Source organism: Dipteris shenzhenensis, chromosome 19 (genome assembly GCF_047967505.1).
Source record: "Dipteris shenzhenensis isolate YYH24624 ecotype China chromosome 19, Dip_SZ_1.0, whole genome shotgun sequence".
Lineage (NCBI taxonomy): Eukaryota > Viridiplantae > Streptophyta > Polypodiopsida > Gleicheniales > Dipteridaceae > Dipteris > Dipteris shenzhenensis.
In genome coordinates, this window is record NC_141614.1 from 6,910,085 (window position 1) to 6,982,016 (window position 71,932).

General features: G+C 42.0%; 1 protein-coding gene across 2 annotated transcripts; it reads left to right on the top strand.

The window, feature by feature from the left end:
- Positions 1-22,789: 22,789 nt before the first annotated feature.
- Positions 22,790-34,800, top strand: LOC147889998 (uncharacterized). 2 transcript variants are annotated; one of them, XM_087391107.1, is made up of 3 exons: positions 22,790-22,933; positions 23,481-23,645; positions 34,694-34,800. In XM_087391107.1, the coding sequence occupies exons 1-3, from the start codon at positions 22,862-22,864 to the stop codon at positions 34,700-34,702; spliced, it is 246 nt and encodes an 81-aa protein (XP_087247233.1). In that variant the 5' UTR covers positions 22,790-22,861; the 3' UTR covers positions 34,703-34,800. The 2 variants fall into 2 exon arrangements, with proteins under 2 accessions (XP_087247233.1, XP_087247232.1); XM_087391106.1 differs by lacking the exon at positions 34,694-34,800 and adding an exon at positions 33,195-33,559.
- The last annotated feature ends 37,132 nt before the right edge of the window (positions 34,801-71,932 follow it).

Consider the following 71,932-nt stretch of genomic DNA (forward strand, 5'->3'; position numbering starts at 1 on the left):
CACTACTCCCACGAGCAACATCTTTCCAAAGACATGCTTGTCATAGCCTCAAATCCAAAGAAGTAAGCAGAATAAAGATATCCCATTTTGATGTCTTTTGGATTTCATGCAAATTCTTTCCTAAAACATTCTTCAGCGCTCTAGTTTTAAAAGATGTTAACAAAAAAGATAAAGAAACTTATTTATTTTACCAATTATTTTATTAATTATGATCAATTCTGATGAAAATTAGAGTAGGCTTTGTACTAATCAGATCCCCAGGATCGAGATTAGCATGCAAGTTACATGCTAATCCAATCTTAGGGATGGGATTAACATGAAGGCCCATGCTAATCCAATCCTTGGGATTGGATTAGCATGGGCCTACATGCTATTCCAAATCTCTAGAATTGGATTAGCCTATAGGGTCACTCAAATCTTATCCCAGAGATTGGATTAGCCTATAGGCCCATTCAAATCTAATCTTTAAGATTGGATATGCATGAGATTGGAGGCAAATCTGACCTCAAGGATTGAATTAGTATGCAAGCTCATGCTAATCTGATTCTAGGAATTGGATAAGTGTGGGCCTACACACTAATCCAATCCCAAGGATCATATAAGTATTAGCTTGCAAAATTGATTAGCATACAAGTGCATGCAAATTATAGCTTGGGGATCAGATTATCATGAGGTTGCATGCTAACTTGGTCCTTGATATCGAATTAGAATGAGCTTTCATGCTAATCTAGATCGGATTAGCCTATGGTGGTCTACAAGCTAATTTAATCTTGAGGATCAAATTAGCCTGAGCCTTAAAATGCGAGCCTTCAAATTACATAAACAAAAGAAGGGATGGAAATTAAATATCAATTCATACCTTAAAAGTTTGAAATAGAAGAGTCATTTGTGACCAAAGTAAACTAAATTTAACGTATCATATAATTCTCTTAACTATGTGAAAACAAAAATGATGTAAAATTAAAAACCACATCTAGGTTCTTAAACTTTACCATGGATTGTATCTAATATAAGAGAAATATTTTTAGATTAAAAAAGAATCATTTTTTTTAATTTCTAAAGTACAATAGCATGTCATGTTTTTTCAATCAATTGAAATACAAAATGACATACTTTCGATCCCTAAAGTGAAAATTTTTTTTTTTGGGGGAAAAAAAAAGTGAAAGTTATGGTTATGCATCACTTTTTTATGCAACCCTTGAAAACTACAAATTTAAATAGCCATAGCTTTCATCATATTAATGGAAATTAGTTCATGTAGCATATCAAATTGATCGATAAAACACAAGGCCCCTATTGATGCTATTGGTTGACCCCATGTGTTACTTTGAGATTTTTTAAAAAATGATTAAAAAATTTTTGGGTTGTAAAATTACTTTTCTTGTATTAGATACAATCATTAGTAAAGCCTAAGCACCTAGGTGTGGCTTTTTCAGTTTACATCATTTTTGTATGCACATAGGTAAGAGATTTATTATAATATGCCAAACATAATATTTTTAATGGCACAAGATGCCTTTTCATGTGAATGATGCTTTATTAGTTTGTCTTGTCTCATATTTTTCATTGTAGTATATTTATCACCATAGGTTTTGTTTATCCTTATACTTGTGAGGAAATTATAGTTGTCTTCTATGAGACTATGTTAACACTACTAGTCTTGTTCTTTCTTATTTAAAGAATCACTTTTAAATCAAAATTTTCTTATCACTATAATATTTTTTAAATTAAAATAATAGAGAAAAATATCAAGACTGAAATTCAATGGAATGGTAAAATAAAGACTTTGTTGAAGCAAACTAAAATATTTAAAAAATGATACATTACATAAACTATGATCTTAAATGTTTAATATCTTTGAATTGATGATGTACAATTTTAAATTACTATTATGGAATTGTTTTTTTATTCATAAAAAATCTTAATTTTTACACTTTTTCAAAAAGACATTGGAAATTTTAGTATATTTTGAAAATATTAGTAAAAAAATGCTCTTCAAACTTTTTTAGGGAATCTTTAAATTCAATAGCTTACAATAGTTCTCATTTAATATGCAATAGTGTTTTTTGCAAACAAAACATGCCCTATAGGTTGTTTCATATACATGTCCTCATCTAGGTATCAATTGAGAATAGCATTATTAGTATCCATTCCTTTGAAGACATGCCCTATAGGTTGTGTCATATACACGTCCTCATCTAGGTATCATTTGACAAGAGCATTTTTAACATCCATCTAATGGATAGGTCAATCAAAAGTGAGAAGTAAGGGCAAAGATCATTCTAACTATTATCATGTTTACAATGGGTGCAAAGTCTCTTCATAATCTATACCATATTTTTATCATATCCCTTGGCAATTAATATGTCTTTGTACTTGTCAATTGCTCTGTTTAAGTTGAGATTTACTTTGGAAATCCATGTGACACCTATGGGATGTTTCTCTTCATGGAGATCCATGTATGATTCTTAATGAGGGTGACTTTTTGGTGAGCTTTTAGGGTCCAAGCTCACGGTTGAATTGAAATTTTAAGGGGGTTTTCGCCCTAAAATCTCTCTAGAACTGTATGAAAAAGTAGTAAAAGCTCACCAACATTTACAAGAAAGAGTCCCTATATATCACCAAAATATTGGTCACCTTCGTCCAAACATGGCTTATTTGTTACCGATGTTGATCTTAATATCCACTTCCTCATTGATTTAACCACGCTCCCTTGCTAATTTGACCACTTCATAGTGGTGGATCTGCTGAGAATTTTGGCTATTCTAGCGCTACAAAATTTATTAAGGAGCCTAACTTATGCCTATCAGAATTTCAAAAGGCCTAGCCTCGAAGCCCATTTTTTATTATCTAGTGCACATAAAAATTAGGCTTGCAGAGTGGGCCAAAATCATTATGTATTGATCTTTCACTAAAATGAAATATTGATACATTGCTCTATGCAAAATTCAAAATTCAATACTTATGAATTTGCAATCTAATGGTGAATGCTAAACTAGGTACAAACAAAAGAAATCTATGGGAGTGAAAGGAAGACAAGAATGCACAAATGAAAAATTTGTAAAATAATGTCTGCAATCTTTTATTATAGGGGAGGCCAACCCCTGAAATAGATCATAGATACAAACACTACCCATGCAATAAGAAAGTCTGCACACTAGGCCTACGTTGCTTGGCTACACTCTGCTTCTGCCTTTTGAGTGTGGATCATGCCTGGGCTACCCTCTGCTTTGGCATTTGGTGCCTCCCCCAATGTGGCTCGGCCAACTTTTACTTCGGCCTTCTACAATTGCAGTGGTGTGTACCCCTCGTGAGTCATCATGTGCTCAATATCTTGAATTGCATCCTCTAGTGCCTATCCTCTGTTCACTGTTGATATGTCCTTTGAGGCAAGGAGTAAGATATGCCATAGGGAGATCGCAAAGGTCCTCCTCTTCACCCTCGCAAATGTCAAAGTACTAGTAGTGGAGTTCCTACAAGTACATAGCCAACTCTCTATCAATATGAAGAGCCATTGCGAGAGGTTTGAGTTGGATGGGATTAGTGTGGGCCATTGGGTGACTGACAAGCTTTGTGGGATCAGTGGCCTGGGAGTCACATGGGAGATAGAGGCAATATGAACCAATGAGCTTTGATCAAACTCACTCAAACATTTGATATGTATTCAGAACTCCCTTGTTGCCTATTAATAGCACCAAATCGCCATGCACTGCATGGGCAAGACGAGCCACATGGAAAGATGGAAAACTTGTATGCATGCCACGTGTTGGCCAGTCCTACCCTAGTTTATGAGGGACTTGATACAATAGCATTTCTTTAAATTAATGTTAATATTAAGGTATAAGTGGAATTAAATCTTTAAAGTCCAAAAAACATGCAAAATCTCGACAATTTTATTTACTAACATCAAAATTTAGATTTACATGACTAGAGTCTTGCACTTTATGGGGGTTGTAGTCTGATGGATTGATCAAATCAAACGGGAAGATCTTGCAAATCCTAGTCCATGACCACTCTTCTATTAGATAACCTATTGATCCCATTTTGATCAAACTCAAAGATCACCAAACTTGGCTAGTATTTGGAGTTACCATTTGATAGCCTCATATTCTCCCAACTTGTTTTCCATGGCTATTCAAAGGCTTGGCACCAGGAACTCTAAAGAAACAATAGCTTCTAAGCCATAAGCAATGTGGAATGGAGTTAGGTTGGTAGTCACCCTAAAAGTTTTCCTATATGACCAAAGGGTTGCATCTTGTTTGACCTCCTAATCCCTTCATTTAGTAGTAACTATATTTGTCAAAATTGATTTCAACACCTCATTTATAGACTTCTCCTAGCCATTCCACCTTAGGTAGTGTGTGGTCACTCATTGCTCAATGGCTATTCATAAAGTTCTTTATGAGTATGTTGAACACTTTGTGTGCACCTTGGTTAGTGATGACTATGTAGTTCGGCGGTGACTCCACGTGTTGAGGGCATCTTGGAAGGATGACGAGGGAACTCCCCACCTTGTACCACTCCTTGTGGTGGAAATGCAAGCACATGCGGTCCAAAAGTGTCACTCCAATGGCTTCTAGAGTTGTAGCAATGTGAACCCTCAAGAGAAGAAAGGGGAGAAAAAGGAGGGGAAGAGGGATGAAAGAGCAAGAGAGGAGATGGAGGAGGGGAGGGGATGCATGGAGCAAGAAAGGGAAAAGGGGGTGAGAGGCATTTACAAAGGCAAGAGCAAGAGAAATATAGACAACACTTCTTGGAAGAGAAGGAAATCTTCTATTTCTCGAACTTGCATACATACAACTGAAGACCAAAAGTCAAACTATCTAGTTTTATAAATAGCACCTTTTGAAGGGAGGGCCCAACCCTACTCCTCCTCACCACTCTCCCTATTTCTCATGCTACAAGCACTTGGACCATGTTCCAAGGCAGAATGCCATTCTCATCCTAGCCTTTTCTCTGACATATCTGGGGCTAACATGCCCCCCTTCTTGAAGTTGATCCATCTGGATCAACAACTGGTGCGAAGTAGCCTTGTGGTCAACATAGATTGGATAAGGGAGTGAGTGTCAAAAAGCTATTTGCGAGTTTCGGCAGAAAGGAAAATAGGCATCCCAAAAGTGCATGTCGTGCATGTCCTAGAAGGTACCAATATGGTGTCCATGAAGCTTACAAACACAGAGGTACATGCCTATGACTTGCTTAGAAGTGGGACCTTCATCCAAATTGATGATGAACTCATGGTAGATATTAAGATGTTGTTCATGTTTCGAGTGTCGAGCACTACTCCAGAATGTCCCATAACAAAATGATCAAGAGGCAGAATAATGGATCGAGGCAACCACCGCTAGATCAAGAATTTTGGCATGCTTGTCAATATAATCTTTCATCTATGTGGTGAGGCCATCAGTGGTAGCAAAATTGGAGGGAAATTAAAGTGGGAAAAATTCTAGAGTACATTGGGGTCATTCTCCCACATTTCTTTGAAGAGACTCCACTTCCACCGATGAGGTATATGCATATGTAGGATGTATGTGTTTGGAGTGGCACACATGACAGTAGCTGGCCTAGTACTCTAGCATGGATGATTTTTGGCCTGCCATAGGAAGGCCTTAGTGAAGATGTGTGATAAGAAAGGAAAAATAGGTATTTTTTAGACATTTCTTTTTATTTTAAGGTGATTGGTCCAAGTATGCCCCTTGTAAGGGGCTTTCAATGCATGCATTTAATGACTTCGTCCCTCTCTCTCTCTCTCTCTCTCTCTCTCTCTCTCTCTCTCTCTCTCTCTTCTTCTTCTTCTTCTTCTTCTCCTCTCTCTCTCTCTCTCTCTCTCTCTCTCTCTCTTCTTCTTCTTCTTATTCTCCTCTCTCTCTCTCTCTCTCTCTTCTTCTTCTTCTTCTTCTTCTTCCCTCTCTCCTCACCCGTTTCTCTCTCTCTCTCTCTCTCTCTCTCTCTCTCTCTCTCTTTCTCGGTAGGCCACATGAATGAAATTCATCTTGTTTCCTCTTAGTTTTATTATGAAGTGAAACTTTTATATTGTAGTCAAAAGTTTGTATGCAAGAACAAAAATAAAGGTTTAAAACATTCGCCAAGATTTGAAAATTTTATGAGAAAAAAGTTAAAATTTTGCCAGGATTTACAACTATTTCTTTAAATTTCAAAGAAAATACATAAAATTGTAACATATTATAAACTAGGTCGATAAACTTTTGCTAGGATTTTATATAAATATATAAGTATAGCTTTGATAAAAACATCTCTGTACTCTAGCTTCTTCAGAAAAGGGACACTCCATGAGGGATGTATCTCGACATCTGCATTCATATGGGGTATTGCATGGGGATTGGGTTTTGTGTATCCTCCTCAATCTTTGGGCTTTTAGTAGCTTGCCACTTTTGGAAGATACACTTGATAAAGGCCATAAAGGCTCATACCTCCATAATGTCAACAGCTTTAAGATCAAAGCTTTGAAGTTTGCATTGCACAGGCTTAAGCTGGTCTTGTCCTCGAATGGGCAACACTTGTGGAGGACATGGTACCACTTCAGATCATTTGCTAGGATCTCCTAGACTACTTGATCCTCTCAATCCATTGGGAAGTGGTCTGGGGAGTCTGGGGAGTGGTCCCCAGCTCTATGGAAGGAAGCTATTAAGGGAGATCTTTCGGAGGTACCAAAGTGGGCCACAAAATTTTTTGGACTTGGTTTGAAGTGAGATCATTGGGGAGGTCTTGTGCAGCTCCTGAGATGCATCCACTAACCCCATGTGTGTGGTGAAAAAGGGCTATGACGTGGAGGGTTGTGAAGAGGGGGGAGGAGGTCATGGGATTAGAAGAATTGAGATAGGTATCTAAGGGAGAGGCAATGGGACAGTTGGAATTAGTGGGTTGGTGGGGGAGTTAAGATGTGTCGAGGTGGGTAGTGGAGTTAAAGATAGTGATGTCTGTATGAGTTTCTTCTTTCATTAGAAGGTGGGGGTAAGCAACATGCTCAGTCTCAAAATGGTTGAAACCTTCAATGATCATGCATTGCATGGTCTTAAGATTTTATTGTGAAGCTTGTATGATGCCAACTGGAGGATATTGGGTAACCTTGATGGCAAAAAGATAATTATATGTTCTTTGAGCTTCCTCTCGATTGTGTTCGTGCAACCACTTGAGGCCTTCGACCATGGAATGCAAGCTGATGTTGGGAGGTTTCTTGGCCTAGATAATTCTAATATTTCTATATCGACTGGGAAAAGAGAGGATTCTAGAAGGCGCCTACACCACCGACAAAAAAATAGGAATATGGGGTGTAAGGCCAGAGGAAGGTAGATGCTAGATGTCTTGCTCCTCAATGAATTTTAGGTCACCACTAAAAAAGGCCATGGTCAAAATTGGATGGGTGTGGATGAAGTGGCAACATATATAATCAAAAATGTGTGGGGGGGGAAGTGGGTTAGTGAGGTCAAGGTGGTAGTGAATAGAAGCTATACTAAGAATGGTCAAGTGAAAGTGGAAGGTGTTTTCCACTGTGCGAGGCTCGAGGTTGTGAGTGTCGAGGTCAATGGATGCATCAAGGATCTACTCATACTCGTCCTTTTTTTGATTGTCCATCTTGACTTTTCGAGACTTACGTCTCATCACTTCTTCAAAACTTGAAATGGATCGATTGCATGTGCTAGGTCCACTTGGTAGATAATTCAGTTATCGATTTTCGGTCATATCCATGAAGAAGAAAAAAAATTCTAATATTTTCATTTGAGAAATGGTTCACACTCCCTCCTCGTACCGTAAGTAACATAAAGCCTCCGTATTGGTTCTTGTTTCACTACTCCTTAGCGGGTTGCATATGGGCTAGTTCTAGGTGATGGTACAAGTGGTTATATTTCTCGAGATGCTCTCGATGGGGCTTGTGTAATGCCTCTATTTGCCGATGCATGGCCACCTGGGTCTTCTTTGCTTCAAAACTATACTATTCTAGTGCTTGTTCATCCTGCATGCTCTGAATGAAGAGGGTGTCAGCCCTAGCTATTTCTATAGATAGTTCCTTTTCTAGGGCCTCATTTATTTCTTGTAGACCAGTAGCTAGCTTCCTCGGCTTCTTTGCTGTTTCCTCCAAGTTTTCCTTGGTGGCTTGGAGATTGATGATGCAACCCTTTACCATTTGGAGCTCCTCAGTGAGCTGATGGATGCATTGTTGATCTTGGGCTTGTGTTGTAGATGCCTCTACATTAACTTCTTGCCACCTCTTGAATATGTTGTGGGCCATATGGGCACCCTGGACTAGAGGAAATCCATCAAGCATTCCTCCATTAGTTTAGCATGTGCTGGTGCCTACTCCCTTATCTATCTATATTTAGAGGATGAACCATATATAGGGTTCGCATAGTGGCCAAGTGCTTCTTGTACATCAATCAAGTTGTGCTATGGATTTTGTTATGGGAGTCTTGCCCTTAAGGGAGGAGAACAATGAAGCAATTTGCTTAGAGAGGTCTAGGAGATGCTACTGAAACTGAGTACTTTGGCCAGCCAAATCATCAAAGTTAAAGAGATCATCATAATGTTGCTCAAGCTATGACCCTACACTGCTCCTTGTGTGGTCATGATTGATGGAGTGACCACCAGTGGTGCCGTATCATTTCATGGAAGGATAGGGGCTGTGCTCGTTTTGGGGTTTTCCAATCTTTTGGCGGATAGTATCTCCATGGGCTTCTCTAATTAAATTTTGAGCAGCACAGAGAGAGACTTAGTCGTGAGTCATCAAAGAGTGTGGCACTAAATGTCCATCTCCTTGTAGAAGTAATCTTCCCAATTAGTCTTGAACTATACAGAGTCGAGGAGTCGGAGGAGCAGATTGGCCACTACCACGTTATGTGGTCTGACCTCTCCATCTTAGTAAGGAACCACAGCACGCAAGCCACCTTGGCATAGGCTGGGTCCTTGATGTCATCAAATGGAATTCATCCTTGTGGCATATGTTGTCCCAATCAACCAAAGGGGTTAGCTTTTGCTCTAGATGGCATACCTTTACAAAGGGCTCAGTCAACATCACGGGGAATTTGAACTACCCATCAATGCTGAGCTAAAATGATGAGTGATGCCCCGATCATCAATGAAGGAGGTAATCTTAGTCGAATGATTGTAGTTATTGATAAATTGCATGAACATGTTCAAGTCTAGGTAGCAAGGGAGATGGACGACAAAGGGTTGAGAGCATCAACTTCCAAATAAGGCTTGACCTTGAGATCATGGTAAGTCCTAACAGCAAGTGTAGCTATGATAGAATACACAAAAATTTAGATTAGGCTTATAACAGAAGGAGGAGTGAATCGGTAAGCCATTGAGAGTATATAGCCACAGGTGGCCTACTAGGGACATGTTGGTCATAGTGAGACAGAGTGCTCCATATAGAGGGGAGCTATGGGGATAACCTTCCTTCTTTTGGATGGATGGGAAGTCGAGGCTTGGTCAAACTTTTCAGGATGGGGTTGGACTTGAGTCTCTTCTACAAGCTCCTCTTGTGTGACATGATTGGGAGGGGCAGAGAGATGGGAAGAGTGGATGATGCGGTAGAGAGGGAGGATGTGGGATTCACTGCAGTGGTGGAGGGAGTGGTGGATGGGATGGACAGGCTAGGAGTATTGACTTGGGTATGGCTGGACTGCATGGGGCCCAAGGAATGGCAAATAGCAAAGAGGTCACTCAAGGACTCATTAGAGCTTTCAGAGGAAGAACTCGTGAGAGAAATGAAAGATGGAGGAGTTGGAAGGCGGGTTGGGTAGCTTGGAAGGAAGATTTGATAGCTAGGGAATTCCTAGAGAAATTTCGGTAGAGTTTTATTAAAAATGTGAATATACTAGATTTTTGCCTAGGGGGGTTGTTTATAAAGGAAAATAACCTGATGTGTCTTGCATTAGCTAACCCACCATACACTGTGTTGTCAAGCCATAGTGCACTGCATTAGCTAGTAGCCCACTGTGCATTGCCTTAGCATCCCGGTGTCCACTCCATTAATACCCCAGACACATGCGACTCTAGTAACCTAGCACACTTGCTGCATTGCTAACCCGATGAGTGCGCTGCATTAAACTTATTGCAGTTTTTTTTCTTGGTTGGCCATTCTGGGGCACTTCCTGACTTCTTGGACATTTCCTATCATTTCTAGAAGTGTGAGAGGGATAGATCAATGAAGGGGGTGTTTATTTAGGGGGCCCTAGTAGTGTCGAGGATTGTGTCTAAAGCTGACTAACCCAAACCTGAGGTGCAACTTCTACCATATATGATCGGGTACAAATGGGGGAAGATCCTTATTCACCTAAGGTACTTCATGAGTGTGGACTCTTGAAGGTTGATACAATGCTATTCTTACCTAGGGCTTCACACCCCACTCATATGTCCACCTATGTGATAGGCTTCGCATTGTCACCTAGACCCAAGGGATGATTAGTGGATTAGGAAGCAGAGGCAGGAGAAAAGCTGTGCACGGAGGTTGGTTCTTGGGAGATTGAAGGGTATTTTTGGCTGGAGGCATACCCTTAGGAACCCATCAGTGTGCTATTCTCATTTGAGAGAGAGGTAGTGGTTGAAGCCATCCATGTGCCAGGTGCATCTACTGATGGTCTTTCTCCCCTTCCCCTTGATGTCATGATGGTGCCTCCTCCATCGAGGAGGCTAGTATCACCTTGGTATTAGCTAGGGTGGATGATGAAGCTACAATCGATCTTATTGGGCCTTCAGCCTTCTTGTTGACTAGAGCGAGCACACTGTTGGACTTACAAGGTTATAGATCTCTGTGTATTCGATTTCGTCTCTCTGTTATGCATCTTTCATTCTAAGGTTTTGAAACTTTTATGCCACATGGCAGTGGATAAGTGTTGACTCCCATTTCTCACTCATCGGTTGGGATTTTGGAGTTTTGCTAGAAGAGAGATATTTGCAAATTTTCTTGCTGATTCCGATTATGCAATGGCGCCCATGTTTTGAGGCATCTCAGGTTCTATTTTCAGTAGCGTTCATTACCGTGGGACCATGATTTCTTGAGCATACCTTATGCAGATCACTCTGGTTGCAGTTTGAGCAGTGTGCACTCATTCATGGTGTGCATTGGGTTGCAGTGGATGATTTATAGGCCATTTGGATGCATTGCAGTCCTTATTGGATGCGCTGATAGGCCCAAATTGCCTTGTGGGATGCTATTTTTATGGACGCTTTGCACATGGATGCTATTTTATGCTGAGGGACAGCTTTGACACATTGCAGGTGATGCACTGATAGTGCTATGCTCTCTTGGATGAGATATTATTGATGCATATGCTAGTGGATGGTGTTTATGCTTGAGTCATTTGGCACTTATTGGCATTTTCTTTTGGGCCAGATTTGCTCATATGGATGCATAGTATATGCACATGAGTCAGATGCATCTTTTGATGCTTTGAGCTTTGAGTTTTGGTGATATTTCACTCTATTGTGGCATACACATTTGGGTGCACCTGGTATTTGGTGTGATTCTCTCTTGCAAGCACTAGCATTTGGGATTTTGTTTCATTTGCATCATGGCATCCTCTTCCATTTATGAAAAGGAGTTTTTCAGCATTAAAAAGTTCGATGGGACAAACTTTTCTTTGTGGAAAGAACAAATAAGGGATGTGCTTATTCAAAAGAAGCAGATTAAACCCTTGGCAGGGATTGAAGCTAAGCTTGCAAATATGTCTGAGGATGATTGGAATGAGTTGGATGCATTAGCAAAGTCTACTATTAGACTTCATCTTGCAGAGTCAGTTTATTTCATAGTAGTAAATGAGCAGACTACGGAAGATTTGTGGAAGAAACTGTGTGCCACTTATGAGAAGGAAACTGCCTTTAATAAAGTTCACCTCATGAAGAGGTTGTTTGAGCTGCAGATGAAGGAAGGGATCTCCATTTCTTCTCACTTGAATGAATTCAATATTATTTTCAGCTAGCTTCAGGCTCAGAAGATGAATTTTGATGTGGAGACTAAGGCAATATTTCTCTTATGTTCATTGCCATCCTCATGGGATACCTTCCGTACAGCTGTCAGTAACTCTGCACCTAGTGGAGTACTGAAATATGATGATGTTGTGGGTAGCTTGTTGGCCGAGGAGATTAGATGGAAGTCTATGGATGGCAACAAGTAGGATGCAGCCTTAAATGTGCAAAGGGGAAGATCACAGTTCAGGGGGAAGTTCCAAGAAAGAGGGAAGTCACATAGCAAATCCAAGGCATGGAACATTGAGTGTTACCACTGTGGCAAGAAGGGCCATATGAAAAAGGATTGCTACAAGCTAAAAAGAGATAAAAAGGATAAGAAAAAGAATGCAAATTGGGGTGCAAATCAAAAGGAAGAGAGTCCAAGGGAGGACAAAGGAAAAGTGAAGATCGAGGAGATCAATGCAGTCACACATGATAGTGACAATGACGTTCTCTTCATGTCTAGTTTATCTGCAGAGTTGCTTACCACTTCAGATGATGCATATTCCCAGGATTGGATTTTGGATTCTAGTGCTTCATTCCATGTTACTCCCCATAGGGAATGGTTCTCCACTTATGACAGTGGAAAGACAGGTTGTGTGCATCTTGGAAATGACTATGCATGTGACATAGTGGAAGCAGATGACATAAAGTTTTCTTTTGCAAATGGGTCTGCATTTGTTTTGAAACATGTGAGACATGTGCCTAAGCTGACCAAGAGTCTTATTTCAGTGGGTCAGCTAGATGATGCTGGTTTTCACACCACTTTTGGCTTTCAGAGTTGGAAAATTCAAAAGGGCTCTATGCTTTTGGCCAGGGGTGCCAAGTGTGGGACTTTGTATCCCTTACATGTATCAGGGGTATTTGATCATGTTGTTGCAATAACTGAGTAGCCAAGCACTTCTTTGTGGCATTGCAAGTTGGGGCACATGAGCCAAAATGGAATGAAACTCTTATGCCATTTGGGTTATGTACCGCATTTGAGTTTCTCTGATTTTGAACTTTGTGAGCACTGTCTCTATGGGAAGCAGACTAAATCATCCCATAAAAGAAGGGGAAAGAAAGATTTTGAAAATCTTGATTTGGTGCATTCAGACGTATGTGGTCCCATGCCTACATGGTCATTAGGCGGGGCTGAATACTATGTGACATTCATTGATGATGCAACTAGGAAAGTGTGGGCTTATGTTATAGCTCGGAAGAGTGATGTGTTCCAGGTATTTCAGAAATGGCTGGCCTTGGTTGAGAATCAGTCAGGTAGAATGCTATAAACATTACATTCCATCACACCCCTTTAATGGGAATGTCCTTACTCTGCGTCAAACCAAGAGCTAGTTGGTGTTTCTCAAAAAGCTCTTTACCGAGTGGTTTGGTAAAGATTTTTGCACCATTCTCTTTGCTATCACAATGTTGCAGTGTAATGTCACCAAATAACACTCTTTCTCTAATGAAGTGCTCTCTGACATCAATGTGCTTTGTCCTGGAGTGATATACAGGATTCTTGCAATGCTTAAGCCGATTGATTATCACAGTATATTGTTGTTGGCTTCAAAGTAATCTATTTTTGACAATAGTCTTCTAAGCCATAGAGCTTCACATGCACTTGTAGTGAGTGCTCTATATTCTACTTCAGTCGAAGACAAAGAAACAGTTGGATGTTTGTTTGACAACCATGATATAGCATCTTGACCAAGGAAAAATACATATCCCTTGTGTGGATCTCCTGGTCTCATGATCTTTGGCATAGTCACTGTCACAGTATCCATGCAACCATGGATGACTTCCCCTATATTCTATCCCAAACTGTCTTGTACCTTTGATGTACCTCAAGACTCTTTTGGCTGCATTCTAGTGAGACTATTTTGGATTTGCCATAAACTGTGCAAGTGAACTTACTGCATAATAGATATCTGGCCGTGTGATAGTTAGATGACAAATATATAAGAGATCCGATGAGCTACCTGTAGTACTTGTCATTGACTGTAGGCTTTTTTCAATCTTTAGTAAGTTTCAAACTCTATTCCATGGGAGTGGTTGCAATCTTGCAATCTGCCATATGAAACTTCTTCAAGAGAATGTCAACATACTTGAGCTGACTCATAAAGGTGCTATCTGAGTCTCTCCAGGACTCAATTCCAAGACAATAGTGCATAAGTCCAAGATCTTCATGTCAAAATTTACCGATAAGTCTTGTTTTAGTTTTCTAATGAAGCTATCCTTGCTTCCTGTCACAATCACATCATCTACGTACAAAAGTGCAATAGTAACGTCTTCCCCTTGAACTTTGTAGTAGAGAGTATGATGTGCATCGGACTTCATGTATCCTAGATCAGCAAAATACTTGTCAATTCTGTTGTACAAACTTCTGGGTGCTTGCTTTAAGCCATAGAGACTTTTCTTGAGATGGCAAACCTTATTCTCCTTTCTTGGTTCAACATAACCTGCTGGTTGTTGCATGTAGACTTCCTCATCTAAGAAACCATTGAGAAATGCATTTTTGACATCGAATTGATGCACATTCCATTTGTTAAGTGTCGCTAGTGATATCAAGAACCATATGGAATCCATCTTTGCTACTCGAGCATAAGTCTCATCATAGTCTTGACCATATTACTGTGCAAATCCTTTTGCAACTAATCTAGCTTTGTATATTTGAATACTTCCATCTGGAAATTACTTCACTTTGTATACCCATTTGTTTGCTATGGCCTTCTTTCCTGGTGGAAGGTCACATAATTCCCAATTATTATTCTTATACAAAGATTCCATTTCTTCATTCATAGCAGTTTGCCATTTTGGCTTGTGTACTGCATCTTCGAAGTACACTAGCTCTTCTATAGCCATGATGGTAGTCATAAGAGCATAGTTAATGGTTTCAACCTGAATTGCTGTGCCTTTCTGAGCATATGTCAATCTGGCTAGAGGTTTGCTTTCCCTAGAAGACCGTCTGAGCTGCTGTGGCTCTGCTTGGGGTGTTTCTAGTAATTCTTTCTCTTCTTCATCAACCATTTCTATAGATGACTGTGAAATCGGTGCATCTATATCCTATGTGTTTGAGGTTTTTCATTCTGATTCCTCATCAAAGATTACATCTTTGGAGATAATGACCTTGTGGTTGATGGGATCATACAACTTGTATGCTTTTCTTTCTTCACTGTAGCCAACCATGATGCATTTGCATGATTTCACATCCAATTTTCTGTGATGGTCGTCATGTATGTGGGCATATGCTATGCAACCAAATATGTAGAGATGCCCAATGTATGGCTTGTGTCCAGTGAATGCTTCATAAGGTGTCATACCCTGAATCGGTTTGGTAGGAAACCGATTAAGCAAGTAGTTTGCAATGGCTATTGCTTCTGTCCAATACTGATTTGGAAGATGCTTCTCACTAAGCATTGCTCTAGCACTGTCTGCTAAAGTTCCATTCTTCCTTCCATCTTTTGCATTCTGCTGAGGAGTATCTACACAAGTGAATTGTCTTCAAATGCCGTGACTTCTACAAAAGTTCATGAATGCTGAAGACATGTATTCACCTCCTCTATCTGATCTCATGACTTTGATCTTTTTGCCTATCTGGTTTTCTACCATGTCTTTGAATTCTTGAAATCTAGAAAAAACTTCAGATTTCTCTTTCAGAAAGTAGACCCAACAATCTCTGCTGTAGTCGTCGATGAAAGTCAAGTAGTAAAGTGAACCATTGATGCTGTAGATTTGGGCATAATCCCATACATCTGTATGTATCAAATCAAGAATACCTCGTGCTTGAGAGGTGCTTCAGCCAAAGTTGCTTCGCTTTTGTTTGCCGAAGCAGCATGCTTCGCAAACTTTTCCAAGAAACTGTAGCTTAGGAATCCCAATTGCCATATTCTGATTCCTAAGGTCTAGCAAGCTCTTGAAATTGACATGACCATATCTCTTGTGCCATTTTGCAGATAGTGGCATCTGTTGTAGTTGAGCTGACATTGCATGCTTATCTGGTACTGTAGCTAGCATTCTGTACAAGCATCCTTCCTTGACACCTTTTCCTACTAGCTGAAATCTTTTGGATTTATCTCTGATAATGCATTCATCTCCATCATCGGTAGTTGTGTTCTGTCATTTGACCAACTGATAAGAGGTTCTTGTTGAGCTTTGGAACATAGAGTACATCTTTCACCAATCCTTTCATACCAGTGAAATTGTCCATAGGGATAATTCATGTCCCTTGAACTAGATTTGGTGTATTATCTATTGTGTAGATGACATTTTTATTACCTTCTAATGGTTTCATCTCTATGAACCATTCCAGATGACGTCATGTGAGATGATGCACTACTACCGATGTACCAAGGATCTTGATCTGCTTGGTTGACTTGATAGTTGAAATCCTCTTTTGGATTGCAATTAGTGTCTACGTACATTGTATCAGTCTACTGCATTTCCTCGTTTGCAGGAAACATATTCCCATGTTCATTTGCAAAATGAATGTGACTAGAATGTCCACCACGATCATTTCCTCTGCCACAGAAATTCCCTTGATTACTACTGGATTGACCTCCTTGGTCGTACTGCTTCTTGCAACAATCTCTTTCATAGTGTCCAAACTCATGATAGTAGTTGCACTGGATGTTTGACACATTGGTGGATGCATTCCCTCGTCCTTGGAATCTTCCTCGATTGGAATGATTTCCTCTTTGCTGATTCTGATGTTGCTGACGATGATGCTGATGTTGATTTTGCTAACGACTTTGTTGTGCTGATGATGATGATCACTTCTCTAGAATGACCTACCTCTACCTCTACCTGTGAATGCCTGATCATTAGAATGACCTTTTGGAGCATGAATGGCTTGCATTCTAAGTTCTTCACCAAGTAAGATTGACTGAACTTCTTTCAGTGTTGGAATTTGCCGTTGAATGGCAATACTCTAGACTAGATTCTCGTATCCCTCTCCTAGTCCATTCAGGATGACTTGAACCATTTCTGCAGGGTTTATAGTCTCTCCTACTGCTACGAGTTGATTGTTATAGTCTTTGATCCAGAGTACATAAGCATGACCGGTTTTGCTACTATTGCAAAAACTCTAGTTGATTTAGTTTCTGAGTGTGAGAATCCTGGAACTGTTCTTGGACTCATAGAGAGTTGCGAACATATCCCATGCTTCTTTTGATGTCTTGATGGTGTTGAGCTGTCCTAGCATGACATCTTGCACATTCTGCTTGATTAGATGATATGCATACTTATCTTTCTGATCCCATTCTGCCTATGCTCGAACAATGGTAGGATCTGCTACAGGTGCGAAAACTGATTATGTAGCTGGAGATCGTGGTGTAGATCCCGCTGCTGGTACTATGACAACAGGTAGAGTAGAGCTACTACTAGCCGGATCGTCCAATGGTCTAGGTATAGATCCATCGACATACTCCCATTTTTCCTGAAGTACAAGAATGGCATTCGGTATTTCGAGGTGCCATAATTAGAGTTGTATAGCTTAGCAGATACCTCGAGATTGAGGTTGCTAGTCATAGACATGGTGTCAGAAATGTACTCAAAGTGTCGTGAAAATCACTATCTGAATCAACTACAAAACACTAACTATAGCGAGTGAAATCTGAATTGTCAGTGAAGCTAGAACTACAATATATATAATCTAATCTGAATTACAAGGCTTTTGGAAAATGATGCCGGGAATAGCCAAGAGGCTTTACAAGGCTAAAATAAGTGCACAATGCCATGAAATAGCCAAATAGGCTTTACAATGATGGCATGTGTGTGTGAAATCAAATCATGTGCTATCTGCCCCACTGAATAACTGGCAATGCCTGTGAACACTCTGAAGTCTGCTCACTGAACTGATGAACGTCAGGTTTCAGGTAATGTGATGATGTGAAACCGCATGTGAGCGTAGGGACTGTAGGAACTAGTTGGGAATTTTGGGCATGGCTTAGATGGGCAACTTGGGAAGATTCAAAGCGTCCACTCTATGGCAATCTAGTCTACTCTGATCTAGATCTATACCAACCGTCGATCAAAAGAACAGTAAATAATTTCTTTTCTTTTGTTTTTTTAAAGTATTGGGTCAGATGCGTCGATGTAGAGGCTAATGTGCATGTAGGAAGTTGATTTGTTGATAAGGCTCAAAAGTGAGTGATACTTGTGCCAAAATGTGTGCATGATGTGATGAGCACATAGAGCACAAAAAATTGATCGTTTCACCTTTTTGTAGCACCCTCAAATTCCTCCTAGATCAAGAGATACGGCTTGATCTAGGTGGAGGGGCAAAAAAGAGTGCAATGTGCAAAATGATGATGTGGCACTGTGAGTCACATGCAGTGATGATGTGGCACTACACTTAGCAAGAGGTGTGAGAGTGTGAAATTGAGAGTTCTATTGAGTGATCGTGAGTTTTGTCTGTTCACTTCCATTGAGAGAATTTCTGTCAATTCATTTGAAAGAATTTCCATTCATTGGTTTATTCATTTTGAGAGAGAGATTTCTTCCTCTTCTGTTGAGAGAACTTCATCCATTGCATGTCTGAGAATTTTGCCTTGGTGAGTATATCAACATTCTACCCTGCACATGATTACAAGACTCTCTTGGACATTTGCGCTTAGCAATACTGTGGCTGCGTTATCCTTAAAGCAGTGACTCCCAATCTGGCTATGTCGCTGTCTAGTTCTTGGTGTTCTGTGATGATTTTTGAGTTTTTGTGCAAGGTTTGTGAGCACAAATGGATGCTATACTACCTATTCTACCTACTCAACACAAAAAGCACAAAAAACAACAACTTAAGCATCAAACGGGAGATTTTTGAAGGGAATGTACTTTTAAAAATGATTTATAACATTAACTCCATTGACTTTGAATATGGCTTTTTTCATGCAAAAGAGATCATTAACTACCTAACTAAGATATGGTCACGAATGGGAAGTTTCCAAGTTGAAATGACCGTTTGTCCCTCCTTTATTGTTTCTTTTATCATTTAAGAATTTGGAATGAGAGATCCAAAAATTTGATTTTCCATATAAATATTGCATTGTATAAAAGAAATACATAAGTTGAAACGTAATGTGAAGTCCCAAAGTCTTCAAAAAGTCACAACTTAATTGTCATGAAGGTGATCTTTGCTTTGACGAATGATTGGAAAATTATTGATTGTGAATCAAACAAGGGCAAAGTTGGAGATATTGAAGGAAAACATAATCTTAATACCTAGGGACACGAAATGTGACAAGATATACACACCCTTATGCCAAAATCTTAGCAAATCTACAATTGTAGATGGGCGGGTATGATAGGGACATCAAATAGCTTCATATGGGACCTCTTACATCATAAGAAATACGAAAAAGAGCTCACAAACTTACTCTCATGCAAAAGTAGTAGCACATTGACAACAACTCTTTGGTGGAAACTTCTTATGAGTGGCCCCATAAACCCCCATTAAAGGGAAGTGGATGATTAAAGGATGCAACCCTTATGTTGTTCAATGAAACAACAATGGGGCCTCCATACCATCAAACAAGTCCATAGGGCTTGTAGAAGATCCAGATGATTTCTAGACCATGTCTGCAGGAGTGCATTCCATCACCAACCACTCACCTCCAAAATCAAGTTATTTCTATTGCAAAGCTACCATACCTATGCACTCAAGGAGTAGGCGATGCAAGCTTTTTTAAGTGACATACCACCAATTGACTTTTTAAAGAAACAATAGGGCTCTCAAAAAATGTAAAAAAATCATTAGTCTTGACTTTTGCCTATGAAGACACACATGCTAATTTTTAGAGCAAGACCATGATCAATAGACTTGGGTCGGCCTCTTCCTAAATGGAATCACTCATATAGCAAGGAGCCTTCACAATATCAATGGACTTTCAAACCAAAACTTCATGTTAACTCCTCTCTTAGTACAAATTTAAACTCAAGGCAAATGATTTATACATAGAAGTAGCTCCAAACTCTAGAAATAAGAAGATGACTAGTGCCTCCAGATTCCACAAGCTACGCTACGCATCTTATATGCATAAATTGCTTTGGATGAATGCTTAAGCAATGTTAAGGAGCAAACATGGATGATTGTGAAAAGGACAACACAATTTTTGGAAATGGCATGCATGGCCATCCATAATGTGACGATGCTTGGGTGGTCACAAATGTGTCTTATCCACACAAATATTAGAAAGGGCATGCATGACCACCCATAATTAATGTGTTGAAGCTTGGTTGGTCACAAATGTGTGTTACCCAAAGCCCCCATCCAAGGCTTCAAAGAAAGTTTATATTTTGGTTGCTCCTTGCTAGTCTACCATTACTGATTACCATGAACCTTAGTGAGTCACTACAAACAAGTTTGCAAATGGGCCACAAATGGTGAACAAGCAAAAATACAAAAATATGCTGGAAAGGGATGGATAGGGGGGGGAGAGAGAGAGAGAGAGAGGTTGTCAAATTAATATAAAAGAGAAAATCAAATCGGTAAGGTGAAGAGGTAGTGTTCAAGAAGTTCCAAGCTAAATTACATGTGCCCATTCATTCGTACCTGATAGTTATTAGCATCTTGAAGAAGTGGCCTAGAGAGGCATGCACATGTTCGACTAGGTAGCATGAGAAGCCCTCAATTCAATGCTGTAGTTGGAGAAAGAGAGCATGGAGTGAATGGTGTACCACGAAAGCAATGGGCGCACAAACACGAGGGAGGAAGTCCTCCACTTTTAAGTAAAGAATTTAAAAAAGAGGACTCACATTTTTTCTCAAACATTAAAAAAAAAATGAAATGCACCCGCCCGCACTCACCCACATGTGGTCTGTTTGAGGGGCGCATTGCCTTGGATCGTTGGGCATGGGTCAAACTCACACGCACCAATAGAGGCATCCATTTTGACCACCAACTTAGGACACAAGGCAAGATTAAACTCACCACTAGCCCAAACCACTAGGCCAAAGCCTTAAAAGTTAGGGGTGCATAGTACACCTTATTTTTTTACCTTAAACTTAGAAGAGTAGCAAAAATAGGGAGATTAAGGTTCGGTTATTTTTCCTCAAACTTAAAAGAGTATAAAAAAGAAACAAGAGGCACATGGTGTCGGAAGCACTACCCACGATTTTCATTTTGGAAATGAGTGCCGTTGTGATTCACCTGCGCTTCGAATGTCAGCTTCTTGTGTTTGCAAGGTAAGGTCCTTGGAGTATCTTGGGAATCCCTAGTATGTACCACCCTTGTAGCAAGGTAAGAGTCTATATCTGCTAGAGTGGGCAAAACTGATCATAGATCGTGGGGAGAAACACATAGAAATGAGAGGGGAACGGAAGCGTATATTTCTCTTTGAAAAGTTCCTTTGCAACTTAAGCAAGTCTGAGGCAGTGCTAACAAAGAGAGGGAGATCACCTGGGAGCATGGGTCCCCGGGCTCTAGGGCGACTGTTGCGAGGCGTGCACGTTTATGCAAGGCTTGGCCTGCATGAGTTTTCTACATTTTTACTCCGTGAGGGATTTGCTAGATGTATAGTCCCCCCACCTGGCTATTAGCTCCTGTACCAGAGATTCCCTAAGGCAATGAGCTGGGTTTCTTTGGAACATGTTGGTTTTTTCTTCTTTCATCCTTGATCCGGGTGCTTGCCATACTCAGCACCTTCAGGACTACTGTTTTGTATGAAGTTCTTCAAGCATTAATAGAAGTTGAAAAGAAAAAAACAAACAAACAAAGAGAGGGAGATTAAAGGTGTAGCAATGAAGGTAAGGTGTGTTAACAAGGTGAATGATATTTAATCATTCATAAGGCCTGCCCAAGATAAAAACAAGATGAATATCATTCATAAGGCCTGCCTGAGATCGAAAAAGAAGACGAATTGAATGTGCAGCATGGAAAAGGGGGTAGAAAGCTGAGAGAGAGAGAGAGAGGGAGAGAGGGAGAGAGGGAGAAAGAGAGAGAGAGAGAGAGGATTTGAAGGGAAGAATCCGAAGAAATTAGCAATGAGAGAGGGAGAAAGAGAGAGCGAGGATTTGAAGCGTTGATGTGGCTCCACGTGGCACCAATCCCTCAAAAAAATGAGCTTTCTCAAATGCCATTGGCTTTACTTACGCCTTCATATATGGCAGCCAAAAAGCCCAAACAAAAAGGAATCCATTGGAAATGGTGTGGAGGAAGACTCCAGGAGATAAAGGAGAGAGAGAGAGAGAGAGAGAGAGAGAGGGGGGGGGGGGGGGGGGGGGGGGGGTTTGGGGAGAGGGAGAAAAGGTGGAGATGGTGTGTAGAAAGACTTGAGGAGATAACGAAGGGGAGAGAGAGAGATTTAGAAGGAGTAGGTAGAGGCCATGGGGAGGCCTTTTCCCCATGTGAAAGTGAAGAGCGGTGAAGCCGCGAGTTACTTTTACATGGGGTAAAGGTCGACCAATGGATTCTACCGAACGTCAAAGTAGATGGGGCAAGGAGGGTTAATTTTTACAAAATGACCTTTGATGTGATGGGCTAGTGTGGAAGTTTAGGACACATGAGCATGCATGGAACTTTTTAACCATGATGTGACTGGCAAATTTGGAAGTTCTTGACACATCAGCCATGTCACAGCGCCCACCATTTTATGGATATTAAAGTGACTTGATCAAATGACTCCGATCATCCCTTCGAGCCCTAGCAACTTTGACAGAGTGAAAGAGAGAAAGTCAACCACGTTAAAGTCTTCATTCAAGTCCAATGAAGAAGAGAAGCCACATATCAACATATTGTCCAATAAGAAAAATGCACTTCCAAAAATTCTAAAGATGTCTAATTTCTGTCCAAATTGAGTGGTTGCTAATAAGTCCAAAAAGCTTGGCTTTGCGAGATGGGTGAGTCGTCTTCTTCATGTTGTCGTTTAAAGCTCGAGACTTTCTGTCTGCATTTCTAGTGTTTTCGTAGCACAGAGTAGTCGCTATGGTGTGGACCTTCTCCCGCTTCTCGGAAGCTATGGCTCCTGCTCTCTTCTTCCACCATGATCGCTCCCCGGTACGTCGGCCGACCATTTCCCCATATTCGTACACGTTTCCGGTCTGTCCTTGTCTTTGCATTCCCGTCACATTCGCCTTGTTGCTCTCTTCCCCCAAAGTCAGCACATCTCAGCTCTCGATCATCCGTCCACCGACTGCCTCCTTGTTTCGATCACCATTCTCAGCTTCCACACGCGATTCTGAGCTTCTCATCAATTTGTTCAAACATCTTAATGCGCATTGTTGCATCGTCGAGCGAACTCAGCCACTGATAGTTTATCAGCAATCGAAGTTTCGTCCTTAGGGAGCCTCCTTCTCCCAGAGTTTCTGAGCGCAACATGGGGGGAACTCTTTCATCTTCCCAGCTGATTCGTACAGACCACTTGCAAATTAATAAATTCCTTCCACTGGGTCCGTGCGCAAAGTTGGCTACCCGGGAAACCGTGGAGGACTTTTTACCGACGGCGAGTGAATTCATTCCACCTTGAAGGCTGACGTTTTTCACTTACTAAGCTATTGAACCAATACTCGCTTAGTTAATTGCTCATTGCGATATAGGTGTGCAGGAGCCCAAGGAGGAGATTGAACCTGACAAAGAGAACCTAACATCGCCGTCTGTTGATCACGGAGAGCAGTCAGTGAAGGAGTTTTTGCTGATAGAGCATCCTAAGGAACCTCTCGAGAACGACATGGCACTCCGCTGTCCGCTACCGGAACCGTGCATCATTCACGTGTGTATCTTTTGCTTTCATATTGATAAGCGATTATCCGATGCAAGCATTTCGCCCTTGTCGGTCTTTGCTTGTGAGATTGCATAGCGTTTCTCTCTCCTTGCCTGCGCAACCGTTTTCATCATCATGATCCTTCGGTACGATGCTCTTGTGTTCTGCTATGAGATTCGCTTAGTTTAATTGGTCACGTCAAGTCGTTATATTAAGATTTGTGTGTCAAGTGCTTGGCTTCTCAACGGAGCCAGGTTTCACTCGTGCGGAGCAAAAGAAAGTTGTGATATGGAGGTAGAAGATCAGTAGACGTGCCATGTGATAGAAACCATCTCGCGACGTTTAAGCACTACCTGCTGCATGCCAACGTATCTGGGGTTTGAATTACGTATGTCACCGGTTACTTTCTTACATAGTACTGAACGCTTTTATGATCATTCATGCAGATTCGAAAGCATTTCAATATGGTTGTGTCAATGTTGCTCGGGCAATTGTATATTTTAAAGCATTGTAGGATCGGATGTTTGGACATACTTGGGTGCTGGAACATGATAAACTAGCTGTCATATCCCGCTTTCCTCCTTGAATCGTTATTGCCCGGGCTTCTCTTAGTTCCTAATGCATGCATCTGAACTTCGGTTAATTTTCTCTTTGTGTAGTATCTTGTTCTTACAACTAGCCGCAATGTTTCTGTTATTAACGTCTGAAGCAATGTACACGAGTTGTATTTAATGGTCTCCCATGTGTGCCTTGATTTGGCTTTGCTAATGGAATCTTGATATCGACTAATGTTAATAAGGGATGGTATTGGCACAGCGATCCAGCACAAGTGAGTAAAGAGCAGTGAAGCTGTAAATCTGCTAAGCATAACCTTGGCTTAGCAGTTCACCGCTCTATGCCTGAGAAAATCTAGTGCAGCTAGCTGCACAGCTCAGCCATCCACAGGGGAAGCAGTATGATAGACTTGCTCCTGCCCACAGACTCCCTTAACAATGACAGATGCAGCCCTTACCGATGTTGCTTAACCAGGGTGATGTCATTAGGCTGTCCAGCTCTTAGGCCTGGGTGCATACCTGCGGTGGTTGCAGGTCTGATTTATCTGGGGAGATACTTTACACAGAGCAATCAAGAGAACCGTTAGATCTGATCCTAGCTCCGGTCCTATCTCGCTCATGTCCTAACCTAAGGGCAGTGTTTAAGAGGCATAATATTGCCACCCTTTCAAAGGTGAAGTTTGGAAATATTTTATGGTCATTCTTGTTTGCCCAGTTGTTTACGCGATCGTAGCTGTGGAGTGGTTTCAAAGATATGTTTGCAGATGGTGCCCAAACGTCATTAGATGGGATATACACAAATAATTGGCTTGCTGAGCAGAAAATATCCACATTCAGTTGGAACCTGGTACATGGGATTAAGGGGCTTTCCAATCTCTTTATAGACTTGTGGCCTAACTGGATGACATATACACCATAAATTGGGACTAGACAACTATTGATAAATTCTCATAAGACTCTTTCAAATGATGCAAATAACAAGGAAATCTCTGTGTGCTGGCCTTATGGGTTCTCCAATAAGATATACGGTTGCATGGGTTAAAAATTGAAATCTCAATATGCTGCGGTTGCATGTAATTGCTGGAACCTCTTACACAGCGGACAGATCTAGCCAAACACTTTGAGATGCACATGCATACTGAAAGCCTCACTCAGAGAATGTACAGAAGAAAGAAGAGAAGGAAAACTCAGAGTTTATTTATCCATGGATGTGGGAAAACCTGTCATAAGAGAGCTGAATACATCCAGCAGAGGTGCTGGGCAAAAACACCAATCAGAGATGTTCCAATGAAGAGTCCTCAAAGAACACAAGATTCCACTCACTTTTCAGTTCCACGCTGCCTGCTGGAAAAGGGATTCATTGTTGCTGTAGAGTGTGGAGGTTTGGGGGGGCTATTTATAGGCTCTGTAGAGGGCCAAGTCCTGCCCCAAAATAGCAGACCGAGTTTGCAGTAAAATCCGACTGGGTCTGCCAGATGTACCGATTGGAACTGCCCGGCTTTCCAACCTGTTTGACCTGTGATCTGTTGCTGTTGGAGGCGCCCACTGCCAGGCCTATAAATACGCCCTGGCAGTTCAGTTTACATGCATTTCCACTTCCTTGCTGCCACAAAATTCTGCCCTGATCCATCGCGGCTATTCCAGCCAGTCCTCCAAGCCACTGCAAACAGATGCGCAATACCTAACCCAGGTAATCCTTACCCTTCCCTAGTCTCCTGACCCTGTGTTCTCATATGGGGGCTCATAGGTGGGTCAGTGACTTCAGACAGTACATACACCTTCAATCCCCCTCTCAAACCAGTCAGTAATTTTAAAGGCTTGACAACCTACATCAACAGTAGATTAAATTGCCCCCTCAGCAACAGAAGGTCTTCATCAGCAGAAGATGGATGTTTATGAAGAAGACAACACCAGGAAAACGCCAACCAAAGAAAATGATCGACACGTGTACTCTAAAAAGGCATAATATTTGACGGTAGATTGTATATCAGATTGTGAAACTGTATGTATAGATGTAGATTTGCTTTGTTTTTAACTTCGTTTTCTTCTTTTGCAGATCTTTCTCATACCTTCGATTCCAGCATCGCTCAGCCATGTGACCCTTTCGATCACAATATGAGCAAATAATGCTCGCTTTTACATGTCATGACAAGAGAAATCACTAATCCGTGATTAGTAGACATTACAACATTATTATATATTATACACCAATGGTGTAACATGTATATGCATTTATGATGGACACTGACCGATTTGTTATGGCGGTGGATCATTTGAGTAGATAGGACTAGTCAAGCTGGAGCCACTGCTTCATATGGCATCGAATTTGGACATGTGATACTTATTCTATTAATAAAAATGTGCACACACGCGTCTAGGTCCTAGGGGCAATAGGAAGGGAAGGGTACATTAAGGTGCATTGAATGTAGATGCATGGGTCATTGCCTCCTTTGGAGTAACCTCCTCCTCATGCCTGTGAAGGGTGCATACTTGGGAAGCACAGGTTTCCCTTCAAGAAGGATGGTGCAGTAGGAGCTGTGTGGAAATTACAGCTGATTCATAGTGATGTCTATGGTCCCATGAGGACTCCTGCATTGGGTGGTTATAGGATAAGGGTAGGTGTAAATGGGAAGATGGATCTTGAGTTACCTCAAGGGACATTAATGAAAGGGTATCACCCTTTCATTGTGAATCTCACGTAGCATTCTTCATTCACCTTGCATTCATCCGCCATCTGTCACACACTTTGCATGTGGGCCGAAATAGAAACAAGTACTCTCACGAGGGCGCTCTTTCCCATTGGAGGGCCAATCGGCATTCAAATTCTGCATGCATTGCACACATTTGCATTCTCGAAAAGTCTGGTTCTTCACATTTGGTATCAGAGCCTTGACGATCCACCATCGGGATGAAGAAGGAGCGAGCACGAGGCAAGGCGCAAGTGTGCGGGATAGAGGCACGAGAAGCCCATGCAACGTAGGACCGGACTGCTCGAGGGAACCGCACGGGCAGACCACGTGTGAGAAGGCCTGCACACATGATAGGCTTCCGGACGGGCAGCGATGCAGAACGTTCAAGTTTCGCACGGAGGGAAACGGGTTGACGAGGCCTGTGAAAGCAATTACGAGATTTGTAGGCGGGGCTGCTTCAAACTCTGACAGAAGGTTGTGTAAACTTCGAAAGAAGGGTGACTGCAAATCGTGATCGGGACGGGAGGCAGCATGCAAATTCTCATATGTTATTGTTGAAACCTTGCAATCTTTGGATTTTGGAGTCTCTGAGGTAAGGGCTATCTCTAATTTTTGGGGTCTTTGGATGGGGAACGGGGTGTCCTAACAGGGTGACTTCCCCCCCCTAGTGCGAATAGACTCTTAAAACCCTTAAACCGTGGGAAAAAGAGACCCCCCAGTTGGATTGGAACAAGATTTTAAGGGGGTGATCCACCCATCAAGTACCCCCTATAACGGTGTCTAGAGCACCAATCCGCTCAAAACAAGTAGCCCAAATGGAGTGTACCAGTTTACAGCATAAAAACAAGGAAGACGGGCTTAAAGAGATGGAAGAAGAGGTCAATTGAAGTGGTTTTTCGACACAAGCGAAGCGAGAGTCGGATAAGTACCACCAACTCAACAACGTTTGACTTTTGCTATAAAGTAAACCCCTTTTCTGAAATTACAGCAAGTCATTTTCTCTGTTGTCTTACTAAAAGGAAAGAATGGAAGGAGAAGGGATATTTAATAGTGAACTTGTCCTTTTTTCTCCACTACCAGAAGGAGATAGGGAGAGAACACCATCACCTCCTCCTGAAGAGGATAATGTAGATGAGAGTTACACACATATTGAGTATGATAACCCACATATAGAATTACCTTCATCTCTCCTTCAAGAATCTCTTGATAGGAAGTTTTCGTTTAGAAATGAAGGGAGAAACGAGTCCATCCAAGAACAAGGTGTTGAGTTTACGTCTTTAACTCAAATCCCATACACATGAATTATAATCCAAGTGCGAGAGGGAGAGAGGAGTCCCCCGTTGATAAGCTGGTTTCGTAGCTTAGCCATATGATTGGACAGTCCATTATGACAAAATTTGGGACTAAGAGAGTGCTGAATATTGGGGATGAAGATTTAGGTAGCCCCTCCAAGAGAGCCAAATTTCAACCTCGAGAGAATAGAATTTCCAAAGTATGATGGAGCAAGAGAGGCGTATAAAATCCTCAATTGGATTCGTCATTTTGAGCTATATTTTGCCCATCAAGATAAGACTGATCACGAGAAACTTGCTCTTGCCCCACTGCATCTACAGAAGGATGCTTTGATGTGGTGGTTCTTATCACAAACGGGAAAAGAGCCTTTTCTTCAATGGTCCAAATTTGTAGAGCAGCTTAAGGCCACTTTCATGCCTCCGAGACATGAAGAAGAATTGACCTTCCGTTGGGAAAGGTTCAGGCAATTCGATAACGAGAGTAACACTGAATTCACAGCTAGGTTTTGGAAACTCTCTTCAGAGTTACTTGAGAAGAGCGAGGATGATAGAAGGAAGAAGTACTTAGCAGCCCTAACCCCGAAAGTGAGGTATGAGGTTGAAATGTTCAACCCAACCACCTTGAAAGACCTCACTAAATTGGTTGAGATTGTTGAGAGGAAATTGAATCCTCGTAAACCCTTCAACAAAGGAAAGGAGAAAGCTATTGTACAAAATGTTAACAGCCAATTTCATCGTGGATGGATACCATTTCCTTCCATGACTGACGATGAGAAGAAAAAGCTAATAAAGGAGGGTAAATGTTTCGGATGTAAGAAACATAAGCCAGGGCATCCATGGCATAAATGTAGGTTCGGACATTATGGATGTCCCCGTTTGAGATAAACAATGCATCAGCAACAATCATGACATTAATGGTATCTCGGGCCTTATCTTGACATGTCTACCTTGATGGATTTTAACCTTTAGCAAGATTCTAATCAAGCATCTGAGGCTTCTGCCTTCTCATCCCAAGACTCTACGGTGAACATAGAACCATCAGTAAATGCTATCCATTCAGCCAACACTGGTGTATGGATGTGTGAACTGGATAGAGAGTAGGTATATTCACTATAGAGTATGGACAGAGAATAAATATTTTTCTCCTCCGTGTAGAGCGCCAGTTTGTTGAGAATATGTTTCATCTTATTGAGAAGGTTACTATAAAGAGATTTCAGCAGCTTGGTATTCATAAGAGAATTCTGAGTATGAAGAGATATTGAAGAGGCACTGCAGTGGTACTTCTACATTTTGAATATTCAGCATCAAGAGGAATCAGAACTTGAAAATGGGAATTAAGTTTTGATTCAGAAGAGATCGTGTACTACCAAGAGAAGACTATTTGCAGATTATGAAGAGGAGATGCAAATGCAGAAGTAAAAGAGAAGTGTACGCAAGAGAAAGAGACAAGAGAGGATCTAGAAGAGGACTTCTGCCCATTCAAGCAGGAGGGATTGTCATGACAAGAGAAATCACTAATCCGTGATTAGTAGACACTAAAACATTATTATATATTAGACGCCAATGGTGTAACATGTATATGTATTTATGACGAACACTGATCGATTTGTTATGGCGGTGGATCATCTGAGTAGATAGGACTAGTCAAGCTGGAGCCATTGCTTTAGATGGCATCGAATTTGGACATGTGATACTTATTCTATTAATAAAAATGTGCACACACGTGTCTAGGTCCTAGGGGCAATAGGAAGGGAAGGGTGCATTAAGGTGCATTGAATGGTAGATGCATGGGTCATAGGATAAGGGTAGGTGTAAATGGGAAGATGGAACTTGAGTGATCTCAAGGGACATTAATGAAAGGGTATCACCCTTTCATTGTGAATCTCACGTAGCATTCTTCATTCACCTTGCATTCATCCGCCATCTCTCACACACCTTGCATGTAGGTCGAAATAGACACAAGTGCTTTCACAAGGGTGCTCTTCCCCATTGGAGGGCCAATCGGCATTCAAATTCTACATGCATTGCACACATTTGCATTCTCGAAAGGTTCTTCACATTACATGCCTTTTCGGAATTTGTATGCAAGAGACACCTTCTCTGATTTGCATGGACTGTTGGGGTCTGCAGACTCTCTCTCCTCTTTGAGAAGTGCTTGTTTGTTGAAGCTTAAATTGTCACTTTGCATCAGGCATAAAACTTTCACTGTTGAAGTGTGCTTGTCTGATAGACTAAACAGTAGTATTGCCTTTGCATCTTCCACATATATCTTAGCGTCTGCATCTTGTAATTGTCTCAGAATAGCTTTCAAACAATAAAGCTGCTTGCTGCTTCATTTGCTAAGCAGCAGATCTTGAAAAGAGCTTCACTTCAAGAGCTTTGCTTGTTGTGGAATAAGTGACCAGCCACAAAATCAATTGAGCAAGTGACCGCAGCTTTGAACTGTGTTCATGCCTCAACCAAAAACAGAACTACCTCAAAAGACACAACGTAACAATCAGCAGATGCAGCAGGAAACGAATAATTAGCTCAAACCATAACACGCTTCAACCTTTGAAGTTTGCAGAAACCCCAAGAACGCCACCAAATGGAGAAACCACTCAAGGGAAGATGGAATAAATAAATATTGATCTGCTTCTTTAGATCATCAACCCTGAGTCGTCAATGTGCTATGTGCCTACTCTGCTCCACTAGGATGCGAACCGGACACCAATCGGTCAAATACAGTAGCACAATTCCGCCAACCACACTTCTGTTGTGCTTAGGCCTTAGTGAGAATCTTGATGCTCTGAACTCAGAGGGCTGTTGTGTTACTTTGTCAAAGACTTGAGCTGAACTGAAATCACATCCATTGTGGCACAGACTAGCTACTAGGACATCCCCACCGACACCATCAATCCTCAACGGTGGATAGACCATAATATAAGCATATGCTCTCATACATACATATTCACGCACCCACATTCATGCATCCATTTATACAAAGGTCTTTGTACTGAGTTTCTATCAATACTCCAGATGTGAAAGGCAGACTCAGCTGTGCCAAAAGCTAAGTGCTAATAAAATAGTCCACATGCCCTTCATTCAAGCTATAATTGCCTAGGAAGACCATTCAATTTCATTCAAGTCCCTGCCAAATAAGTATTTCTAAGCAACAATGCTTAGACACGCCTATTTCCTTTTGATCAAACATCCCGAAGTCTTTTTCATGAACAACTCCCTAGATTTACAGGTAAGCTATCACCTTCTCACCCAATAAAAATGAGCGGTTCTTCCTAAAGGTGCCTTGAACAATGTAACTGCTACCTGCAAGGCTACAAACTAAACTCTATCAAGCATAGTGGCCTACTGTTATGCGGCACCCACATACGTTATCAAAACCCAACTGTAGGTGTAAGTCATTTAGTAAGCTAAGACATCCATGTGAGAGACCAGTATCACACCTGCGAGGCCGATTTGAGGACTTGGGAGCAGTAAGATCTAGGGTAGACTCAAGGCTGAAAAGGGGTGGAGAGATTGCTATAGGCAGTAGGAACAATAGAGTGCAGCAATTCCTATGTAGAGGCATTTTACCTCCTGAGCAGATTTGGTCGAGGGGGTGGGTTCACTGTGTTGTCGACAATAGGCCAGGGTGCCAGTCGACAGCTTGGTTAGGTCAAACCAGACCTAGGGTTGGCTCCAGGTCGGCCACCAGTCAACCATTTGATTGGCTGGTTGGGCTGCAAATTGTCTGGTTAGTCCCTTAGTTTGTTGTGTTTGTTAGCAGTAGGTGGAGGGTGCAAGCTGGCCGCCTCCTTGTATGAAGAGGGCACTCTTTCTTCTCATTCTATCCCACAGAAGCCAACAATGGCAGTGCAGGAAGAGAGAGATAGAGAGAGAGAGGCTTCGATTTGCCTCAGTCTTTTGCAGGTGTTATCCCCAGCATAGGCTAGAGATTTGGTGCTCATCGGAGTATCTGCATATTTTCTCCTTATCCTCTGTTGTTTTTTGATCGGTGATAGCTTTACGTGCATCTACTTTGTGTGTGATCTGAGTGTGTTTCCTAGATCTGTCGTAATGCATCTACTTTGTGTGTGATCTGAGTGTGTTTCCTAGATCTGTCCGCTACAGTTGAGGTTTAACTTTCATAGCCTCTTTTTCTAGCACGGTAACAGAGCCAACGTTGTAACTCTCATGATGAAGTGTCTTCAAGTTTGAAGGAGACTCCAATTCAAGACAAGTGCATGTGTTTCTTTTGGTTCTTGTGGTGTCTTGGATCTGTTCTTTATGACCTCTCACATATGTATCGCCTAACTGGGACTGTCATCACATCGCATTTTGAGAACAATGAGTTTGTGCATGTTTCTGTATTCATCCAGTTCTATCTTGGCTCAAATAAGCCTACCTGCTTACAGTGATAACTCCTGAGAGATTAGTGTCAAAGATCTTGGCTTAAGTAAGCTTACCTGGTCACAGGCTTTTACCAGTGGCCAGTGTTGAAGAACTTGACCATGACCTCACCAAAATTTTGAATCCTCACCTTCAAATCAATCCTCTGAGTTCTATGTACATTGAAGATTTAACTTTTGATTGCTGAAAGTTTATGTCAAGTAAGAACCGCTAAAGAGATCTCACTACTTGTGACTGTTATCATAGCAGTGATTTTTTAAAGTTTGGTAAGCCTAGCCACATGGGGTCACTGTTGTAGTACTGAAATAGCTTGTTTCAACAGAGATCCTGCAATCAAAGCTTTTCCTCTTCCGTCCTTCCTTTTCTTACCCAACTTGGGGTCTGTTTCTCCATTTTGGTGCTCATTGATTCAGTGTTGGGTCCTGTTGAGAGCTAGTAAGAAAGTGTTTGAGGTCTATGATCCCAGAAGCAAATGTTTTGTAGTGGCTTAGCTGCAGGATGCATCACATGTTTTGGATGCTGGAAAGCGGCCTTCTAAATAATCTGGTGGTGCCTGTACAGCAGGAGTGTTTATGACGATAAATGTGAATAATGCACTTAATGGACTCTCTGAACTTTGCAAGTGATTTGCAGGATGGACGAATTCGGAAAGAGAGATTAAAACTGAGCATGAAAAGAAGTGGCGACTTGCGATTTATACAGAAAAATGAGCTTGAGGGAGTGTACCGGAGATGCCATCCTGTTAGCAATGATCATGTCATTTTTCCTTGTGCAAGTGCTCCTGCTGGCTCCATCACAAGGCTCCTTTGATAAACTGGTCCAATCTGTCCAGATCAAATCATCACATGGACATAAATCTGTGAAGTTTCAGTAGAAGGGGCTTTGTTTGTTTTCATCAGTTTGCTGTGATTTTTGTAACCATTGTATTTTATGTCACATTCATTCTCTGGTAATATCAATATGCCCTCCATGCTGATGCAGTTGTAAGTGAAAACTTACCTTTTGCTGCCTATGAATTGCTGTAGATTATGATTGATAGTAAAACGTTACAATCTACACTTACGCTCAAATTTCTGAAAAGTTGATCAAGCTGGTAAATCCATGCTTCTAAAAGATACAAGTAGACCTCATTCTCGTTGACATCCATAATGGTGACATGTTGCATGCATGCGAGCAAGGAGGATAAAACTATATAGACATAGTGGAGTGGGGATGCATGCTACAGAGAGGAGGGTGCTTCACAAGTGAAAAGGGAGAGGAGAATGGGGATGATACTGAATAATGGGGGAATGTATAAGGGGTAAAAGAGACTTGAGGGAAAAGGTAGTGGGGGAGGAGAGAAGAGTGAATGAAAGGGAGAGAAAGCCTCCAGAAGGAAAGAGATGAGAAAGGTAAATTGCATTGAGGCTAACGAATATACAAGGAGGCATAATAGAAGGTTCCTATTTGTGAGTACTCCTCGTACACCAAGCAAGAGTTGTCATTTTATAAACAATCTTCCCATTGGCATCCCACATCCAAAAGGTGGGTGAGTGTATCTTGTCCGTATCTTCCATATGAGTATCTTTGTCCGATATCTTTCATTGGAGTGTGATAACTCTTAGCCTCGTTTTCAACATAAATTAAGATTTCCCAAGTGGATTGTTGACACATAGGTGTTTACCACCTCATCCTACTTTTTCCCTTATGATAAACTGTATGCATGGACTATGCACAACCTCTTTATTTCATGCACATGGGGCCATCCACAGTGAGGGGCTGGCATATGAGTAAGCTTGCCAGTTGAACCATGGGTCCATAGACCTCTTATTATATATTATGCATGCCACTTCATTTTACAAAGCATTGAATCTAAGCAGAACTACATTGTTCTTTTTTGCTCTCCCCCGGACGCATGGGAGGATTAGTGGGCTTGGTGTGTGGGGTGGTTAAAAAGAGAGTTTAAAGGAAAGATTTCACGAGGGATACATAAAAGAATAATTCATAGTTGGGAAAGTATACATGTGTGTGCAAAGAAATAAGTGTCTGTGTGTGAGAGAGACATTTACTATATTAAAATTATTTTTTGTGTATGTGTGTATCTATATATATAAAATCTATCTAAGAATCCATATGGTTGTCTATATTTCTAGGTAAAGTGATAACAAGCCGGGGAAAACAAGCATTACTTGTCTACCCAAACGTAACTATGATGTTCTAACATCTAGTTTCTTTGGATGATGGTAGGTAAGTGGATCTCTTAGAACCTCGACTTCCAAGATTGACATCTTTTTTTAATATTATGTTTGTCAAACTTAATATTATTAAAAATTCTTAATTTTGGTTGAAATTTTTGTAAACTCTAGTTGTTGCATTTTTTGACTTAGATGTCTCAAACATTTTTTTCTCATATGTTTTCCTTATTTTATATTTTATCCAATTGATGGAATTAATTGTATGGCTCAATTATGGATGAGACTTTTTAATCTAAACACACTCAACTAGCCTTTGATTGGACAAGTGCCATAATTCTTTAGCATGGGTGATCCGTAGTCATTTTGTGATCCGTCTTATTTTTACTGACTTTTATATCTGTTTTACGAAAGTGATTTACGCATTTACAACTGGTATTAATTTTTTCTTTTGACACTTATCATAGAGACTCACTTTTATTCACTTATTATCAGTAGGTTCCTCGGGAGTAAGTTCCACAAGGTGGTCTAACTCCCCACCATGTAGTCTTACCTCCTAGCTTGGGGGTGGGTCACACACATACACACACACAAATAATTTAATTAGTAAATGTATCACACACACACACACACACACACTTATTTCTTCACACACACACACACATGTATACTTTCCCAACTATGCATTATTTTTTTATGTACCCCCGTGAAATCTTTCCTTTACACTCTATTTTTAACGATCCCCCACACCAAGCCCACTAATCCTCCCATACTTCCTCTAACCTTTTCTCAATCCATGCAGTCATTCACTTCTTACTCCACTTGTGACTTAATTTTCACTTGTGACTTTAAAAAAAAGGAAAAAAACTCCACTTGTGACTTTAAAAAAAAAGAAAAAAAAATAAAAAATTTATCTAAGATCCATATGGTTGTCTATATTTCTAGGTAAAGCGGGGAACACAAGCATTACGTGTCTACCTAAACATAACTATGATATTCTAACACTTAGTTTGTTTGGATGGTGGCAAGTAAGGACCCCGATCGGAGAACCTCTAAGACTGCTGTCTGAGGATTTTACGTCATTTTTCAATATTGTGTTTGTCAAACTCAATATATTCCATATCTTTTGAGAAATTTGGTGGAGAATATGGAAAAGGTTTGAAGGATTTTTCATTTTCATTCAATTGTCTTGGTAAACTGCCTTGCTCGGGGATAAAGGCAAGCTGAACATGCTTCATGCAGTTTGGCACTTGATATGAGTGATTGTTCTATGTTACGTGTGAGACACCAAACTAGGGTAAATTTTTAAAAGTTTTGTAGTGTTTGATTTCTCGTTAGTGAAGAAACAAGCGAGTACAAGTGCTCGTGAACATTGCCTTTAGTTTTGCATGTTAGTATGGTTTATAATTTGATGTACATGATGAGAGTGCATAATGTGCTGTGAGAATATGATCATATATGTGTGAGAATATGATCATACAGGCAATGAAGATTTAAAAGAAGGGAGTACAATTACCATTCTTTGATACTTTGATAGCTTCCTTCTGTTGGCTTAGGCATCAATGTTTGCGCCTTCCTCAATTCGTTTTTTAATGTAGCGTAAATATTCTATTGAGGAGGATGCTCATGAGTTGATTTGGAGAGAGAGAGAGATCACCCTATGAGATCAATGGGAAAACATGGCTTAAAATAGCTCGAGGAACACATTTGATAAAGGTGTAAGGACAGCACTTCATGCAAGCAGTGCTAATAACTAGTAAGCATAGTCATTTTCAAAAAGTACATTGCTTTCTTGGAAGGGTGAATCACCTTTTCTTTTTGCTATAATTACAATACAAAGTTTGATTTCTTAGAAAAACAAAAGAAGGGGCTTGGGTTTTCCATTAATAGAGGGATGTTTTCTTATGGACACTTTCATATTTTCTGAGGAGGGATGATCGAGGCTCCTCTAAAGGCAACGCCTAATGTCATCTCGCATGTGTTCAACCTTCCCCTCACACAGGAAGAGGACACTTACAACAAGAATGTGGAAACCGACATGCAGAAGGACTCTAATGGCAACGCCTAATGTCATCTCGCATGCGTTCAACCTTCCCCTCACACAGGAAGAGGACACTTACAGAAACCGACATGCAGACATCAACTCGAATGGTACTTGGAATGAGTTCAATTGCCATTTTTTCTGCAAACACGCCTGAATGGGCGGTGAACAGGCTCTTTCCGCTGCTAGGGGGCGCCTCTTCACCGTTTTACAGAGTGCATCTTACACGACAATTGCTACATATTACAGAGTCTCTTTGCGATCAGTTTGTGAGAGTCTGTTGCATGTTCTTGATACGATGTTCAAACTTAAAATCGAATCGCATCGAACAGGAAACAAAGTCAACCAATTGCGCCTGCGCGACAATACACAAACGCGTTCCTTAAGAAAACAAACGTCTCGCTTTAGAAGATAATCGACCACACACAATCGACCAGCCGTACATTCCATGCAATTCGGGTAAGAAGTAGGTGCAGTGATGCCTGAACAGTCCGTGGTGAAAATTTCTGTAACCGGGCGATCCTTAACACTTCGCACCAACATTATATACGCTGTTATCGCCCTAAAGCTAAGAATAAACTTGACCGTAACCGGAAAAGACTGCCATAATATAGCAGTTTGTGTATATAACAGTACTCAGCTTACAGCACCTTTAACAGGACTGGAGCCGTGTACATGACGGACATTCACTTGCAAGACAATAGTGTAGTGTGGGTGAGGTGAGCCACACATTTACTTGCTTCAACTCGCACGGCACTTCCCCACATATGAAAACCCTGTACATCGACCATGCGACCTTTCTCCATGCTTCGAAGTTTCTCCTTCGACACATCAGCTAAGAGAGCGCTGCTCACTACACTAGATCAACTGTACATCGACCATGTGACGACAGACATGCTTCGACCTTTCTTCTTCGGCACACAGCGCTGCTCAAGATCAACTATACATCGACCATGCGACCTTGACACACAGTGCCACGAGAGCGCTGCTCACTACACTAGACCAATACAGACGCATAACTTGGACATATCAAGACTGAGCCTAAGGCTGCTTTCGTTTGTCTGTACAAGAATCATGGTTGGCCACCGCCATAGCAACATGGGCAGGTGTCTCCGGCACATCGTGCCGCCACCGTCCATCCTAGTCGTCGTCTGTATCAGACGTCGACCTATTGCAGAAGATATCGCCGAAGACTTTCTTCTTCACCTCCCCTCGCTTCGGGGCCGGCTTCTTCTTTTTGTTGGGGTCCCTCTTGGGAGGGCGGGGGACTTGATCATCACTGTCAGAGTGAGAGTCTGGCATACTGATGAATTAAGAAGGCAAGCGGAAGCTACGAAGGTAAGGGGTAGCTGCCTAAGAGCAAAGGGAAGGAAGGAGAGGGTGAGGCGGCCGTGGGCGAAGGAGACGAAGAGCGTCGTGCAACTTAAAGAGAAGGAAAGTCCTCATCGTTTACGACTCTCTGAAACGTGCTGTTGACTTCGCAAGACTTTGTAGTAGTTGGATTTCTTGATAAGGTGCGTCTCTTTGATTGGTTCGCATCTCCTTTGAAGTTTGTACAAGTACTTTGGTTATCTAATATCGAACCCCCTTCACACCTTACAAAATATCTCCGGAGCTAGGCGTCTCCATTCTTGTACAACTTTGAGCAGCTCTTCACTCATCTTAGAGTTCTCGTTTTTCAAAGTGAGGTCCCCACGCAACCAAAAACCCAAGTCCACAGACTCTGAGCATGCATCTGTCCCCACGATCAAGCTGCGTAGTCGCCATTGGAGCAGGATGGATGGTTTGGAAGAGGACGTCTCCCACCTTCACGAGGGGACGACTGGAAATTGCCAATCCATGCTGAATATGAACCAGCTCTCACGCTGGGCACATGATAGCTTTTTGGTAGCTTGCAACTGATGTGGCAAACGGATGCCAGACAGATCTCCAATTTCTGCTTGACGGTTGGAAACGGAGTGCATAGGCAAGTAAGGCCAGCAATTTCACAGAATGCCCCTTTTGGATAAGTAAAATTTATTGCACATCTTATTGGTAGCTACCTATGTTTTACTCCTAGTTCCTAGTTTACTTAAATTCTTTGATTATAGTTTCAAGGTTCTAATGATGAATGAAAGAAAGTGCTTTAGTTTCATGTGAAAAACCTTGCCCCTTACATGCTTGAATCATTATGTCTATGATGGGCATTAAATTCTTTCAAGATGGTTTTATTATTTTCCTTGTTGAATCATTTCTCAAGTTTTTATTTGACTTCTTGTAATTAAGGAGAAGTTAAGAGCAATAGTTAACCTTGATCTATATGTAAGGGATATATTTAGAGTACATGTTTCAATTAAAGTTATGGTCAATGCTTCAATTACAGTGATGGCTCCTCAAGGAGCTAGATTCACAATATCAACACATTATAGTAAATGAAGGTTGGCCATTGTAAATGTTTTAGTTATAGTTGTGTATTGGTCATTGTTGTAAATGAAGCTTGGTCATTGTAAATGTTTTAGTTATAGTTGTGGATTCTTTGGGAGATAAATCCATAAGGATAACATATTAAATCCAAATTCTAATTTCTCCTATTGGGCCAAGGGTGAGAGTGGTCACATAGGGGCTGGTGTTCCATTTAAATGTCATTGATCATTCTATATGCAACCATTTGCCATCACTCATTTTCCATTGTTAGCAAAGATGTGGATAAAACAATGGTCCAACAAGGTCAAGCTTAATGATAATGTTAAGGGCATTGATGTCATCTTAAATGGGTCTTCCTATTAAAAATAGCATAGCTTTAATGGAGGTTATAACTATTCTTCAACTAGAATTTTTGACTTTCAACTTCAATCCAAATGATAGTTGACTTGTAACCAACTCTTAGTTGGCTTCAACCATGTTGTTTTCAAGAAGAAAGGGTTGTCCATTAATAATCTCTCCTAGTGTTCTCTCTCTCTCTCTCTCTCCTTATGATCTTTACAAACACGCCCATCCCCATCCCCACATGCACATGCACACTCAAATACACACTCTTTTTCAACCCTTTTTGTTTTCTCTTAGGATTTTTACTTCCCCCCCACCCCTTAGTTGTTTAATTTCTACATTAGATATTTCTTCCCTTTTTAATGGCTTTAGTAATTTCTACATTAGAGATTACTTTATTGCCTAGTGCACACGTGCACACACACACACACACACACACACACACACACACACACACACACACATGTATGCTTCCCTAAATATGAATTATTCTTTCATTTTACCCCCATGAAATCCCCCTTTACAATCTCTTTTTGACCACCCCACACACTAAGCCCACTAATCGTCCCATACCTCCTCTAATCCCATCTCAACCCATGCACTGATTCACTCCTTCTCCACTTGTGACTTAAACTTCACTTATGGCTTAAATATTTCTTAATTATCTAAGAATCCATATGGTTGTCTATATTCCTAGGTAAAGGGATAACAAGTCGGGGAAAACAGGCATTACCTATCTACCCAAACATAACTATGATGTTCTAACACCTAGTTTGTTTGGATGGTGGCAGGTAAGTGGACCCCGACCTTGAAACTTGGACTACCTGAGGCTTCGACATCTTTTTTCAATATTATGTTTATCAAACTCAATATTATTAAAAATTCTTAATTTTGATCAAAATTTTTGCAAACTCTAGTTGTTGCATTTTTCAACTTAGATGTCTCAAACATTTTTTCCTTATATGTTTTCCTTTTTTTACTTTTTATCCAATTGATGGAATTAATTGTATGGCTCAATTATTGATGGGACTTTTTACACACACACACACACACATACATATACATACATGTATACATGTATACACACACATATATATACATATACATACATACATATATATTTTATATAGATATATATATATATATAGATATATATATATATATATATATATATATATATATGTATACATATATGTATGCATGTATGTATGCATATGTATGTATATACATGTATATATTATTTATATGTATGTATATATATATATATATATATATATATATGTATGTATGTATGTATGTATGTATGTATGTATGTACGTGTGTTTAGATTAAAAAGTCCCATCAATAATTGAGCCATACAAGTAATTCCATCAATTGGATAAAAAGTACAAAAAGGCAAACATATAAGGAAAAAATGCAACAATTAGAAAAATGCAACAATTAGAGTTTGCAAAATTTTCCATCAAAATTAAGAATTTGTAATAATATTTAGTTTGACAAACACAATATTGAAAAAAGATGTCAAATCCTCTAGCAGTCTAGGTTCCAAGGGGTCCACTTACCTGCCACCATCCAAACAAATTATGTATAAGAACATCATAGTTATGTTTTGGTAGATAGGTAATGCTTGTTTTCCCCTGCTTGGTATCTCTTTAACTAGAAATATAGACAACCATATGGATTCTTAGATAATTTAAAAGAGCTTAAGTCACAAGCTCGTCACAAGTGGAGTAAGGAGCGAATGAGTACATGGGTTGAGAAGGGATTAGAGGAGGTATTGGAGGATTAGTGTGCTTGGTGTGGGGTGGTTAAAAAGAGAGTGTAAATGGGATATTTCATGGGGGTACATAAAATAATAATTCATAGTTGGGGAATTATACATGTGTGTGTGTGTGTGTGTGTATAAATAAGTGTTTGTGTGTGTGAGATACATTTACTTATCAAAATTTGTATGTGTGTGTACATAAATATACATATTTGCTTGTACACACTTAATGTATGTGTACTTTATACTTGCTTCCTATCCCTTGATCCCTCTAAAATCTATATGTAAAATCCCTTTTTCTGTATAAATACTTTTATAGATATTGATATTTAGATATTTAGCATTCTTTTAAGACGTTTTCATCCTTTTATGTTCATTGCAACATGATTGTTTAAATGGTCTTTTTTAATGATAGGCTATAGTAACTAGCTTTTGTTACTTATACGTCAAACTCTCCCTCATTGTAGAAACATTTTCTTTCTTAAATTAATTCTATGGCCTTTTACTAGTACATTCTTAATTCAAATTGTTGATCACTGATTCATGTTAGCTTGAGCTTCATGCGTGATTAATTACCTTTTAAACCTTTAAGTTTTTAAATCTATTTAGGGACTTGAATTAAGGGTGTGTAATACCTTCCTTCAAAGGTTTTTTAAAATAATATTTATTGTTTACTTAAGGGCGTGGAGTACCCCCTTGGATATTTTTCTCAAGAGGGCGGAACATTTATTGACAAATGTCCATTTATTACTTGTGGATGCAGACTACCCTCGACTTTGTTTCCTACACCTTGGTTATGTACTACCCCATTCATGCTAGTTTTATTACACAAAAAAATTATTTGTGGTATACAAAGAACTACACGTGGCTCAAGCCTTTTTGAATTATCTAAGAATCCATATGGATGTCTATACTCCTAGGGAAAGCAATAATAACCCATGGAAAACATGCATTACCTATCTACCCAAACATAGCTATATTGTTCTAACACCGACTTTGTTTGGATGGTGGCCCTAACCTTGGAACCTGGACCACTTGATGGGATTTGAAACTTTTTTACCAATCTTGTGAATATTAGAGAATTTTTTAATTTTGTCGTTTTTTTTTGCAAACTCTATATTAAGATAAACTTTCAATTTGTTACACTTTCATGAAAATATTCAATGTAGTTGTCTCAAATATTTTGTCTGTGTCTCATATATACAAATGATGGAATTAAATGTATGGTTCATTTATTGATGGGAATATTAAAGTTTGTCCTTCATTCCAAAAAGTTACATTGTCTTTCAATCCAAAAAGTTATTACATTGTATTTAATTATTTTAGTTGCTCAACTAAGCTGAATCCAAAATGAGAAGGATGATAGAGGGATAGGCGATGGGGGGAATGTCACCTATGAGCAACAGGCTGTGGCGGCAGGTAGCATCTAGGGTAGGGTGGAAGAGAAGGGAACGGTGCAGAGGGTGATGGGGTGGTAGGGTGGGGAGGGGCTAGCTAGCATGGATGGAGAGAGGGATGAGGGAAAGTAGTAGGGAGGGTTGAATCTTGGAGGGATCTCGAGAGCTTTTGAGGTTTTCATTGTTCTTCTTGTAGATTTCTTAATAACAATGGCAATCCTAGATAGCTAAACATTGTATTATGTAAAGACATAATTTGGAGTTGTTTCTTCTTCTAGTGATCTGCCCAAATCATAGGTGCCTTGCTTATACCACCTTGGAATTTTCCTAGATATCTAAGATGTTTGCCACATCTTCAAGAGTCTAAGATGGGCGATTGGAGTCAAGGATCTCCTCTGCATCCTTGAGCCCTTGTCCATTGTATTTTAAAGAGAGCTTCCTTCCAAGAAACAACCTGTGACCCACAAAACTATGACTAGAATAGTGAAAAATCTTTAAACACTACGAGAGTCCATATGCCTATCTAGCACCTTCGGGTTGCACATCAACCAGAGCGTTGCAGTCTCTGGTTGCAAGTTAAGAAGGATCCATGAGTAGGCAAAGAACACAAAACATAACACGAGCTAGTTAAAATATTGAGAAAACCAGCTAGTTACTTATTTCAGTGTCCAAGGGACCACTTGCAATTTGTTTTGTCATTTAGGGTTTAGCAATACAAAATTCCTCAGTAATCACATGTTTCACAATGATCACCTTGTGAAGGAAATGACAAGAACTTCCCATGCCAACATTTCAATTTGCCCACAAGCGCCAAAGAAATATATTTTTCAACAAGCTTTAACACCATCAGACATCAAAGGTATCTGAACACTTGGCAATGGGGTATATCCACCTCACTTCCATGCTTTTCTATTAGTTAGCGCCATTGCATTTGACTTTGCTATGATGGCATTACAAGATGCTTTTTCAATTGAGGACATAGAAGAGATAATACCACCTTCTAAAAGCTAGCTCATAACTCAAATCTTCACAAACAATTTGCCATTTTTTTGGCCTTTCAATTTTAATTGTTCAAACACTAAATTGTTGTTGAGAGTTGTGGTGCCATGAGTACATGTAGAGCAAAGGTATGAGTAAAGGGCAAGCTACCACATGGCATGGAGGAGATATTCCACATGTGAGCAAGCATATGGATGCAAGTACCCTCACCTATAAAAGGAAGGTTCATTTGAAGTAATATCAATCAAGCACTTTGCACTATCTCAAGATTCTCTTTATGAGTCCAAGCTAATCTATCTTGGAACCTACTTGACTTGAGGTACATGTCATGAGCACTCTCTTCATCATGTCTCCACATAGGCTCCATCCACCTTAGAGTGCTCCATAGATCCTGAGGCGCACATGTTTTGTCATGGTATCAAAGCTTAGGTCTAGTCTCCTAGATTAGGTGTAGGCTTGCCTTAGGAGCACATGTTTTCTCCTAGGTTAGTTTTTAGGATTTAGATTGAGAGAATTCCGTCCATTAAATGAAAATTCCGTTCATTGCTATGAAAGAAAATTTTGTCATTCCATTAGAGAGAGAAAGGTTTGCATTGAGAGAAAGAGCTCTTGAGGAAGAGAGAGATCTTTAGAGCCTACAACCCATGAGGCACCTCCTACAAGAAACGACATGCAAGCACAAAGGCCATGAGCTCATCTCAATAAGCTGACTCCTACATGGCTCCTTCAATAAGCTGCAGCAATCCTTCACGGCCTAAGGCACTGATGCTTCAAAGAGCCTCTTCTAGCAGCTCGAAAGATGACTCTATAGCCCGACAGCCCATAACGACTGAGGCAACTCTCAACAACAATACTACAGCCCACACATGGCTCATTCAGTGATGCCTTCAGCCTACTGGATTTCCAACCCTTGCGACTTAACATGACCGGCACACAACGCTATTATAGTCGCTCCACTTTGCTTTGCACTGGTAGAATATCACCTGCATGCAAACTGGCTCTTCCATAATGTGGCTCACTGCGCAACTTTGCAATTAAGCTCTCCAAAGCTCTAATGATGAGCCTCAGTGTATTGCAACCTCCAAATCCTCAACGACAGCTCTCTAATGTAGTGTCGCCTTGCTAGTCCTCTAATGCCTCTAATGGTGCTCCAACCAACTTAGAATGAGCTCTCAGGCTCATGGCTCCCTAGCTCCAAAAGTCGCCGCTGACGGCTCCCTTCTACAAAGCACGACAGACCCGGGGACCTCCTCCACAAAGGAAGGACCATCAATAGGCTTGTGCTCTTTATGAGCCCCTAACTGACAGCCTCCACACCAGCACTCCAAGCATCCATGGCTCCAATATCCATCGATAGCAACGGCCTTTCCACGAGCTCTGCAGATCTATAGCTGCGCCATCTGCATCTCCAAAACCTGCTCCAAGCTCTCGCAAGTCTCCGATTCCTCCTCCATGAGCCCGAATTTGCAGCAGCAGTGACTCTCTCTCCATCGAAGCCATCATCATCATGCCCTTCTTCCTTCTCCAAGGTCTCACCACAAAAGTGCCACGTGGCAGATAAGGTGGTAACATTTAACTGTGGTTTGATTAAAGATCACCATGGTTAGGCTCAATTGCTTAGACCATGGTTAAGTTAGAGTTAGGGTTAGTTAAGCCACATCAGCATGCACAGTCAGCAGTGCCTTCTAAGCACACAGCCTCTTGTTAAGCACAGTATGGAATTCAGCATGTGAATCCCTGTGCCACATCATCAATGGCCCTCTTCTTTACAAAACCTTCAACAAGGCGTAACTTGCAATCCAGGAAGAATTTGCACATGCTCTAAAAAGAAAAAGTGATCGCCTTTTTAAGCTCTACACGCCTATCAAATCAAAATCATTCTATGCAAGTAGACGCTACCAATATTGAAAGAAATCAATTGGTAAGACCTTTGCAACAAATGACAAATCAAAGCATGAATGCACACATCATTGTCATAAGCAAGCCGAAAGCACAAGTGCATGAGATGACCATAGCACAAAGCATGGCATCCACACATAAAGCATCAAGGCACATGGAAGAACAAAGCATCATGCATGAAGCTACGCCAAGCAAAGAAGCAAATGCCATCGTCATCAAGCCATGAGCAGAATGATAGGAACAAAATGTATTGAGAAAAAAATACCTTGCCAACGTTGCCTATATTTTGCAAAACAAGCTTGACCACTGAGAGTAGCTATGAAAGCACCCAGGGAAGGTATTGACATGTAAAAGCCACACTTGACCACCTTAAGTAGCAATGCATGCACTAAGGGGAGGTGATGGAATGTAACTCACATCTGACCACCTTGCAGTAGCCAAAGAATCATGGCACCAAGGGGAGGTGTTGAGAGTTGTGGTGCCATGAGCACATGTAGAGCAAAGGTATGAGTAAAGGGTAAGCTGCCACATAGCATGGAGGAGATATCCCACATGTGAGTAAGCATATAGATGCAAGTACCCTCACCTATAAAAGGAAGGTTCATTTGAAGTAATATCAATCAAGCACTTTGCACTATTTCAAGATTCTCTTTATGAGTCTAAGCTAATCTATCTTGGAACCTAATTGACTTGAGGTACATGTCATGAGCACTCTCTTCATCATGTCTCCACATAGGCTCCATCCACCTTAGAGTGCTCCATAGATCCTGAGGCACACATGTTTTGTCAATTGTGGCTATCCATTTTGTTCAACTCGCATTCACAAACACTTGAAGTAACACTTCAACTAGAATTCATGCATGATTTGATAAAACATAACAAACCACATGCATCTTCCTAAAACCATAATATCCATCACTTTTAGTCTCTAAAATCCTCCCAACACCATAAAATTGGAAGTCAGGTATTACCCTTGAGCCGATTCCTACATATACTACACTAAAATAGTTTTCAAAGGTTGCAAGCATTTGCTAAAATTGCATGTAGGCCTCCCTAACCTCCATCGAAATCGATGTATACATACTTTGACCCTATCAATATCACAAAACAAGGAAAATAAGATTATGGCATAGAAAAAGATATTTCAACATTAGGAAAAGGCAGAGCTCATGAGGTGGGAGAGCCACAGGTTATGCGGGAAAATCAGCAGCAAGATGCTCATGGTGAGCAAGTGTTGAGACATTCCATTAGAGTCTCACGACCTCCACAGAGATATGCTCCATCTCTAGATTATGTCATGTTGACAGATTATGGTGAGCCTTCATGCTTTGAGGATGCTATGTTTAGGAATGACAAGCATAAGTGGGAGAAGGCTATGCAGTCAGAGATGGATTCTTTGATGAATAATGTTACTTGGGATTTGGTTTATTTGCCCAAAGGAAAGCATGCAGTGCCATACAAATGGGTTTACAAGCTGAAGATATCTCTAGTAGGTGCCTAAGTATAAGGCAAGGTTGGTATCCAAGGGTTTTAAGTAGGACAAGGGTAATGACTTTGATGAGATCTTTCCCTAGTGTGAAGATGACTACCCTTCGTATAGTGCTTACATTGGTTGCCAGAGAGGACATGGAGCTTGTCCAAATGGGTGTTAAAATAGCTTTTCGACATGGAGATCTTCATGAGAACATCTATATGTAGTAGCCAGGGGGGTTTGTTGTGCATGGCAAAGAACGGATGGTATGCAAGCTTCAAAAAAGTCTTTATGGGCTGAAGCAGGCTCCTAGGGAGTGGTACCATAAGTTTGATGCATTTATGCGATCCCAAGGGTACACATGGAGTGAGACAAATCATTGCCTCTACATAAAGAAGGCATCAGATGGTAGCCTTCTTATATGTTGATGACATGCTTATTGCTGGGAAATCTACTTTGGATGTGGATGCCTTGAAGAAAAGGTTGCATGAGACCTTTGACATGAAGGATTTGGGTGATGCCAGTCACATACTTGGCATGAGGATTGTTTGGGATAGGAACAAGAAACTCCTTCATTTGTCACAGAAAGAGTACATTAGCAAGGTACTTGAGCGTTTCAATATGGAGAGGGGGAAGTCCATAAGTACTCCGTTGCCTCCATATGTGAAACTCAGCCAATCGGACAAGATGAGGAGTGGGCTAAAATGGCAAAGATACCTTATGCATCCCCAGTAGGAAGTTTGATGTATGCCATGGTTGCTGCACGTCCAGATATTGCTTTTGCAGTGGGAGCTGTTAGTAGGCAACGCACATATACATTGTGTAGACACAGCATGACCTATGTGCACACATAGGCAAAGACACACACGTGCATGAGCATACATACCCTTGAGCATGTGTACACGAGCGATATTCAAACGTATATGTGTGTGTATACACATGAATACATATACATATAGTAGGTGGTTTCCAGACACACACACATAGAGATAGAGGGAGAGAGTATTGGTATAAAATCTATTTTTTCCAAACAAAGACACTGTTAGTGCTTCATTGGTTTTGATTCAAAAATTTGTTAAAAAGCATACAAATGTTGAGATTTGCAAACTTTCATATGGAGAGAGAGAGAGAGATGCAACGCTACCAAAAATGTTTTTCCAAATAAAAGTGATGAGAAATTTCCTTTAAAATCATTCAAATATTGAGATTTGTAATTTAAGCCTCAAATTTTATTGCTTGAAATTAAAATAACCCTAAGGTCCCAACCTTAAGACCCACAGCGGGGTCTCTAACAATCGTAGATGGGTCATGCTACTCGTGTTTCGACCAAGGTGCCTCTATCACGACCCCAATCTTGCCGTTACACAGCCCTTTCCCTTTGCAAAAATCTAGATCTTGCGAAATAGCCGACAAACGGGCCCTGATGAGAGAGCTCCTCGTTGTCCTTGCTCTTCTTCTTATGAAAGGAAAAGAGGGGAACAGCGTAGGGGACGACAATCTTCCGAGGGTATCAGAGAGACTGCAGGGGAATAGCGTAGGGGACCACAATCTTGAGGAGGGCGTGAGCGTCGGAGAGAGGGGGGCCGCTAAATTTGATGGAAGCGGGAGCTCTGAGACGCATTTCTGAAGTGCTGAATACACTCCATATCAGAAATGTACATTTCTGATGCATTTCGCACCCATGACATAACCCCGTTAGTGACAATACTCTGTGCTTAACAGAGATTATCTTAATCACCGTGCATCCAGCAGCTGTGTAACTTCCCTTCCCCTCACGCATCCCCCCCCCCCCTCTCTCTCTCTCGCCCTTTTGTGGTGACAAGAAACCCCCCATTTGCGGATGGTCTTCTTGCGTCACAATTAAAAACGGGCGCTCATTGGACGGTTTTTACGCGACCACTTTCTGGGTGTCTGTTGCATGTTCTGCGTTTTTCTCTTTGATACGATATTCAAACTTCAAACATCGAACCGTATCGAGCAGCGAACAAAGTCAACCAATTGGGCCTCCGCCAGTCGCGACTATATACAAACGGGCGTCATGAAAGAATTCGGCCAAACACAACCGATTAGTCGATACACAATGAACATTCGGGTATGAAGATGCCGGCAGAATGCATCTGTATTAATCTAGTGTAGTGAGCAGCGCTCTCGTAGCATTGTGTGTCGAAGGAAAAAAATCGCATAGTCGATGTACAGTTGATTTATTGTAGTGAGCAGTGCTCTCGTAGCATGTGTGCCGAAGAAGGAAGGTCGCATTGTCGAGCAGGGTTTCCGTATGTGGGGAAAGACCGTAGACCCTTGCATTCACCGCACCCACACTACACTATTGTCTTGCGAGTGGAGCGTCCGTCATGTACACGACTCCAGTCCTTTTAAAGATGCTGCAAGTTGAGTAATATACAAACCTGCTATACCTATGAAAGTCGGAATCAATGTAGCAATCTTTCCCGATTATGTTTTAAGCTTATACAATTTAGGTGCTAAGAATCCGTTACACCAGGGCTTAGACACTTCAAGACTGATCAGTACAAGAATCCAGATGGCCAATGGTTGGCCACCGCCATGACGACATGGGTCGGCACATCGTGCCGCCGCCGTCCATTATTAGTCGCCGTCTGTATCAGAAGTCGACCTACTGCAGCAGGCATCGTTCAAGACTTTCCTCATCACCGCCCCTCGCTTCGGGACGGGCTTCTTCTTTTTGTTGGAGTCCCTTTTGGGAGGGGAGGGCACTTGATCATCACTGTCAGAGGAAGAGTCTGGCATATTGATGAGGCTAGGAAGGCAAGGGGAAGCTGCGTACTAGCTGAAGCAAGGAACGAGAGCTGTTGATAGAGTGGCTGGGGGCGAGGGGGACGAACAACATGGTGCACTTTAAAGAGAAGATACACGATTCTAAGGAACGTGCTGTTGACTTACTAGAATGTGCTTTTGACTTAGCAACAATTAGAATGTGCTTTTGACTTAGCAACAATTGAGCTATAAGGCGCTTCTCTTTGATTGGTTCATACGACTCCCATCGACACTCTTGTTAATGTTATTCAAGACGCTTTGATTTTATATGATATCGAAACGTTATGCTGCCTACTAGCTGAAGCAAGGAACAAGAGCTGTTGATGGAGTGGCAGAGGGCGAGGGGGACGAAGAGCATGGTGCACTTTAAAGAGAAGATACACGATTCTAAGGAACGTGATGCTGACTTAGTAGAATGTGCTTTTGACTTAGCAACAATTGAGCTATAAGGCGCTTCTCTTTGATTGGTTCATAAAGGCGCTTCTCTTTGATTGGTTCATAAAGGCGCTTCTCTTTGATTGGTTCATATGACTCCCATCAACACTGTTGTTAGCGTTATTCAAGACGCTTTGATTTTATATGATATCAAAACGCTACACAATATCTCCTTGCGAGCATCTCTTCACTCCACCATACAATCTAGTTTCTGACAAGGTGAATGATATTCAATCATTCAGAAGGCCTGCCCAAGATAAAAAAAGTAAACAAAAAGGAATCCATTGAAAATGGTGTGAAGGAAGAGGAGATAAAGGAGAGAGAGCGAAGGGGGGTATGGGAGAAAAGGTAGAGATCGTGTGTAAGAAGACTTGAGGAAATAAAGAAGGGAAGAGAGAGAAAGAGAAAGTCAACCACTTTAAAGTTTGCATTCAAGTCCAACGAAGAAGAGCCAATAGGAAAAATGCACTTTCAAAAATTCAAGAAATGCCTAATTTTTGCTTTGCCAAAATCTCATGGTTGCTAAGGCTACCCTGAGGGCAGACCAAAAACTGAATACCCCCTAAACCCTTTAATGAGTGGCTAGGGGCATGGTCACCCATGCCGTCAAATTTGCAAATCGGGTGAGTTACTTCTTAAAGAAGCTAGAATTGCTTCGCTTGTTAGAGGGAAGTATAGCCCCTCCTTATGAGGAGAGGTGCTGTTGGAGAAGCAGCTTTCTTGAGTGCATTAAATAGCCTCGAGCCAATAGAACCTTTCCTAAGTGGACTCCAGCCAATGAGCCTCACGTCAGAGCCATAAATACAAGTTTACAGCAAAATATTCAGCCAATGAACATTCCATTTCTCTGCAAACAATCCTTGAGCTACTAAAATCGCAACAATGCATATCGCATTACTACAAGATTATCACATGGCACATACTAGGATTTGGCAAACAAAGCAAAGTATGGAGTAAATTTTAACATTCATGGAAACACAGGAAGGCCCAAAACAAGAGCCTGAACGGTCTAAGCAAATGCTTTACCTCAACCCCATCAATCTGAAATGCATCTTCCGATAGGTTTGACAAAAAAAGAAGTGTTTAAGTCTATTGGAGAAATAAAGAGGCAAAGAGGGCATGCTCCGACATCTTTTCACAATTTGTATACTCTTTGAAAGAAGAGCTTTGTACATGTTAAAATCCCAAAAAGGCAAAAAATGTCAAAGTGCAGTGATTGTGATGATCTAAAGCCAGCACTTGAGAGTGCAATGTCTCTAGAACAAAGAGAATCATACAAAAAAAAAGAGAATTTCATCATGGACTAGTTCGGCAATCTAGACTAAAATATGCATTTTAGAAGGAGCAAGCTATTTCTCATCGAAATGAGCACATGTGCATTATTGTAGATGGTATGGATCAAAACACAACATTACCTTGATTCATTAATACTCCACCTAAGCTACAAGGAAAATACTTTTTAAAGACACATCTATGTGGAGTGTTAGTGCATGGATTTAATTTTTTGCAGAAATATGGATTAATTCCTGCATCTACATGATAGCAATCAAGTTGTGATGTCAGTTATGAAGGCAATTCACAGTGTACATGCTAAAAAAGATTACCTACCAGCTAATTTGAGAATACAAATAGACAATTGTGGATGAGAGAATAAGAATGTACTCTTTTTTGCATTTTTCTCAATGCTAATCGCTCATCGAATCTTCAATGAGATTGAAGTTGGGTTTTTGTTGGTTGAACACACCCGTGAGGATCTCGATCAGGTTTTCAGCACAATCTCAAGAGAGCTAAAACACAAGGACATGGAGACGATGGATGACTTGATAAGAAAATGTGGGAGGCAAGTTGGTGGCTGCAAGGAAGGTACAGTATGATCCATGGTTGAAAGGATGTATGATTGGAAGAGCTTTATTCTACCTTTCATACAAAAAGGTGGCGATGCCTTGATTGGTCATAGTGCTCCACACTACTTTCGCTTTTTCTTAAAGGATGAAAAACCAGTGATGCAGTGGCAACACTATTCTCATGATATAACATGGGAACCCAAAGAACCTTACTGTCTCTTAACTTCAATCTCGAGCAAAGAAATGCATCCAGTATGGACTCCTATAAAAGAATTCAACGAGAAATCTAAAGCTAAAATAGAAGGCTTAAAATCTTTTATTACATAAGAGGAAATGCTTCATAGATTTCCGGATTCGAAGCCCTCTTGAAAGGAACACACTGCTGCTATAATTAAGAAGACCTATCAATTGATAAAGGACCTTGAGAAAATGTGAGCAAATGATGCTAAGGCAAAACAGACTTTATTTTGGCCAAATGTTGGTAACGACTTGTGCCCATCGTTTGATGTCTTTGAAAATGAGCTTGATTCGCTACTCCCACATCCATATTGTGGTCCGAGGAAGAGAGAGTTTATGCCAAAAGTAGACATAGACATCCATTGTTTTGTTGCATTTAGACCATCAAACAATGAGCATGAGAATGTTAAGTTTTGGGTTGCAAAAGTGGTGGATGTGAGCATGGATGACAAGGGAAAAGTTGCAACATTTATAGCACTATGGTATGAGCCAAGGGGTAGGAAGGAGAACTAGGATAACAATACACTATATATTGGCTGTTTGAAAAAGGAATGGGTTCCAAACCAGGGCGCCATAAGTTAGAAGAACAGATAAAGGGTCTTGAGGATGATAACTCAATTCAAGGACAAACACAACTAAGGAACGTAAGAGACATAGAGATAAATGGTAAAGTTTCTCCCCACTTTTTGTTAAAAAGATCTATCAGACAAGGATTCTCGCTAGCCCCACTGTTGTTTGCAATAGCACGATTGATGCCCTTGGTTGGCTTATTCAGGATAGGGTAGATAATAGCACTATAAAAGATATTCATGTAGAAGGGGGAAGACATATCATATGCCAACAATTTGCAGATGATACTAATCTTACTCCTCCTAATAACGAGAAATCAATAACTAGAATTCTTGAATGCTTAAATGTGTTTTGCTTAGCCTCTAGATCCAAAATCAATCATGAAAAAAGAGGTATCTATGCAACTAGAAACCCACCATCGTAGATTCTTATAAATAAAGGTTGCAAAATCATAAGGGAGGGAGAGGTCTTCGGGCTTCTAGGAATTCCAATGGGTTTTAGCTTCTCAATAAACGACCGATGGGGCTAAGTAATCGATAGAATCAAGGACAAAATCACCAAATGGGAGGTCTTCAGCCAACTCTCACTAGGAGAAAGTTTGTCTTAAATCACTACATCTACCCAATGATCATTTACTTTATTTCCTATTGGGTGCCGACTAAAAAAATCTTGGGAAAGATTAATAACCTTTTTCGATCTTTCATGTGGGGTGGGGATGCAGACTACCACAAAATGGCCAAGGTAATATGGCAATTTTGTATGCTACCCAAAGAGGTAGGAGGACTAGGGATTGTAGGTGTAGAAAAATCCTCAACTACATTCATGGGCCAGTGGATAATCAAAGCAATTCTAGAACCAGACTCAACGTCGGCTACATTGATCCAATAGTGAAGGGAATTGAATAGCAGATGATTAAGTTTGTAGCATGACTACAAGGAATTGTCAAGATGAGAGCCACCATGCAATGGTTGGCCTGAATTTTGATTAATTCAAGGCAGTTGTAGTACCTTGCATGGTAATGAGTGATTAGAGGTGATTAGTCTTAATTATTTATGTCTGTGGTAATTACTGCCATCTTCCATTAGTGGTGCCATGAGTGGTGGCATCTAAGATTACAAGCCATGTTTGTGGTGGTAGTTAAGATTCCAATGGGCTGGCAATTAATTACCAAACACCGTAGCAGCCCGCAATTACTCACCTACCAATAGGGGAGAATTGGGGTCTCAAAAGGGCCTCATAAGGAATGGATCAGGGAATGCTTAGTGGGCTAACGCAAGGGGCTTGGAGGGTCCCAAAGAGGCCTATCTAGCCCAACCTAGGTGGGTTAAGCCCACATTTGAGCCCACCTCTCCCCCCATCAATGAGGGGAGGGGGCCACTTTTTGAAATTTGAATTTCAAATTTCAAATCTCCCTCCATCCCTCTCTCTCCCTCCCCCTCCCTCCTCTCTCTCCACCTCCCTCCCTCCTCCCTCTCCCTCTCCCTCCCTCCCCCTCCCTCCTCCTCTCCCCTCTTCCGTCTTGCTCCTCCTCCTCCCTCTACCCTCTAGGCCTCCTTTGGCTCCTCCTCCCTCTTCCCTCCTTCTCCATATGCCCTACTCCCTCTCCTCTGCTCCTCCCTCTTGCAAAAGCTCTCCTCTCCTCCTCCCTCCTGTAGCATCTCTCCCTTCCTCCTCCCTCCTACACCAGCTCCTTCCTTCCCTTCTACACCACTTGTCGCCCTAGTCTCCTCCTCCTCTTCCTCTTTCCCTGACCTACTTCTCCTCCTCCCTCTTCCTTGCTACTCTCTCCCCTCACTATTCCATCTTTGGCAGCTCTCCCCTACATTTCAGCCTGCATCACTAATACCTCTCCTTGAGTACTCATTGCACCATTCGAGGACATATCTAACAAGTACCATGTGAACTTACAACTGGAGGTAGAATATGCAAGCACATGCCATTTGGGATTTAGTGGAACTCCTCAAAGTGTGCTCCATAGTCTTTGATTGCAAGGGAAGAAGCATCTTGACCTTTGGGTGGATGGAAACTTGTATCCTTTAGACCCTGCCACCCAAAAGAGTCCTCTTTTTCATGTAGTGCATGATGTTCAATTTGTTGGCAACGAACATGCTGGATTGCTTGGTTATTGCAATCGATTGAACCATTCTCAAACATTGGCTATGCAAGCAAGTGAGGTGCAGAGAGCCCAAGTAGAAGAACTTGCACATTTGGGAAATATTACTATTGTGGCAATGCATAGTAGTATGCAGGATCTCCAATTACAAAACAAGGAACTCAGTGATAAAGCATGTGCACTAGACTTAGAGCGATAGGAATTGGAAGAATCAATCCATAAGCTTTCTGAAAGCAAACAAGATTTGGAAAGGTCTATCTATGGCCAAGTTCAATGTGCTGTGGAGAAGGAACAAGAGAAGTCAATAGAACGAGTACAAAAGTTGAAGGGAACACCTTTGGGACTTAAGGAGAGGAAAAGACAATTGCAATCTATGGATGCATTGTCAAGATACATCGGGTACTACAGCTCCTGCGAACTCCCTCCCCTCCTCCGCTCCCGTCTACCCCCCCTCACACTGTGCGGCCCTCCCCTCTACCTCCTCCCTCACTGCCGCTTTCGCGTGGCCATCCCCCCCCTCTCCTTCCCCTCCGCCCGTCGATCTGCTCCTCCCCCCCCTCGCCACACTCCGCTCACCCCCGCTTCCCTGCTCCACTCCTCCCCTCTCCGCCCATCGCTCCCCCCCGCTCCGCTCCTCCCCTCTGCATTCATCCCCCCCACCTGTCTCCCCCCCCTTGCGTGGTGCTACCAACCCCCCCCGCCCCCGCCTGCCCCTCCCCACTAAGGTGCTACGCTACCCCCCGCCTTCCCTCCCCTCCTCACCTCTCCTCCCCACCCCCCCTCATGTGGCACTGCCACACCTCCCCTTCCCCTTCCTTTCACCCCCTGCGCTGTGCTGCCCCCCCTCTCTTTCTCCTACTTCTTCCTCTGCCACCCCCCCCTCGTCACCACCTCTCTCCCCCCTGCTTCCTCATACCTCTCCATCCCTCCCCCACCTTAACCCCCCATCCCCGCCTCTTCCGTTTCCTTCCCCTTCCCCCACCTTGGAGCGTTCGCAGTTAGTCAGTGCGATATGGCGGCCATGTGCCTGGAACCGGTGGCCCAGACAGACCCCCCCTCCATCAGCCTATCGCGTAACATTGACAGAGCACCAGGTCTCCTTGGTGAAGCAGGCCGCCATAGACTTCTCCCAGACATCCATTTATGGGAGAGTCATTGGCTACTCCACTTCACGAGCAGACATCAAGGACTGGTTGCAGTCCACCCTCTACCTCGAGGACAGTCACATCGAGGAGGTTGCACTCATGGGACGTGGCATCTTCTGGCTCAAGCTCTCCTCAGCACAAGCTGTGAGCGATATGGTCAGGTGATCCCCTACTTCTGTGGGTGGGAAGATCATCCTCATGGTCCCATGGTACTGGGGTTTCAGTGTAGCAGACTTCGATGCCCGCTTTCGCATTCCTCGCCATCCAGTTACCCTTATCTTCCCAGGTCTCGCAACCGAGCTTCGGCCGATCATCAAGGACCTAGGGGCGCACTTTGACTGGCCTATGCAGGACACCTACGTTGATGCAGCAGCAGCCCAAGGGGTGCCACATGTCAAAGTGGCAGTCCTCAATCCGCAGAGCATCCCCTCGGAGTTCGAGATCGAGACGGACACACGTGTGGTGATGCAGCACATTCTAGTCACTGGTCGCCCAAATCAGTGTCTGAGATGCCATGGCTTCAGGCACCAGGCACGCTCATGTCCTCGCTTCATGGGTACAGAACCTCAGAAGGCCCCTGTTCAGGCAACTCAGGATCCCCCCACCAATCAGCGACATCCCCCCCCGAAGGGGAAGGCTGGACGGAGGTCAAAAGAAAATGGAAGGGAAACAAAGTAGGACCCAAAAAACCTGCCCATCTATAGCAAGAGCCCCCCCCTGTGGTCCCTACTCATCAGCAGCCCGGTAAGGGGAAGGAGAAGGGAAAGGAGAAGATCAGCCAGCCTCCCCCTCATCCTTCACCCTGCCCTCCTCCCCCTCCCCCCTCCTCCTCACTTCTTTGACCCCCACCCCCTCCAGGATCCCCCCTGCACCGGTGGTTTCCACTCCACTTTCTTCCTTGAACATGATCCAGAGGGAACCCCCCCATCTGCCTGAGCCACCTGCAGCCCCGAAGCCAGCACAGACCTCACTCGCGCCTATCCCTCCTGGCCCGGTGGAGGGGAGAGGCCCTTCCCCGCAAGTGGCCAGCACCCCTCTCTCTGGTTTAGACTCCTCATCTTCGTCCCCACGCCCAAGGGCTGCTCCTAGAGCTCTTCCATTGGAGTTTTATCGAGCACGACCTTGGGATTATTTGGATGTAGCGGGTATTGGCTCCTTCCCTGCATGCCTAGACATCAGCATCTTCTTCCTCTGCAAGGGGGCAAAGGGTAAGGTGTCCGTCCTTGCCCCTCATGATGGTCCTAGCTATTCCTTCACTATCTCCAGTGAAGGGAATGAGCAATGGGCGAACGAAAATGTTTGGGAGATGATACGAGATCAGTCCTAGGAGCAGGTGCAAGACTGGATCGGTAGCAGAGCAGCGGAGCTTCTTCAGCAGCAGTGGCAAGAGGGTGACGTTCGTCTGCGATGGCACCACAGTGCCAAACGTTTTCGACTCCTAGTCATTATTCGGCCACCTCTAGAGTGGGCCTACGTGGAAGGGCTCTGCCCATGGAGGACCTCAGAGGTAGCGGGCTTCTACATTATTTCCCTGGCAGAGGCGTCGAGCTGGTTAGAGAGAGCCTACCACCACGGGATGAAGGGCCTCTCCCCTCTGCTGAAGGTTTTAGAGGATGGGTTTGATGATCCGGCCTCTCCTTCGAAACCCTCACAGAAGCACCTTCGTCTCCACACTGGACATCCTTCGACCACTTCAACATCGACTGCAAGCAGACAGTTATTTGTGGCCCACCTTCCCTCCTCATGAGTATATGCATTATCTCTTGGAACGTCAACGGGTTCCACTCATCAGGAACCCGTGGCCCCATGAAGATGGTGCTCAGACAGGAGCTCCAGCCATCCTTGGTGGGAAGGGTTGATGTGCTCCTACTGCAGGAACACAAGCTTTCGGCTTCTCAAACCAGTATTTGTGGGAAGGTCCTCATAGGATGCTCCCACACCTACTAGGAACCTTCGATTGGCGAGCAGGGGAGGAGCGGGGGTGTCTGTACCTCCATCGACGCTTCTCTAGTTCAACATGTGTGTGTTTTTTGCACTCTGATCCCAGGACGTGCACTTTGGGTGGGCTTGCATATTGAGGGATCCCATATCGACATCCTCAATATCTATGCCCTGACCGATCTCAGACGGAGAGCCGCTTTTTGGAGGTCCTTGATAGACTTATTGCCAGAGATGGACTCTTGGATTGTAGGAGGGGACTTCAACAACCTTGAGACCCTAGAGGATCAGCAGGGACGGGGCCCGGAGTTCCTCGGTATAGCTCAGGTAGAGCAGGCAGATTGGGATTCCTTCCTCTTTGCAGTGGGAGTTCAAGATAGCTGGAGGGAGCCTTCCTTTTGTAGATGGATAGGGAGTCTGGACTTCTCTTGGGGATACAGGAGGGAGGGAGGCAGACTTCTGGAGTGGCTGGACCATTTCTATGTCAGCGATTGGGTGCTTGGCAGAGGAGGAGAGTCAGGAGTGGTTCTAGGGACGACACTCTCAGACCATGCCCCAGTCATCCTAGTCCTAGACTCAACCTCTCAATCCTCACCTCCACACTCATGCCAGATCCCAGACTCCATCTACTCCAGAGCAGCGGTTCATAGCAGGATAGTGGACCCCACCGAGGATATGGCAGCAGGCCAACAGCTCAGGCGCTTGCTGAGTCTAGCCTCATCTGTCAGCAGGAGGCGATTCAGGTCAGGCAGCAGTGTTGGGTGAGAGAGAGGGTTCTCAGACGAGATCTCGCTTCGATTCAGTGGATGCAGCAGTCTTCTCCAAGCTCTGAGGAGCTCAAACAGCAGGAGGTTCAGGCTCGAGCCATGCTAGAGGAGATCACCCAGCGTCGCTCAGAGTTCTCATTTCATGCTTCCAAGTCCTTCTGGGCTAGGAAAGGCGACAGGATGTGTAGAGAGTTCTTCAGGACTCATGGACAGAGGTCAGTAGAGGAACATCTCTGTTCTCTTAGGGCGCAGGATGGTAGTGTCAGGACAGATCTAGACGAGGTCCAGGACTTGGCGACAGATTTCTACATATCATTGTTCCAGCAGGAGCCCCCAGACCCTCGTGGCCGCCTATGCAGGGAGGAGGTGTGGAGATCTACACCGTGGCTCATGCAGCCTAGCATGAGTGACGCCCTTCTTGCCCCTTTCACCGTGGCAGAGATGCAAGATGCGGTGAGCGCTATTGATGGGCAGAAATGCCTAGGTGAGGATGGCCTCTCCAGAGCTTTCTTCACCACCTTTTGGGAGTAGATCCACCGGCCCTTGCTCGTAGCCTTCCAGCATATCTTCTCCAGCGGGCAAATGCCAGAGAGCCTTGCGACAGGCTTGATTTGCCTCATCCCCAAAGGGGGGGACCATCAGGAGATCAGACAGTGGTGCCCTATCACCCTCCTCCCAACCGCCTATAAAATCCTCGCCAAGATGGTCAGTAGCCACATCTGCCCCCTGCTACATGACTTGTTTCATGGCACCCAGACTGGTTTTGTCCAAGATCGCAGCATTTTGGACATCATCTTCACTTTCTCAGAGGCGATGGAATGGGCCCAGCACAGTGGCCAGCACCTTGCCATACTCCTTCTTGACTTTGAGAAGGCATACGATAGGGTAGATTGGTCCTTCTTGGAAGGTACACTCTCTCAGTTTGGTTTCTCAGGATGAGTGGATCAGAGGTATTGCTAGCCTTTATAGGTCGGGTCGGGTCGGGTTATCATCAGTGGCAAGATGGGGGAGAGATTCACACTCGAGCGCTCGGTGCATCAGGGCTGTCCACTAGCGCCCTACCTCTTTCTATTTTTTGCAGAGGCCATGACCCACTTCCTTCGAGCCCGTACCACTGGTCTTCACGGGATGCGTCTCCCTATTCAAGACGATGTAGATCTTCTGGACTTTGAGTATGCAGATGACACATCCCTATATGTGCACAATGATGTCGAGTCATTGGAGCGAGTGAGACTATCCCTAGAGATTTTTTGCCTTGCGGCTAGGGCGAAAATCAACTGGCATAAGTCAGTTGGTTTTCTTACGGATCCGGGAGCTAGCTCACAATGGGGTATTTTCTTGGGGTTTCGTTGGATCCCTAGAGGATAGACGACACATTACCTGGGATTCCAGGTAGGCCTGGACATCACGCTGGCTCAGCAGTTCTTGTCGGTCCTAGCCTCCATACGATGGAAGCTTGCTTTCTGGAGCACGGCTCGTCTTTCCTTGGGAGGCAAGGCCCTTGTGGTCAACCAGGTCCTTCTTGCCACTGTGGCCTCTTGCTGGTGTTTCTCGAGATCATGTGTAGCCCAGCTGAGGAGACTGGTGCAAAACTTCCTATGGTCTAGTTCAGATGGTTCCAGCACCACCAGAGCCAGGGTCACCTGGCAGACGGTCATTCTCCCCTAGACAGAGGGCGGCCTCGGCATCATAGATCCAGAACTACAGAGTCAGGCACTTCTTGGCAAGTTAGTCTGCCGTGGTCTGACCCCAGGAGGGCAGACATGGAAGCTCTTGCTACAACATGGTCTCATCGCATGTACCCCCCATAGAGGGGGTGTTTGGCAGCCTTCTATCCGATGGATCTTCACTTCTGCCCCTTTGACTCAGCCCCATTCCCCCTTCCTTCGTAGCCTCATCTCAGTCTAGAGGGAGTTGCGACACAGCCTCTCCCAGGTTCCCCCTAGCTGCCGAGAGGAGATAGAGAGATAGCCCCTGATCTGTAGTAGCCAGGTGATAGATGAATAGGTCGCCAGCTTGGAGAGAGATCCCATATCCCTTGGGCGCTCTGGGCACGTGGGCCCGCATGCTCGCTCCGAGTTTGGAGGGACATCTACAGCCAGTTGAGCCTAGGCGAGCTGGCAGCAGTAATAGGTACGGCGCGTGGGATCTAGGCTCTGTGAGTGGAGATTGATGCTGCCATTCCTGTAGGTTGGAGGATTCCCAAAGTCAGCTTCCCGGGAGATGAGAGGTGGCTAGGACAGTTCACTCCATGAGGCATTCCTTTGGTGGTTGCAGGCCTTTTCTCGGACTCCTTGGTACACTTCTTCTCTGTCACCGATGATAGCCGCCTACAGAGCAGAGAGGCCGTGATCGACCCCCAGCTTCCCTGGCAGCGCCTTTGCATTGTAGGGCTGCAAGGGAAGACGTGGCATATAGACCCCCTAATCATGTAGGACAAAGATTGGAGACTCTGGATATGGGAGGGCTGTTCCTTGACAGAGGTGGAGTGGGACCCAGGGGAGTGGCACTGGCCACCATTGGAGACCTCAGAGAACCCTACCCCCTTCTTCTCTTACAGTGTGCATACGGGTAGGCATGCTCTTGGGGCTCTCCAGCATGGGCTACCCACACAGGTACATAGTTGGTATGCCCAGGGGATATCTTTGGTCTTTCTTTGCACTTTCTGGAAGACTCTTTGGGCTAGCTGGCGGCCGAGGAAGATCTCTGACTTCCTTTGGATGGTGGCACACAAGGGGCTACCAGTTGGTAGCTGGCTGAGGCAGATGGGGCAGTAGGGGCATTGCCAAATGTGTTTTCAGGAGGAGGAGTCCGTAAAGCATTGCCTTTGGAGCTGCTCGCATGCGTAGACAGTTTGGAAGGGAGTCATGGGGAACTTAGCGAGGGCTGCACCCGAGCTAGGACCAGAGCTAGGACCGATCACTTGGGGAGCCGTTTGTTGGTGCAGCACTGAGATGGGACATCACTTGGCTTATGAGTTCTCTAGATAGGATCCCATCTTTTTCATCATGCAGGCCACCAGGGCATACATGGACAGCTTCCCTTGGCATCTGACAGAGACAGATGCAGGAGCGATGCCTCGGCACCTAGTTTGGGAGATCATAGGGAGCATTGCACGCTAGCATATCTGGACTTCCAGATGCGCGCAGACTGTAGGAGCTTAGACTTCTTCTGCTACCCAGACCCTAGCAGACATTTGGAGCACGACCGTTCACATGCTCAAGGATTAGTGGGATCAGATTTAGGGGGAGTCCCGGGCAAGGAAGGAAAAGAGACGGCACTTCCTTCGTGATTAGGACCACCGGGAGTTGTTCTTCCAGTACTCTACTCAGAGTCTTCAGTGGCATTATGCCCCTCCACTGTGGCTGTTTGTCCACTCTCCGATGATTATGCCCTGAGAGGCTTGTATTTAGCATTTTGACTCCTCAGGCTGAATCCGTTTTGTGATTGCAGCAGCCCACTGACCTTTAGGCCTTCTTGTACTCTCGCTTTCAAGTAATATAACTAGCACTACTTTTTGCGTAAAAAAATGCATTGTCAACCAACTCCCTAAGTAGATGAGATTTTGGAGTTGGACAGAAGGGGAAAATGTGCAGATTGCATCAACGAGTCTGAATATGCATCAGTAACCTTCATGCTTTGAGGCATCTCATGATTTATTTTGTAGCATTGGTCATTTCTAGTTTGATTTGTGTGTGCTCATCGTGGTTTGCATTGGGTTGCAGTGGATGCTTTACAAGCCATTTGGATGCATTGCGGTCCTTGTTGGATGCACTGATAGGCCTAGATTGCCTTGTGGGATGCTATTTTGATGGATGCTTTGCACATGGATGCTATTTTATGCTGAGGGATAGCTTTGACACATTGTAGTTGATGCACTGATAGTGCTATGCTCTCTTGGATGAGGTGTTGTTGATGCATATGCCCATTGATGGCGTTTATGCTTGAGGCATTTGGCACTTATTGGCATTTGGATTGCCATTGCAGTTGGCATTTTCTTTTGGGCCATATTTTCTCATATAAATGCATATTGTATGCACATGAGTCAATTTCATTTTGATGCTTTGAGCTTTAAGTTTTGGTGATATTGCACTCTATTTTGGCATACACATTTGGGTGCATCTAGTATTTGGTGTGATTCTTTCTTGCATACACTAACATTTGGGATTTTGCTTTGTTTGCATCATTGCATTCTCTTCTATGTCTAAAAATGAGATTTTCAGCATTAAAAAGTTTGATGGGACAAACTTTTCTTTGTGGAAAGAATAGATAAGGGATGTGCTTCTGTAAAAGAAGAAGATTAAACCCTTGGAAGGGATTGTAGCTATGTCTGCGAATGATTGGGATGAGTTGGATGCATTAGCTAACTCTTCTGTTAGACTTCATCTTGTAGAGTCTATTTATTTCACAATAGTAAATGAGAAGACTACGGAATATTTGTGGAAGAAATTATGTGCCACTTATGAGAAAGCAAGTGCTTCTAATAAAGTTTACCTCATGAAGAGGTTGTTTGAGCTGCAAATGAAGGAAGTGGTCTCAATTGCTTCTCACTTGAATGAATTCAATATTATTTTTAGCCAGCTTTAGGCTCAAAAGCTGAATTTTGATGTAGAAACTAAGGCAATATTTCTCTTATGTTCATTGCCATCCTCATGGGATACCTTTCATATAGCTGTCATAACTTTGCACCAGTGCAGTACTGAAGTTTGATGATGTTGTGGGTAGCTTGTTGGCCAAGGAGATTAGATGGAAGTCTATGGAAGGCAACAAGCAAGAGGAAATCTTAAATGTGCAAACGGGCAGATCACAGTCTAGGAAGAAGTTCCAAGAAAGAGGGAAGTCTCGTAGCAAATCAATGGCACAGAACATTGAGTGTTATCATTGTAGTAAGAAGGGCCACATGAAAAAGGATTGCTACAAGGTTAAAAGAGAGCAAAAGGATAAGGAAAAGAATGCAAATTGGGGTGCAAATAAGAAGGAATCGAGTCCAAGGGAGGACAAAGGAAAAGTGAAGATCGAGGAGATCAATGTAGTCTGATGATAGTGATAATGACATTCTCTTCATGTCTATTCTACCGACAAGTTGCTTACCACTTTAGATGATGCATATTCCTAGAATTGGATTTTATATTCTGGTGCATCATTCCATGTTACTCCTCAAAGGGAATGGTTCTCCACCTATGATAGTGGAAAGATAGGTTGTGTGCATCTTGGAAATAACTATGCATGTGACATAGTGGGAGCAAGTGACATAAAGTTTTCTTTTGCAAATGGGTCTACATTTGTTTTGAAAAATGTGAGACATGGTCCTAAGCTAACCAAGAGTCTCATTTCAGTGGGTCAGCTAGATGATGTTGGATCTTTGGTTTTGGGAGCTAGAAAATTCAAAAGGGCTATATGCTTTTGGCCAAGGGTGCCAAGTGTGGGACTCTATATCCCTTACATGTATCAAGGGTGTCTCATCATGTTGTTGCAATGGCATGTAGAAACTTAGGCTTCAATTCCTCTAGTCCAAATACAAGTCCAAATACAAGAGGTAAGGCTCCATTTATTGTTTTGTGTTAAAGGTTTTTCGTCTAGCTTCCTTCCTTTACTTCTCTCCTCTCTCATTTTCCTCCTTTCCTTTCTACTCTTCCCTCTCCTTTCTATCCTTATCCCTTTTAGTGTAGAGGCAGTGATCAATTTCACCCCTTCTCAAACCTTGGGACTGAATGAAAGCATCAAACTTCTAATACCATTCTCTAGGCACTTTCTTAAGGCCATAGAGACTCTTTTTCAGCTTGCAAACCAAATGCTTTTTGCCCTTTTCTTCAAATCCTTCTAGTTGCACCATGTAAATTTCCTCATGCAAATCCCCATGCAAGAAATATGTCTTGACATCCATCTCCATAAGTTGCATATCCTCTGCTGCCACAAGTCCAAGTATGCATCTAAGTGTGGTCATCTTCACAACCGGAGAGAGTTATCTACAACCTTGTGAGAGATGGTAGAGAATGGCAGTGGTGTGATTGTCTACAACCTTGTAAGAGATGGTAGACTCTCATAAGATTCTCTACAACCTTGTAAGAAATGGTAGAGAATGACAGCCATGCCATTCTTTCCAATGCAATGTGAAATCTCACAACATCCAATGATGTTGAAAGAGTTCATTTGTCTAAGTTTGGATTGCAATCTTTCATCATGTGTTCATTTTCTTTCAAGGTGGATGAAATTTATCATAAACAATTTTACATATTTCACAAAATCTTAATAGAATGTGCAAAAATGGTTAGAAGGGAAAGAAAAAGGCCCTTGAGGTTTAGCCAAAGTTTGATAGGAACATATGCTTTCATAAGCAATCCATCTCTTTTGGTATATTTATAAATTACAAATAAGTCCACAACCTTCTCTTGCTTGAACCCTTTAGCAACCAAACGAGCCTTATACTTAGGCACATCATCACCTATGACCATCTTGTAGACCCATTTACATGGCAATGCTTTCTTTCCATATGGAAAAGAAACCAAGTCACAAGTCTTATTCTTCATAAGTGACTCATCTCTGATTGCATAGCATATTCTCACTTGCACTGATCCTCATGCATCATAGCTTCTTTGTAGCAAGAAGGCTCCCTACATTCAGTATGCATCACATAGTCTACCCCCAGAACAAACCTATTAGGTGGTCTAGACACTCTAGCTATCTTCTCAAGGGCATTTCAGCTTATTGTCCCACCTGCATATGAGCCACATTTGGCTCATCATTTCCACCAATAGATATTGCATCAACTGCCCTTTGTATGGCACTTGGTGACACATGGATTTTGTGGCATACTTACATAAGCAATGTGGAGAGGGTGCCTTGGATATATTGAACGATGTAGCCCCCTCTCTCTAATCTCATAGGATTTTTGGATGAGAGAGAGGGCATGACATGGCTATGGGGCAAGGGAGTGGGATCCCCCATACATAGTTTCCTGTTGCCATGTGGCACCGTCTATGGATTCCAATAGATGGTATGAGAGTTGCGGGCCATTCGTGGACTATGGGCTGTGCTGTCACTGTCTCTCCCAAGTGCAGGTTCTGGGGGTGTTGGTCACCCACAATCATGTCATTGTTTGTTGTAGCATAGGTGTTCACAAGTGAAGCATTGGTCCTCAAGTCGTAATCTAGTGAGAGGTGTAGGTTGAAGCATGGAAAGCAGCTCTCGTACTCACGTAGGTGACAAAGAGGGTTGCATCACAACAATGGGTGGAGGCTCTCACCTCCATGGGAGTTCAAGGGGGTTGTAGGGTTCAAAATGGGGATAAGGTTGAGAGAGCTAGCTAGGAGTTCCAAAGTTCAAAGAGGATTGCAGGGTTCAAGAGGAGTCTAGGATTGAGGAGTGGAGAGCTAGTTTTCTTTGTGACTTCAAGGGGTAAAGGGTTGAGAAAGAAGATTAAGGGAGGAAGGAGGAGATGAAGGGAGGAGAAGGAGGGGTGGAGGATAAGAAGGGTGGAAGAGGAGGAGGAGTAAGGGAACATGGAAAGTATCATGCCCATTGGATATGTTTCGCATGGTGGATCATGCATTAAACCATGTTTTCCACCTAGCGTCTTGTACAATCGTCAAAAAACATGGCTAAAGGTGTATTATTCAAATCTGCACATATCTAATGGGAATCCCCCTTTTCACTCACATCAATACCACCTATGGTGAGGTGCGTGCAAAGTAATGTGCCCATCGGATATGGTTCGCATGGTCGATCACACATCAAACCATGTTTTTCACCAAGTGTCATGCACAATCGTTAAAAAACACGCCTCGAGGTGTGTTATTCAAACCTATGCATATCTGAAGGGCATCTCCCCTTTTATGCATGTCAATCCCACCTATGTTGAGGCAAGTGCAAAGTATCATGCCCATCGGATGTGTTTTGTATGGTCAATCATGCATTAAACCATATTTTTCATCTAGTGTCATGCATAATCTTCAAAAAACACACTTGCAGGTGTGTTATTCAAACTTTCACGTATACGATGGACATCCCCCTTTGTACACACATCAACCCCACCAATATAAGGCACGTGCAAAGTATCATGCCCATCGGATGTGGTTTGCATGGTCGATCACCCATCAAACCATGTTTTTCACCTAGTGTTATGCACAATCATCAAAAAACACGCTCCGAGGTGTGTTATTCAAAGACGCACATATCCAATGGGAATTCTTATTTGCACGCATGTCAATCCCACCTATGTGGAGGCAAATACAAATTACCATGCCCATCAAATGTGGTTTGTATGGTCGATCACACATTAAACCATGTTTTTCACTTAGTGTCGGGCACAATCATCAAAAAACATGCCTCGAGGTGTGTTATTCGAACATGCATGTACCCGATGGGCATCTTGCTTTGCACACATGTCAATCCCACATATGTTGAGGTACGTTCAAATTTGTGCCCACCAAATGTGGTTCTCATGGTGGATAACACACTAAACCATGTTTTTCACCTAGTGTCATGTACAATCATCAAAAAACATGCCTCGACGTGTGTTATTCAAACCCACATGTATCTGAAGGGCATCCCCCTTTGCACATGCATTAATACCACCTTAGTTGAGGTAGATGCAAAGTATCATTCCCATCGTATGTGGTTTGTATGATCAATCACACATCAAACCATTTGTTTCACCTAGTGTTGTGCACAATTGTCAAAAAACACGCCTCGAGGTGTGTTATTCGAACTTGCAAGTATCCGATGGGAATCTTTCTTTGTACATACATCAATCCCACCTATTTTGAGTCAATGAAAATTATCGTGCCCATCGGATGTGGTTTGTATGGTCGATCACGCATTAAACCATGTTTTTCAAATCGTCAAAAAACACGCTTGTTGTTGCAGGTGTGTTATTGGAACCAATACGTATCCGATGGACATCCCCCTTTTTACATGTGTCAATCCCACCTATGTTGATGTGTGTACAAAGTATTTTGCCCATCTTATGTGGTTTTTATGGTCGATCATGCATTAAACCATGTTTTTCACCTAGTGTCATGCATAATCATCAAAAAACACACTTCTAGGTGTGTTATTTAAGCTTGCATGTATCCGATGGACACCCCCACTTTGCACACACATCAAGATCACCTATGTGGAGATTTATGCAAAGTATTGTGCCCATCAGATGTGATTCGCATGGTCGATCGAGCATTAAACCTTGTTTTTCACCTAGTGTCATGCATAATCGTCAAAAAACATGCCTCGAGGTGTGTTATTCAAACCTGCATTTTTCTTTACACATGCGTCAATTGCACATATTTGGAGGCATGTACAAAGTATCATGCCCATCAAATGTGGTTAGCTTGGTCGATCATCCATCAAACCGTGTTTTTCACTTAGTGTCATGCACAATCATCAAAAAACACACTCTGAGGTGTGTGATTTGAAGATGCACGTATCCCATGGGCATCCCACTTTGCATGTGTATCAATCCCACATATGTGGAGGTAGTTGCAAAGTATTATGCCCATCAAATTTGGTTTATATCATCGATCACGCATTAAACCATGTTTTTCACCTACTGTCATGCATAATCGTCAAAAAACACGCTTGCCGGTGTGTTATTCTAACCTGTATGTATCCAACGGACATCCCCCTTTGAAGACATGTCATTTCTCTTCCTCTCTCTCTTTTCTCTTGTCCTTCTTCTCACCTCTCTCTCTACTCTTGGCTGCCGTGGCAGCGAGTATCTCTCTCCTCTCCCTACCTGAGAGACACCTAGCTATCTACATCTATATATATCCACACACACACACTCTGCACTCATACTCCTCTCTCTATCTTTGGCTGCCGTGGTAGTCCTCACCTCTCTCTTATATACTGCTTCTTTCTCCACTAGTACTGACCTCTCTATTATATATACCCTCTATTACTTCTCTCTCTATCCTTTGCTACTGCAGCAGCCCTCACCTCTCTCCTTTGCCTATGTTATATATACCCTCTATTACTTCTCTCTCTATCCTTGGCTACTGCGGCAACCCTCGCCTCTCTTGTTTGCATATATATATATATATATATATATATATAATCATATATTTCTTAAGGAGGTTGCTTCAAATTCCACTTGGTGGTGCTTTGGATTTTGGAGGCTCGAGGTATAAATATATAGATATAGATATAGATGTATTTATTTATTTATATAAATAAAACTTTATAAATAAATAAATAAGTTTATATATATAAAATAAATAAATAGAAATAGAAATAAAAATAAAGAAATATATTTATTTCTATTTATAATATTATATTTATATATATATTATATAAATATAAATATATAGATCAATAGATAGGTAGAGAAAGAGAGAGTAATTATATATCCCATCTTGAGACCTTGCGGAGTGGGTCTCTAACCCATCGTAGAAGAGTAATGCAACTCGTATATATATATATATATATATATATACACACACACATAGATATATATGTATATATATACATATATACAGATATATATATATGTATGTACGTATGTATATATATGTATGTATGTATGTATATATATATATATATATATATATATATATATATATATATATGTATATGTATATGTATATGTATATGTATATGTATATGTATGTATGTAAGTATGTATGTATGTGTGTGTGTGTGTGTGTGTCTGTGTGTGTGTGTGTGTTTGAAAATATTATATATGTAGCTTATAATATAAAGAGACTAATATTTATGTAATTGTTGTTGTTGCAGCTTGCAAAGGACTCTCACAAAGGAGATGGCTATAGATTTTGTTCCAAGGATGGAGGTGATTTTATGTAGGAAAAGGGAAGTACTTGCATTTGCTACAATCCATGATAGTGATCAAAATTCTCTTTGTCACTTTAAAAGACTTGGCAAAGATAATGTGGTAGTTATTGTATCAAAGATTCTTAGTGCACATGTTGAGCTAAAGCATAAGTGTGGAGATATGGAACTAGTTGGAGATGTTATGCCTTATAATGTGTTCAACAAATCATTTATTGCATGGGATAGAGATGAGACTTATCCAACACATATCATCAAGAATACAAAGTGCATTTCTTTGGATTCTAGTGTGGGAGATGTTTTGCAAATGATATAATTTGCAAATAAGAACATAGAGGAAGGTCAAGTTTTGGGGTTTGAACAAGTGGATTAGTGGTAATTTGTGTAGATGAGGATTGTGAAAGTTACTAATGATGGTATGGATGATAACACTGCGTCATTGGATGGTCCCTATTATGAGGAAGGAAAAGATTTGAGATGGAGCATGCAATTTTTGAAGATTAAAAAATGACATGTAGTTTTCAATGATAAAGATAAGGTATACTACAATTTCAAAAGACTTAAAGAAAAGGCCAATGAGCCAAGATTTGTCCCTTCAAACATGGATGATTTCAATAAATGCAAGTATAGAAGTGACATCTTATTAGAAGTGGATGAGTTCATTGGTAATGAGAAATATAAAGAATTTAGAAGCAATGCCTTTCCTGGAGTGGATGAATTCATGCATTTTGAGAAAGGCAAAGACATCAAAAGTGTTGTCCCTTTAGAAACAGATGATTTTAATGCAATCATCTATGGAAGTCGCATCTTATCAAAAGTGGATGAGTTCAGTGGTACTGAGAAGGCAAAAGATTTTAGAAGCTATGTCTTATCTAGAGTTGATGAATTCACGCACGTCGAGAACGATAAAGATATCATCAGTGTTGTCCTCTCAAACTTGGATGATTTCAATGCAATTAACTATAGAAGTCATATCTTATTGGGAGTGGATGAGTTCATTGTTGCCAAGAAAGCAATTTCAGAAGTGATGTCTTATCTAGAGTGGATGAATTCACACACATTGACAAGGGCACAGAGTTCTTATCAAACATGGATGACATGGATATTGATTGAAATGGTCCTTAAATTGCTTCAAAGACAAGAATGATATCAACAAAGGACTATTTGATATTTGACTTTAACTATGATAAGATCAAGGATGCAACATCCCATGAAAACAAAGTGACAAAAAATTTTGACTAGGAGAAGTGTACAAATTCAAATATATGCATGAAAAGAAAGCAAGTCCAAGTAGACGTAGAAAGCAACCAAAGAGAATAAGACTAATGAATGAAGATGTTATGCTAAAAGCAATGTGATCTTCATGTTGCAAGCACAGGTGTATGCGTTCCATTAACCTACATGACATCAATGGGTACAGAGAACAGGTGTGGCAAAGGAGAGGGAGCAAAAGAAATGAATACCTATTCATGAGGCTCTCTTGCTTTCTCATTAATGACAAGAAAAAGCATAGTTCCAGAAAACATATAAAGCCTCTCATAAATGGAAAAAGTATTTGCAATAATGTATATCGCATCACTACAGGATTGTCACATGGCACATACTGGGATTTGTCTAATAAACCAAAGTAAGGAGTAAAATTAGGGAGGCCCAAAACAAGAGCCTCAATGGTCTCGGCAACAGCAATTTTCAGAGACTACATTCATGAAAATGCTTTACCTCAACCCCATTTATCTAAAATGCATCTTTCGATAGGTTTGACAAAAAAACAATTATTTAATTCTATTGCAGAAACACAGAGGCAAAGAGGGCATGCTTCGACATCTTTTCACAATTTGTATACTCTTGGGAAGAAGAGCTTTGGACATGTTAAAATCCCAAAGAGGCAAAAAATGTCAAAGTGCAGTGACTGTGATGATCTAAAGCAAGCACTTAAGAGTGCAACGTCTTTAGAATAAAGAGAAGCATACAGAAAAAAGAGAGAATTTCATCATGGACTTGTTCGACATTCTAGAAAATATGCATTTTGGAAGGCGCAAGCTATTTCTCATCCAAATGAATACATGTGTGTTATTGTAGATGGTATGGATCAGAATACAACAACATTACCTAGATTCGTTAACACTCCACCTAAGCTACAAGGAAAGTACTTTTTGAAGACACATTTATGTGGAGTGTTAGTGCATGGATGTAAGTGTTTTGTAGACATATGGATTGATTCCTTGCATCTACATGATAGCAATCAAGTTGTGACATCTG

What these genes read in the sequence shown, in the direction of transcription:
- LOC147889998 (XM_087391106.1), top strand. Translation starts at nt 22,862, where the DNA reads ATGGTGTGGACCTTCTCCCGCTTCTCGGAAGCTATGGCTCCTGCTCTC. An exon ending in TCCACCATGATCGCTCCCCG is followed by an intron (nt 22,934 to 23,480) that starts GTACGTCGGCCG and finishes ATAGGTGTGCAG; the next exon opens with GAGCCCAAGGAGGAGATTGA. An exon ending in CGGAACCGTGCATCATTCAC is followed by an intron (nt 23,646 to 33,194) that starts GTGTGTATCTTT and finishes AGTGATTTGCAG; the next exon opens with GATGGACGAATTCGGAAAGA.